Raw genomic sequence first — 57,961 nt, forward strand, 5'->3', positions numbered from 1 at the left:
GAGAGGTAAATGGTTGTTCTCTTTCACGTTTCTAAGCCTGCTGCTATTGTCCAAAATTCTGGAACACTATGCCTCTGCACCTTCAAAGCCAAAGACAAAACTCCAAAACAGACTTCATATCAGTCCAAATAGCATCAGTCCCTGCACAAAACTTGTTTCACAATGCTCCAAAGCTTGCACCAAATTAGTATCAAACAAAAGCCATGCCAAGCCAAACCCAACGGTCCAAAACCTGCCATAGCTGTTTCAAAAGATGCCAAACATTACACCAGTTCAGAACAACATAATCTGCATCAAGGAAAGCAAAAAATCAGTAACCATAAAAGTTCAAATTCTCCAAACTTTCCCCCAAAAAAACCCCTAAATCCCTCTATAAATTCAGAACAGAACAACAAGAAAAGGAAAAAGAAAGGAGTACTAAAACTCTGTTGAAACCTCTATAAGTCCTAACCTTCAAAACCTCATACAGAAGCTCCAATAATCACTCAAATCCTTCCTCAAACGAAAACACACAAAGCCACAAAACTTCAGCCACCAAGGAAGAGTCACAAAGAAACTCTGTCAAAACAACACAAACCCACACTACCTTGAAACCTCACCACACTCCTCTCCGACCAAACCGTGAAAGCTGCATACAATATCAAATAAACTTTCAACAACCACCGGATCTGCAGCTCCTACCTCTGACGAACCAAGAATACTCAGCCGCAAGCCATGGATTATTCCACTACGTGAAACCACAAGGTACCTCTATTAACTGTTGCAGATCCACGACCGACCGTCGGTATCTTTTTTTCTCCCTTTGTGTTTTTATTTTGATTCACGGTTTCATGAATTTACTGGCTTCCATGTTTATTTGCTTAAGAGGGAGTTAATGTAAGAAAGTTATCTGTTGTTTTTTTGTGTGTGTCTAGTATGAGAGATAATGTTGTGTTTTGTTAAACTTGAAGATGAATGTTAGCATTGAGAGAAAATTGAAACACACAATTGTTGACATTCTACTGTACGTCATGTGTGTGTATCATTTTTTTAGCTTCTTGTGTATAATATGCATGTGTAGAGAATTGATAGTCAAGATTGTTCTACTTAACACATGAAATTAGTTAATGGTCTAAAGCTGTCCAATAAATCACATGATGACTCTCCACCATTTTGATAACTACTTTTTTTTTTCTTTATTTTGAGTTAAAAATTATAATGATTAAAAACTTTGTTGTATTTAATTTGGTCATAGAGTTATTATATTTGGGTTTTCGCCGTTGTGTTGCTTATGTCTACTCATTTTAGCATCTTTTTAGTTTAGTTTTCTTTTATTGTGATTAGTGTTGATTTTAGTTTAATTGTTTTTTTATTAGTAGATTTTCATATTTGTTTTTCTTTCACAATATTTTCATAAAAAGCCCAAAAATGTTTTATTTTATTAACTTTATTTTAATATCAAAACATCAAAATATGTTAGTTTTGTTTTCCATAAAAAAATCCCAAAAAAACATTAGATTAATTTTAATTCTTCAATAAATAACCTTGGTCCAACGCCAAGTCGTTACAATAAACTTCTCGATCTAACGTCGAGTTTTTCTTCTTTACAAATATTCTTTAAACGGTACCGAAAGAACGAGTGACAAGAAGTGTACGCCTCTTGAATACCCCGATTCTTTTGGATTAACACCTTTTTCTTAAAACTTTTCTTAATCAAAACGATCAAGTGACAAGAAGTGCACATCTCTTGAATACCTTGATCTTTTGAAACTAAAACACATTAATCAAAACAAAGCGATCAAGTGACAAGAAGTGAACACCTCTTGAATACCTTGATCCTTTGAATCAAAACACACGAATCAAATCAAAGTGATCAAGTGACAAGAAGTGCACACCTCTTGAATACCTTGATCTTTTGAATCTTTCTTTAATCAAACCAAGAGGTTAAGTGACAAGGGGTGAACACCTCTTGAATACCTTGATCTTTTGAATCTAAAATACCTTAATCAAACCAAGAGGTTAAGTGACAAGGGGTGCACACCTCTTGAATACCTTGATCTTTTGAATCTTTTTTTAATCAAATCAAAAGATTAAGTGACAAGGGGTGAACACCTCTTGAATACCTTGATCTTTTGAATTCAAACTCTTTAATTAAATCAAAGTGAGTAAGTGACAAGGGGTGAACACCTCTTGAATACCTTCGATCCTTTGAATCAAACTTTTTTCTTAAAACTTAATCAAATTGAAAGATCTTGTGACAAGGGGTGAACACCTCTTGAATACCTTGATCTTTTGAATCAAAACACTTTAATCAAACCAAGAGGTTAAGTGACAAGGGGTGGACACCTCTTGAATACCTTGATCTTTTGAATACATTAATTTATAAGGACAACAAGTGACAATGAGGCTCGCTCCTATTCAATACCTTGGGTAAAGACGCGCTAGGTGAACACCTATGCTCAATCCTTTGCTAAACGTCCCTTTAAAACACAACTTCAATTTCATTCAAACCTTTTTGCCTTATGGCTTTTAAAACTCTTTTCATAAACGAGACACTTATCCAATTTTCAATACGAACATACTTCCACATGTGAAGATCGAATATCTTCCACTCGAATGCGATGATGGCAAAAATCATGTCTTATCTTGATTTAGTCATCCATTCTTGTAGTGATCTCATATCCATGTGCGCGTAGTATTTCCATTTGAAAGCGATCGAGTACCTCTCGCTAAAATCAACCAACAAACTTTCGTGGTTCTTCGCCTGAACTACGATTGCTCTGACTTTCCCATTGCACTAGGGAATACGTAGGCACAAGATACAAACGTCTTGGCGAGCATAATAATAAAAATCTTTTCTTTTTCTTCATAATAATAAAAAACCCTAAAAAACATTTCTTTCATCTTTTCTCGATTAATAAGCTAAAGAACACAAACATTACGCTAACACTCAAATACGAAACTAACTAAATGGGTCCCATCGAGTACGATGGAGGTGAGGGGTGCTAATACCTTCCCCTTGCTTAACCGACTCCCGAACCCTAATTTGGTTGCGATGACCATCTTATCCAGTTCCTTTTTATTTGTGGGTTTTATCGATATTTTCCCTTTCCTTCTTGGAATAAATAAAGTTCGGTGGCGACTCTGTTGAACTTCGAGCGCGCGATTCCGCTCGAGTCACATTTTTACCGCTACAGAAAGTGGCGACTCTGCTGGGGACATCCTAAGAGAGTCAACCCTAATTTAGTTTGTTTTGTATTTGAGTGTTTGCTTTTGTTTACTCTTGTGTTTTTAATGCTTATGTTCTTTATATTTTATTCTTGTATTATTTATGTTTCTTTACTCTTGCTTTATCGCTTTTACTTTTATTTCAGTATATATTCATTTGTGGATATGGGAATGATATTTGAGTGAAGCTCTCAACCCGAGCTTTGAAAAACAAGAGAAAAACATAAGTTAGGAGGTGGTTGTGTAGTGCTAGTCCCCAAGGTGAACACCTTGAATGGCTAATACGAAAACCCCACTTGGAGGAGACTTAGTCATGAAATTTGTCATAAGATGGTTCGCCCATCGCATGGCAGAAATCTGATTCCGTCGCTAACTCCAAGGACCTTTAGAACCCGTTCCATCTGTAGAGGTTATGTTATATCCAAAAACTCTAGAGCTAACCTTGTGAGGGGATTCTTGGGTAAAGAACTTAGAACTGTCCTAACTTGAGGAGCCTTCCTCGATAGGTTGTTTTGTTACCATGTTTTGCATCCAACATTGCATGACATTGCATATCATTTGCATCATGCAAGTACCTCATTCCAGCTATCTCTTTCATTCAGTTATCTGTCAACTGTCAAACTGGTTCCTCCACACGAGTACGAGACTAGAGCCAACGTCAGACGAAGAATGGCGGACCAAGAGCAACACAATCTTGAAGTTAGAATGGAGATTGAAGATTTGAAGTCAGGAATGACTAAGCTCACTGAGATGTTGCAAGTTCTGATTGCTAGAGGAGAACCACCTCAAAGGACTGCCATTCAAGAGGTCGCCGACAATGTTGAAGACCCTATTCCTGTTCAAAGGCCAGCCACTACTTGGCCTGAGTTTGGTTTACCTCCGGATTATTCTCCACCTCACGCTACTACTGCTATGTTGGGCCAACCTTCGCGACCAATGTTCCAAGCTCCGATCATGACCGAGTCTCAGCCAATTGTGCACGCTGCTGCCCAAACTACTTATGGGAATCCTCTCTTTGAGTACCATGCTGGAGACCATCAAAGTGAAAGCCAAAAAGAAGCTGGTGATATTGATGAAGTCAAAGAACAATATCAAATCCTGGAGAAAAGACTAAGAGCCATGGAAGGTGCTGGTTATTTTGGGGTTGCTGCTGAGAATATGTGTTTGGTTTCTGACCTGGTTATACCTGCAAAGTTTAAAACTCCTGAGTTCGAAAAGTACAAAGGGTATACTTGTCCAAGAAGTCATTTGACTATGTACTACCGCAAGATGGCTGCTTATACCAAGAACGACAAATTGCTGATTCACTGCTTTCAAGATAGCCTAACTGGTGCTTCTCTGAAGTGGTATATGGGACTGGAGAAGAGTCGTATCCATTGCTTCCAAGATCTGACTGATGCTTTCATGAAGCAATACAAGTACAATCTGGACATGGCACCTGATCGCCGACAACTACAAAACATGTCTCAGAAAGAAAGAGAATCCTTCAAGGAGTATGCTCAACGTTGGAGAGAGCTAGCTTCTCAAGTGGAACCTCCTTTGGCTGAAAAAGAATTAACCGGAATGTTCATGGATACTCTCTCACCTTTCTATTGGGAGAAGATGATTGGAAGTGTGTCCTCCAACTTTACTGACTTGGTGACCATTGGTCAAAGGCTAGAGGAAGGAATTAAGAATGGCAAGGTTGCTAATGTTGCAGAATCCTCTAGTGGGGCAAAGAAACCTTATGTAAACTTCTATAAGAAGAAAGATGGGGAAACCAACGCCATTTCAAATAATGATAAAGGACCTCACTATGATCAACCACTTGTAGCTGCTGTTGCTCCTGCTGTCAAAACCCAACCATTTCAAGTTCCTCAACATCAGAACCGCAATAGGACTCACTTTGATCCTATTCCCATGACTTACACTGAGTTGTATCCAACTTTGATTCAGAAATCATTGGTGACTCTTAGACCTACTCAACCAAGAATAGCTCCATTCCCTCCTGGGTACGATCCGAATGTCAAATGTGACTTCCATGGTGGGGTGGTGGGTCATTCAATTGAAGATTGCAGAATTCTGAAAGAAAAAGTTCAAGATCTAATTGATAAGAAGATGATATCTTTCAAGGATACCAATCCCAATGTTGTCAACAATCCCTTGCCAAAACTTAGTGGCTGAAGATCGAGCAAGCTATGTTGTTTCCTAAAGCCAAGTGTTTCAGTCAGGATAGCTCCTCCTCGTCACTGATTAGTCACTAGGCCTTGTTTTGTTCTGTTTGCAATTTCCTTATGTTATTTTGTGCACTGCATTTGAACTTAGTTTGTTCTTGAATGTTTAATTTTAATGAAATGAGCATTGCGTGTTTTTCCATTGTGTGTTTCTTTATGCTTTATCTTTCAAAAACAAAAATATATCTCTTGTTCTTTTTTCTTTTATGAAAAGATTGGAGGGAGGATGATGACAACGAAATACCCAAATTGTTGAACTGTATGCTTTTAAATACTACTTTGCTGATGATGTACAGGCATTGTTTCAATCCACAAACACTGGAGAAATAAGGAAGTTAATCCCTTGTCAACCCCTCCGAGCCTTCGAAGTTGGAGTTTCTTTTTAAACGAAAAAACCCGCAATTTTAACCTGGGGCAGGGTAGTTCTCAGTTAATTTGTTTGTGCATTCAATTCAAGAGAATCATAAAGTACACCTTCCAATAAGGGTTTCAATCAAAAATGACCAAGATGGTTATCGTTAATTATTATCAAGGCAGTCACTATCTTTCCAATTCAAAAAATATTTCACAAAAAAAAGGTCCGCTAAGTCAGAACCTACGAAGGAGACTTAGGCAAAATTGGGGCATCCCGCTGATTGTGACCTCAAAAAGAAACAATTCAGGCAAAAGTTAAGGATATCAAAAGAAAAAAGAAGTCAATAAAGTCCTTGAACAACAATAAAACGTTGTGACTATTGAAAGGAAGAGGTGACTGCCATCTCAAAGATTCCCTTGGTCTTAAAACCATCATCATTAATAGGTGCAAATCCGAAAGCCTTTTGGAACCTGAATGCATAACTTGAATTAACTGAGCGTAGGATTGGAAGATCATCACGAAGAATTGGGTGGGTACAAATATACTTTGAGCCTATATCCTTTGTTTCTAAAACCGTGAACCAAGCCACGTTACAACCTTCAAAAGACCTAATTGAAGCAAGGTTTATTTTGAAAGCATACTACAACAAGGTTGCGTTAACCTGACTCCTAAAGATCTTTGCAAATCGTTTGTTTTACCATGCCTTTTGCTTTATCCATCATCTTGAATGTCTAAACAATTGTGTTTGGACATTTGATTCATTTTCTTTGCATCAATAATATCATTCCAATAAATGATTTTGATTTCAAAATATGCTTTGAGCGTGCATTAAAATTACCATTTTTGAATGAACACTTTATTTGTAAGTACTCATCTTCAAAGAAGTTTAAACAGTCGAGAAACTTGATGAGTGATCCTATCAGGGGCACGTTACTTCAAGATCCTGTTGTTCAAAATTTATGTTGGGGCAAGCATTCCCAACTTTCATTTCAAGGAATGAAGCAACGATCAGGTAACAATCAGCCAGTCAGGGGCATTCTTCTCTAACGATCCCCAAGCAGTTTAGCAGTCCTTCCAAGAGGATCATCAGTGTGACAAGACCATGATTGGCAGTGTTCTTGTGTTGAGGAATCAGAGTTTCGATCTACCCTCACAAAAGAGTCTACCTCAGTTGTCATAACCGATTGCATTACATTACATTCACATCTCATGCATAGAAAAATTCAATATCATGCATAGAAACAAAATTCATACTCATTTGCATTCTTTCAAGGTTTCGTTGTTATCAAACATCTTACCTTGAGATCTAAGTCCAACTCACTTGGCATTTACCAAAGCGATTTCGTCTTACATTCATCAGTACATTAGCTGATAATGTCAACTCTTTGTCATATTCATCCGTACATTAGCTGATGTCATTCACCACTGGTTGTTATCATTAGTACATTAACTGATAATATGCACTTTCGTTTCCCGTCATTAGTACATTAGCTGATGCAGGACTTTCATCAGTACATTAGCTGATATCAGATGTCTCCTATTTTCTCTCGTCAGTACATTAGCCGATGATTGATCATGGTTGTTTCCTCCTTATCAGTACAGTAGCTGGTATAGGACTTCTCTTCGTAAGTACATTAACTGACGTGAGCCTCTCTCTTCTATCCTTATCAGTACATTAACTGGTATAGGATTTCCTTTCGTCAGTACATTAGTTGATGACAATTCCCTCTTGTTTCCCTCATCAGTACATTAACTGATGCAGGTCGATTTGTTTCACATCTTCAGTACATTAACTGATGATATAATCGTTTTTCCTTCTTTAATACATTAACCAAAGTCGTGTATCCTTTTCATCTTTTATCAGTACATTAGTTGATAAGAGATCTCATTTCCATCTTTAGTACATTAGCTAAAGTCGATGGTCTTCTTTGCCTTTACCAGTACATTAGCTGATATGGGTCGCTGTTTTCATCCAAAGCCAATAATTGGATGTCACTCTTAGACGCTTCTACTGTCTTTTTACCCAGAATTTTATCTCTCTTTTCCAAGTCTATCCAACATTAGTTTATCTTATTCCCCACAGAGAATCGAGTCTGTCTCATATCATATTACATTCAAAATAACAAAAAAAGTGTCCATTGCATTCAAGTCATAAGCATTGTTGCGGCGATCTTAGGACAAAAATTATGTACTTTGTATTTAAGTCTCTTCACATTTTCGATAGAAGAAACTTAAATAGGGGCATCTGTCGCACCCCAATTTTTGACCCGCATATTTCATTCATTTGATATTATCACATTCATATTTCATTTGCATTATATTGTCGCATTTTTGCATATTTTAATTCGAGTTACTTTTTTTCGAAGTTTCATTTTAGATTTCATAGTTCTTGTTATATAAAAAAAAAAAAGGATGTCAAAAAATGTGTGTTTTAATTTTTTTAGTTTAATTTCATTTATAAAATGTTTAGTTTTAAATATATATATACAGTTTTATTTTATTAGGATGGATATTCTAGTTTAGTCTAGCACTTTTTTTATTATGTACAAAGGACAAAAATTTGAAAATGAGGCCCATTGACCATTTTGTTATAAGCCCACTTTTCTTTCCTTTTGGTACAAGTCAAAAAAACAAAAAGAGAGGTAAATGGTTGTTCTCTTTCACGTTTCTAAGCCTGCTGCTATTGTCCAAAATTCTGGAACACTATGCCTCTGCACCTTCAAAGCCAAAGACAAAACTCCAAAACAGACTTCATATCAGTCCAAATAGCATCAGTCCCTGCACAAAACTTGTTTCACAATGCTCCAAAGCTTGCACCAAATTAGTATCAAACAAAAGCCATGCCAAGCCAAACCCAACGGTCCAAAACCTGCCATAGCTGTTTCAAAAGATGCCAAACATTACACCAGTTCAGAACAACATAATCTGCATCAAGGAAAGCAAAAAATCAGTAACCATAAAAGTTCAAATTCTCCAAACTTTCCCCCAAAAAAACCCCTAAATCCCTCTATAAATTCAGAACAGAACAACAAGAAAAGGAAAAAGAAAGGAGTACTAAAACTCTGTTGAAACCTCTATAAGTCCTAACCTTCAAAACCTCATACAGAAGCTCCAATAATCACTCAAATCCTTCCTCAAACGAAAACACACAAAGCCACAAAACTTCAGCCACCAAGGAAGAGTCACAAAGAAACTCTGTCAAAACAACACAAACCCACACTACCTTGAAACCTCACCACACTCCTCTCCGACCAAACCGTGAAAGCTGCATACAATATCAAATAAACTTTCAACAACCACCGGATCTGCAGCTCCTACCTCTGACGAACCAAGAATACTCAGCCGCAAGCCATGGATTATTCCACTACGTGAAACCACAAGGTACCTCTATTAACTGTTGCAGATCCACGACCGACCGTCGGTATCTTTTTTTCTCCCTTTGTGTTTTTATTTTGATTCACGGTTTCATGAATTTACTGGCTTCCATGTTTATTTGCTTAAGAGGGAGTTAATGTAAGAAAGTTATCTGTTGTTTTTTTGTGTGTGTCTAGTATGAGAGATAATGTTGTGTTTTGTTAAACTTGAAGATGAATGTTAGCATTGAGAGAAAATTGAAACACACAATTGTTGACATTCTACTGTACGTCATGTGTGTGTATCATTTTTTTAGCTTCTTGTGTATAATATGCATGTGTAGAGAATTGATAGTCAAGATTGTTCTACTTAACACATGAAATTAGTTAATGGTCTAAAGCTGTCCAATAAATCACATGATGACTCTCCACCATTTTGATAACTACTTTTTTTTTTCTTTATTTTGAGTTAAAAATTATAATGATTAAAAACTTTGTTGTATTTAATTTGGTCATAGAGTTATTATATTTGGGTTTTCGCCGTTGTGTTGCTTATGTCTACTCATTTTAGCATCTTTTTAGTTTAGTTTTCTTTTATTGTGATTAGTGTTGATTTTAGTTTAATTGTTTTTTTATTAGTAGATTTTCATATTTGTTTTTCTTTCACAATATTTTCATAAAAAGCCCAAAAATGTTTTATTTTATTAACTTTATTTTAATATCAAAACATCAAAATATGTTAGTTTTGTTTTCCATAAAAAAATCCCAAAAAAACATTAGATTAATTTTAATTCTTCAATAAATAACCTTGGTCCAACGCCAAGTCGTTACAATAAACTTCTCGATCTAACGTCGAGTTTTTCTTCTTTACAAAAATTCTTTAAACGGTACCGAAAGAACGAGTGACAAGAAGTGTACGCCTCTTGAATACCCCGATTCTTTTGGATTAACACCTTTTTCTTAAAACTTTTCTTAATCAAAACGATCAAGTGACAAGAAGTGCACATCTCTTGAATACCTTGATCTTTTGAAACTAAAACACATTAATCAAAACAAAGCGATCAAGTGACAAGAAGTGAACACCTCTTGAATACCTTGATCCTTTGAATCAAAACACACGAATCAAATCAAAGTGATCAAGTGACAAGAAGTGCACACCTCTTGAATACCTTGATCTTTTGAATCTTTCTTTAATCAAACCAAGAGGTTAAGTGACAAGGGGTGAACACCTCTTGAATACCTTGATCTTTTGAATCTAAAATACCTTAATCAAACCAAGAGGTTAAGTGACAAGGGGTGCACACCTCTTGAATACCTTGATCTTTTGAATCTTTTTTTAATCAAATCAAAAGATTAAGTGACAAGGGGTGAACACCTCTTGAATACCTTGATCTTTTGAATTCAAACTCTTTAATTAAATCAAAGTGAGTAAGTGACAAGGGGTGAACACCTCTTGAATACCTTCGATCCTTTGAATCAAACTTTTTTCTTAAAACTTAATCAAATTGAAAGATCTTGTGACAAGGGGTGAACACCTCTTGAATACCTTGATCTTTTGAATCAAAACACTTTAATCAAACCAAGAGGTTAAGTGACAAGGGGTGGACACCTCTTGAATACCTTGATCTTTTGAATACATTAATTTATAAGGACAACAAGTGACAATGAGGCTCGCTCCTATTCAATACCTTGGGTAAAGACGCGCTAGGTGAACACCTATGCTCAATCCTTTGCTAAACGTCCCTTTAAAACACAACTTCAATTTCATTCAAACCTTTTTGCCTTATGGCTTTTAAAACTCTTTTCATAAACGAGACACTTATCCAATTTTCAATACGAACATACTTCCACATGTGAAGATCGAATATCTTCCACTCGAATGCGATGATGGCAAAAATCATGTCTTATCTTGATTTAGTCATCCATTCTTGTAGTGATCTCATATCCATGTGCGCGTAGTATTTCCATTTGAAAGCGATCGAGTACCTCTCGCTAAAATCAACCAACAAACTTTCGTGGTTCTTCGCCTGAACTACGATTGCTCTGACTTTCCCATTGCACTAGGGAATACGTAGGCACAAGATACAAACGTCTTGGCGAGCATAATAATAAAAATCTTTTCTTTTTCTTCATAATAATAAAAAACCCTAAAAAACATTTCTTTCATCTTTTCTCGATTAATAAGCTAAAGAACACAAACATTACGCTAACACTCAAATACGAAACTAACTAAATGGGTCCCATCGAGTACGATGGAGGTGAGGGGTGCTAATACCTTCCCCTTGCTTAACCGACTCCCGAACCCTAATTTGGTTGCGATGACCATCTTATCCAGTTCCTTTTTATTTGTGGGTTTTATCGATATTTTCCCTTTCCTTCTTGGAATAAATAAAGTTCGGTGGCGACTCTGTTGAACTTCGAGCGCGCGATTCCGCTCGAGTCACATTTTTACCGCTACACTATATCACCGTATGTAACTTTTAACTAAGCAGTAACTTTTAACTAAGCAGCCGGTGGTTATCAGTTTCAGCTTAGTAACTAATCATGTAATGAATCTCTTTCGACTTATCTCTCAGTTCCAATATTTTAACCTTTGCAACTATGTACTACTTTTGGACAGGTTCCCTGAAGTTGCTGAGCTTCGTGATGTATGTTGGTTTGATATTCAGGGTACGATAAACACCGTTGCATTGTCCCCAAATACTGAGTATGCAGCTTATCTTGTGTTCAAGATGGTTGATGCCCGTGGATTTCAGAACCGTCCTATAGAGTTATCAGTTTTTGTCGAAGGTGGACATAGTAGTTATGCAAGTTATATTGTTGTCTGTGTGTAGTGGCCGAGTATTTCGGGATATCTGTGTTGTGGATATCAGCTTCCTTCCTAGTGAGTTGATTTAGGGATGTCAACTTGCCTCCGTCAGCGGGGATCCCCGTGGGGATTCCCCATTTGGGGCCCCAAAGACGGGGAATTTTTTACCCATGGGGACGGGGATGGGGAACAAAGTCTCCCCGAAGACACTTCAGGGACGGGGGTGGCGTAAATATCCCCCGCCCCGTGGAATCTCCGCCCCGCCTAAAATAGCATAATGTCCTGAATTTATGTTTAATTTTAAATTATTATGTAAGTTTACTTTTCATTTCATATGATTAATCTTATACAAAAATTAAAAATACATATGTATTGTTTGTAAAAGAGTGGGATCTAAATGATTATTTCAATTTTTTTTTGAAATTTTGGTGGTCATGACACTCAATATTATAGATTAAATATTGTTAAAACAATATATTTATTATAAAGGAATAATTTCTAAATTTTTTGGGGTTAGTTTTTGAAGCTTTTACTCTTAATTTGATTTAAAATAAAAAATAAAAAATCATGTTTATGGATCTCTGTATGAACCGCGGGGATCCGTGGGGACCCGCGGGGACGGGGATGGGGGAGAAAATTTCCCCGTAGCGGGGACCCGAAGTGGGGATGGGGAATAAATTCGAGGGCGGGGATTGTGATGGGAATGTATCCCCCGCCCCCGCCCCGCCCCATTGACATCCCTAAGTTGATTGTTCCCACTATATTATATATTGTGATTATGTGATATTGTGTTGCCATACAAATGTGCTAATTATTGGTTATGAACCCTCAACAATGAATGCATCAAGTACTGAATTATTCCTATTCCAGTGATTTTTAAATTATTTCCTACTTAAGTAATTAGGTATATTTTAAATTTTTAATCCATTTTGTTACTCATGCACAATGAAGGGTGAGAAGAACAACTCTCCTTCTCGCACTCATATGATTTAATTAGAGTTAAAATTGTGATTGAAATTATTATTTAATTAAAATTTTAATCGTTTGAAGAAGGTAATAAGGTCTGGTCTTTTAATGGTATGAATGACTTATAATATAAATCTACGACCAAAATTTAAAAAAAAAAATCAATTTAAATAGTACAAATTTTTTAAAGGCTGAACTCATTTGTTACTAGATTAGTAGCTAATTTTAAATCGATAGAATAACAATGGGTTTTTCTTAGTCTGAATTAATTAATAAAGTATGATTATTTGAATAAAATATGGAGATTAAAGACTTGTTTGAATGTGTTTTGATTATCAAATTTTTAAAAGTTATTTTAAAAATCAATTTTAAAGAATATATATTAAATAAATAAAATAGGTTTGATAATATTATGTTTAAAATTCTCAACACTAAATCTTTCACATCCCTCCGACCACATGCCAAAACTTCATAAAGAAAAGGGCCGGTAGTCCATCGGGTCCAAGGGCTTTTAGAGGTTGCATCTGGTGGAGAGCCATCTTAACCTCCTGTTCAGTATATTTTGCATCACACATGGCCTATGCTCACATTTCAACTTGTCACACACAATCTCTCATGAGGACTAAATGTTTTTTTTTGAAATCTTGGTATTCGGCCATACGACTGACTAATCCAAGAGGACTTGGTGTTAATAGGGTGATAGGTGGCAAAAATCTCTGTGAAATACTTCCTAATCTAACTCTCACACTGCCTCCCTTCCACCAAACGCCATGTTCATCCTTCGTGTTGTGAATTCAATGCCAAGAACAAAGTATAAAACAAGGAAGAATAAAGGACAAGGAAGAAGAGGAACACAAGAATTGGTTATAACTGCTATTCTTTCACTTTCTCTTAAAACAAGATTACAAGTTTACAAGAATAACAAATAACCTCTCTCACCCTAAATTAGGATTTGCAGCTTAGCAATGATGAGAGACTAGTATGCTATTTATAATAAAACCTAACATACTAACTAATGGGCTTTTTCAGCAAGGCCCATTATACAAGCCAACTTAATAAACAAGCTAACTTAACAAATTAGGGTTTAAACACTAAAACCTAATTTAACATGCTAACAACCCTAGCATCTTCGACATCTGCATGCTAGACCCATCTTCGACTACAGCATGCACACTTCGACACCAGCATGTGAACAATCCTTCGACTTCATGCTTAACTCTGTCGAACTGTCGAACCAAGAAGCTACCCTTCGACAATACTAGAGTTCGGTCCAATATCTCACAAATCTCCACCTTGGACCTAACTCTACCACGTCAAGAAACAAACTAGCTTTCTTCATGCAGCTTTATCAACTGCATACAGTGGAAAAACTTGCAACTCGGCAATGTCTTGGTGATCATATCAGCAGCATTGTCTTCAGTCGAAACCTTCAGCACTTGGACTTCTCCACGCTCGATTACTCCTCTGACGAAATGCAGCCTCACATCAATGTGCTTAGTTCGCTCATGATAGGCTGAATTCTCCGACAGGTGTATTGCACTTTGACTATCACATTTAACAGTGATACCTCGACCTTGAAGTTCCAGCTCCTTCGCAAAACCTTCAAGCCACAATGCTTCTTTCACAGCTTCAGTTAGGGCAATATACTCCGCTTCAGTGGTTGATAGAGCAACAACCTTCTGAAGTGTTGCTTTCCAACTAATTGCAGTGCCAAACATAGTGAAAACATATCCAGAAATAGATTTTCTGGAATCCATACAACCTGCATAATCAGAGTCGACATATCCTTCTATTACTGCTTTACTATCTTCACCCAAGGCTCCACCATAAATTAGGACTCTATTCATAGACCCATTTATGTACCTTAAAATCCACTTCAATGCTTGCCAGTGAGCCTTTCCAGGATTCGCCATGTACCTGCTTACAAGACTTACTGCGTATGCTATGTCGGGCCTAGTACAGACCATAGCATACACCAAAGAACCGACTATATTAGCATATGGGATGCTATTCATATAGGCTCTTTCGACATCAGTACTGGGACACTGATCAATACTCAGCTTGAATTGAGGGTTTGTTGGAGTCACAACTGGCTTCGAATTTGACATACCAAACTTTTCAAGAATCTTCCGTAGATATGCCTCTTGAGATAAGCATATCTTCGACTTCTTTCTATCTCTCCGAATGTCAATTCCAAGAATCCTGGAAGCAGCTCCCAGATCCTTCATATCGAACTCCTTATTGAGTTCAGCCTTCACCCTCATCACATCTTCAACACTGTTGCTTGCTATGAGAATATCATCCACATAAAGCAACAAAATAACAAATGAATTACCAGGTCGAAATCTGTAGTAAACGCAGTGGTCGAACTGACTTCTAATGAAACTTATGCGTGCCATGAACTTGTCGAATCTCCTATTCCACTGTCGAGGAGATTGTTTTAGCCCATACAAAGATCTCTTTAACTTGCACACATAATCTTCCTTCCCCTTTTCGACATACCCTTCAGGTTGCCTCATCAGGATCATTTCATCTAGATCACCATACAAGAACGCAGTCTTCACATCCATCTGTTCCAGTTCAAGATCGAACTGTGCCACCATGGCAAGCAACATTCGAATGGACCTATGCTTCACAACAGGAGAAAACACATCATTGAAGTCGACACCTTCTTTCTGAGTGAAACCCCTTGCAACTAACCTTGCCTTGTATCTTTTCGACGTCACTCCTTCAATTCCTTCCTTAACTTTGAAAATCCATTTACAACTGACTAACCTTGCCCCAACAGGTTTCTTGATCAGTTCCCAAGTATGATTATCATGAAGAGATTTCATCTCATCATCCATGGCCTTCAGCCATTCAGTCTTATTTCGACTCCTCATAACTTCCTTATAGTCTCTAGGTTCTTCGTCTAGAACCTCACTTGCAGAGATTAAGGCATAAGCTATAAGATCTGCATATCCAAGTCTCTGAGGTGGCTCGATGACTCTTCTCGACCTATCTCTCGACAATAGGTAGTCATCGTCAGTTTCCTCAACTTCAGCATCTTCTGCTTCTTCTTCGACTTCATCTGGGATATGCAATTCAGCATCAACATGCTCCACCTCAACAGGAATCTCTACCTGTTCCAGCTCTTCGTCAGATGTTTCTGTACTTCGACCAACATCATCAGTTTTCTTAAAAGCCATTTCAGCTTCATTGAAAACTACATCTCGACTGGTGATACACCTCCTGTGACCTGGCTCTAGGCATCATAGCCTATAAGCTTTGACTCCTTCAGGGTATCCCATGAACATGCATTTCAGAGCTCTAGGTTCGACCTTGTCTTGCCTAATGTGAGCATAGGCTACACAGCCAAATACTCTCAGTTTGTCGAGATCTGGTGGATGTCCCGACCAAACTTCTTCAGGTGTCTTCATATCTAACTGTGGACCTCCGTTTTTCGGGCCATACCTCTGAGCGGGAGAGATACGTGAACTGACTCTTTTTTATCGCTTATGCTTTCGCATTTTTGAAAATTCACAGAGTCGCCACCGACCTTTTATTTTATCCAATTAAGGAAAGGTTTATAAAAGAAACAGAAAAAAGACCTTTAAGAAATTCTGGGTAAGGGGGTAGGTTATACAAAGGGAAGGTGTTAGCACCCTTTGTATCCATGGTTATCCATGGGCTCTTAAGTTTGCTTAGCTCACTTGTTTTTCGATCACTTTTCAATTGCTTTAGAATGCTCATATGTGGTTTCAAATACCTTTGTAAATTGAATTTTGTAATGATCCTTGTGCGGATGTATACAAAATGCTTGTTTATCTTTCGAAAGATGTTTTGAAAAGAACGTTAACTTTGTAATGATCCGTGTTTGGATGTATACAAAATATTGTCTTTTTGGAAAGTTTTGTTTTGAAAAACAACAGTGTATGAGAATTTTGTTTGTTTTGATTTGAGCAAGCAAACTAGGAGGTCTACCCTGAGTTGTAAGGTCTTTATCCTTATTTCCTTTAAAAATCTATCCTTTCACCGGATATAAACAAAAGGTTCGATTTTGTACTCAAAACAGTGGAATTATGACTTTGATTTTGAAAAGAATGAGAAGGGATTACCTTAAAAGGTGCAAGTGTGATTGTGTTTGGATTCAGATATTTTATCTTTGAAGTTAGTGATCTGACGGTTCAATTTTATCTTTGACATACACGCAGTTTATATTTGCTGGAAATTAAAATGCGGAAATGTAAAATGCGGAAAGTAAATCTACGCTATTACATCGATTGTGCAGGAAATGTAAACTAGCCTATTTACATGATTTTGACAACCTATACATTTATCTAGGAATTTAAATTGCAAGAAAAATAAAAGGCATGTTTTTGGATTTTTTATGATTGATTTTAATTATAATTAATGCATGATTAATTAAATTAAAATGAAGAAAAAAGATGAAAATGTATTTAAACCTAGAAATTAAGTTTAAAATATGTACAAAATATTTGTCAATTAATTTTAAAACAAAACTAATTTTTTTGGAATTTTTGAAATTGATTAAGCTAATTAAAACATAATTATGCAAATAATTATACAAATAATTAAAACTTAAAGAGAAAATTATCCTAAATATGTACAAAATTAGTTTATAATATATAAACAATATTTAACATAAAGAACAATTTTTTTTATGATTTTTTGATTGGTTGAAAATAATTAAAAAGCAAATATACAAGCATATACTAATTAATTATGCAAAATATTGGAATTATGAAGAAAAATAAAATATTTTTATTTCAGAAAATAATATATTATTTCAGAAGTCTAAAAATATTTTTTGGATTTTTAAAACTATTTTTAATTAATTTTGCAAAGAAATTAAAATAGAAATAGAAAATATAAAAGGATACGATCAGGTGTGGAAATTAAGTGATGTCCATGGTGTGGATCACTTGTATGGTGCGTTGGATTGAGGATTAGTGGAGATCAAGGGCTCAGGTTGCAAGACACATGATGCACGTGGTTAGAGGAGTAGCATGAGATTATGCTGACTTTGAGAGTCCAGCGTGGGGCCCACTGAAGTTGACTGGCGAATAGAAAGATGAGGATAGGCCACGCGAGCAGTCAAAGGGTCCTCATCACTATTCATCATCTTCTTCAATTTACCTATGGAATTTGCTGCGGATTTACCTGCAACATTACCTGCGGATTTTGCTTTCAATTCTTTAACCTTTTGGATGACCTACAAAACGAAAATAAAAAAGAACAAGGGCCACCCAGATCACCTAAATAGACCCTTCTGAACATGATGGTGTCGTTAGTTTTTTCATTTGGAGCCTCTATCATAGAAAACAAAAGGTTTACATCTTTGAAGCTCAAAAATGGTAGAGCTTCAAAACCATGTTTGAACTTGCATGTAATCACTCAAATCTACCCTATGTCATGCCATGAGTCCATTCAAATGATTAGTTTGTATTATAGTTAAGCATGCATATGAAAATGAAAGCTACATGGTTATGAACATGAAGGTGATCGTGAGCATGTTTAAGGTTGTTTCAATCACATGTTATGAGTCAATCCTTACCTATGATGTTATACAAGAGTAATAAGATGATTATTTTGTATTGATAGTGGCTGGAAATATGAAAACGAAAATTACATATATTTGATATTTTTTTTGAGAATTTTATGTAGATGATGGCTATGCTCTTGCTATAATTTCGTGTGTGTGTTGTTGTTGATGTATTCCACTTCATTTATAGGCCAAGAGCTGCTTGGAAGTGAAGCTAAGAGCATTGATTGCTTGGTTGAAAGTTTGATTTTTAAATATTAAAAATCCTTGAATATTTGACCAAGTCTTGCTCTCCTTTACTTCTCTTGCCTTGTGCTTCAATTCTCTGCAGAAAATCAGAGATTCCTTGGGTGACTCATGCTTAGATTGTAAGCTACCCATTATCCATTCATTTTTCCTTTTAATTTAATCTTAAAATAAGATAAAATTAAGCAAAAAATGAATAAAAATGGTATGGGCTTAGTCTTGGTCGTGGGAGGCCCATAATATTATGGAAATGATGTTTGAACCATGAAAACTTGGCCCCATTTGGAAAAAATACATTTTTGAGCAATGTTGATTTCATGCATTTTTCCAAAATTTAGCCAACTTCAACAAGGTGTAAATCCCTCAATTTTTGTCATATGAAGGAGATCTTGCACTTTTTGGAAACCTCAAAGAGTCCTCTAACCAATGTCTTTGGTCTCATGTTAAAATGATTTTTGATGCTCCTTGTGTGTCCTTTTGAAAAAAGTGTCTTTTTGTTGACTTTGAAAATGACCTGTAATGTTTTTGGTCATATTTTTCAAATGGTGAATGCAATGACCATGGGATCAATTGCATTTGAAAGATAATTGAGTTTACTTCAAAATGAGCTTTGGTTTGAATTTTTTGGATGAAGGATGAGAGAGTTATGACCAGTCAAAGTTGAGTTGACTTTTCAGGCAATAACCCTAATTTTGAATCTTAGGGTTTTGTTGATTTTTGATCTTTCCTTGATGAATTATGATCATCCAATGATCAAATGATGAATACTTTGACAAAATATGGACTTTGACAAAAAATTTCATTTTTGACTGTCTGTTGACTTTTTTGGTCAAACGGGTCGTCTGTTGACTGTTTGAGCTGCTGACGGTGCGTCTGAGTGAATTGAAGTTTGAAAATTTGTATGATGGTACTTTGAGATATATGGATGTGCATGAAATCCATTTGAGGTCTCAAAAGCTTGTTTCTCCTGTAAAAACAAGAAAACCCTAGTCAGGGACTATTTGTGTAGGAGATAGTTAAGCGTACCTGATTTTTGTGCAGTGTTGAGTCTTTGCTAATCGCGTGATATTCAGAATACTTCTAGAACAAAAATCTTGGAATTTTGAATTGTGAAAGATTGATTTGACTGATGGTACAAAACACTGAGAATTGTACTGCCAGCAGTTTGGCTGTCAACTGACTGTTCAGGTATTGACGTTTAGAGTGAAAAATCAACAGTCAAAGTTAATTTTCTTTTTTTGTTGTTTTTGTTTTATGTGAAAAATGAAAGTTTATTTACATGACTTGTTAAAAACACAGACATAATAAATAACTAATATTTACTGTACGCGAGCAAAATTACCGATAATAACCCTGAAAATCATTTAATACACAGAAAAATGAAGATTTGACTGGCAGAAAACACATAAAATATTATCTGATTAATTAAGCAATATTATGACAAATAGTACAACATTTAATACTGACAGTACAAATATTACATACTATATTGAACAGTACGACGAATAAACGGTACATTTAAGAAATAAGAAATACGGCAAATTTTAAGAATGACGATTGATAACCCATGCTACAAATAGTAACATGTAGATGATTGGGAGCATAAGCATCCCAGGTCCACAGTGTTCTGGGCTATGTAGACAGAAGAAAGACATGATCACCGTAGCAATGGTGATGACCATAAGAAAACACGTCTCCCACCGCTTCGCCATTTTGTCGGGGAAGAAGAAAGGATGGATTATGAAGTAGAAATTTGAGAGATGAATTAGAATTTGATGTGAGATTTTTATGAAACAATGAGAGGTATTTATAGAGTGGAAAGAAGGATAGAGACGTTGGGGAATGATGTGATTCCGTACAAAAGGAAAATTTGAGTGAAAGTAAGATTTGAAAGAAAGTGCAGATAGTGTTGGGAAAAAGAGAGATGTAGAGAATAAAGTTAGGATTTGATTTTTGAAAAATAGATTTGAAAAGATTTTTGAAAATAATGGAATATAGTACAAAAATTAGTGGGAAAACAAAAGATAATAATAATCTACTTGTTACCAGTACAGTCTGAGTTTCCTGATTCTGCGCCTGCAAAACGATTTAACTCTGTACCAATTGTGTCAGTACTATTTATCTGTAAATAAATAAATAAACAGTATTTGGCGTTTGCGTAAGAATAAATTCAACTGCAAGCCAAATTACTGTATAAGAAAAATTCTAAAAACTAAGTATTTCATATGTCAGGATATTTGTTGAAATAAAAATCCATGATTATATGAGACTCTTAATTTTCAGATTGGAGTTTTCTTGAAAAAAGATGCGGGCAAATTTTGGGGTATAACACTAACGCTGTCGAAGGACATCTGTTTATCAGATATGTTGTTGTCGAAACAGCCTCAGCCCAGAACACCTTTGTTAACCCCGCACTAGTCAACATGCATCTGACTCTCTCCAAAATAGTTCGATTAAACCTTTCAGCCAAACCATTTTGTTGTGGAGTACCTGCAGTAGTTCTATGCCTTGCAATACCAGAGGCAGCACAAAAACTGTCGAATGCCTCATTGCAAAATTCAAGGCCATTGTCGGTTCTCAACCTCTTGACCTTTCTGCCAGTCTGATTTTCAACCAGAGTCTTCCAACTTTTGAAATTCTCAAAAGTTTCATCCTTAGTCTTCTGGATGAATACCCATAATTTTCTGGAATAATCATCTACTATGGATAGAAAATACCTTGCTCCTGAATGTGATGGACACCTTGCAGGCCCCCAAAGATCAGCATGGATGTAATCAAGGGATCCATGTGTTCTTTGTTTGCCTTTGTTGAACTTCACTCTCCAAGATTTTCCAAGTACACAGGGTTCACAAAACTTCAGCTTTTCGACTTTGTCTCCACCAAGCAGATTTTGTTTCCCTAATTCGACCAGACCCCTTTCACTGACATGGCCCAATCTCATGTGCCAGATTTCTGTTTTCGACAAAGGTTTCGTGGATGCAACATTTGTCGAACCACTTACAACTTCAGCCTCAAGGGTATAAGAGCCTTGTTTCTTCACGCCTCTCAAGACTTCCTTCGAACCCTTCATGACTCTTAGGATACTTTTCTCTCCTTGGAAAACATATCCTTTCTTGTCGAATTCACCAAGAGAAAGCAGATTTCTCTTCAAATCAGGAACATACCTGACTTCAGTCAACAACCTTATTGACTCATCATGGAGCTTGAATCTCACAGATCCAACACCTGCAATCTTGCAAGCCTTGTTGTTTCCCAGCAATACTGATCCACCATCTTGATCACATAATTCCTCGAACAAGTCTTTGTTTGGAGTCATGTGCCAAGTGCAACCTGAATCCATAATCCACTCCTTCTTAGAGTCACTACTTGAAACCACAAGAACATCAGATGATTCGAAATCATCTTGAACAATGGAAGCGTTGCCATTATCCTTACCTCCATGATATTTCAAGCGTTCAGGGCACACCTTTCTTGTGTGACCCTCCTTCTTACAATGGTAGCATTGAATGCCAGATGCTTCGCCACTGTAAGTCTTCGACTGGCTTTTTCCTTTCTTTTTGTTGAACTTATCATCCTTTCGTAAGAGTTTTCCTTTAACGGCCAAACCTTCGCCAACAGTCGAAGGTTTATGCTCCTTTCGTTCATTCAAGTCTTTAGAGTACAAGGCTGATTGAACTTCTTCAAACGTCAGGGACTCCCTTCCATACAAGAGAGTTTCTTTGAAGTGAGCATGTGATCGAGGCAAAGAACACAATAGTAACAGCGCTTGATCTTCATCATCGATCTTCACATCAATATTTTCAAGATCAAGAATCAGCTTGTTGAACATATCCAACTGCTCAGCCAATACATTGTCTTCAATCATCTTGAATGAATACAAAGCTTGCTTCAGGTAGAGTCGATTTACCAGCGATTTGGTCATATACAAACTTTCAAGTTTCACCCATAACCCTGATGCCGTCGTCTCCTTTGATACCTGCCGGAGAACCTTATCACCAAGGCTCAACAAAATTGCGCTGTGTGCTTTCTCGATCATCTTCGTCTTCTCCGCTTCCGTCAATTCTGCATTCATGGCTGCCTCTCCCTTCAACGCTTCCAAACAACCCTGCTGAACCAGTAGAGCTTTCATCTTCAAGCGCCACAGACCGAAATCATTCACTCCGGTGAACTTTTCAATCTCATACTTTGTTGAAGGCATCTTCTCCACGCTCACCGCACCAATTTGTTGTGAATTCAATGCCAAGAACAAAGTATAAAACAAGGAAGAATAAAGGACAAGGAAGAAGAGGAACACAAGAATTGGTTATAACTGCTATTCTTTCACTTTCTCTTAAAACAAGATTACAAGTTTACAAGAATAACAAATAACCTCTCTCACCCTAAATTAGGATTTGCAGCTTAGCAATGATGAGAGACTAGTATGCTATTTATAATAAAACCTAACATACTAACTAATGGGCTTTTTCAGCAAGGCCCATTATACAAGCCAACTTAATAAACAAGCTAACTTAACAAATTAGGGTTTAAACACTAAAACCTAATTTAACATGCTAACAACCCTAGCATCTTCGACATCTGCATGCTAGACCCATCTTCGACTACAGCATGCACACTTCGACACCAGCATGTGAACAATCCTTCGACTTCATGCTTAACTTTGTCGAACTGTCGAACCAAGAAGCTACCCTTCGACAATACTAGAGTTCGGTCCAATATCTCACACTTCGGCTTTTGAATTCGATTGTTTTTCCTTCTTTGTGAAGCTTCCCGTGGAAGAACTTGATATTTTTGTCTTCTGCCTTGAGCCACACAGCACGACTCCTCTGCCTCCATATAATTTCCTAAATTTTTTGAATAGTGTTTCTCTGGTTTTCCAGAGCTTTGTAAGCTTGTATGTTTTCTCCATCAAGCGCCCATGTCCCAAACTCTTCCAGTCTCTCTTCAATTCTCCCATGCTCATTAAAGATTTCACTCAAAATTTGGATAGCTTTGAGTTTTTGCAACCTTCCACTACCACCATTAATCCAACACTGTCTCACAGGGTTTTCACAACGAGCATCTTTAGTCCAAACATCTTCAAATCTAAACAAGTAGTTGGGTCTAGGATTGTTGCACTCCATAATAACATACATATAAATTCTAATAGCGGCATGATCGAAACCAAATCTAGGGAGATGAAAAACTCTGATAGGAGAAAATTGTTCAATAAAACCCATAGTAGCCATTAGGGATGGCGAAAAAATCCGTACTCGCGGATATCCGCGGATAATATCCATCATGGATACAGGGCGGGTAGTTTAATAGATATCCATAGATAAAATAAATGGATATTTAAATACCCATTTTTTAATGGATACGGATACAAATTTAGTGATATGTATCCACGGATACCTGTATCCGTTAATAAATTATTAAATTATTTAAATATCATTAGTTTAAATCATTTAAAGAAGGAAATTAAACTTGTGATGAAGGAAATTAATGTGACAATTTTTTTTGTTAAAGTAAGAGCAAATTGTATGAATCTTGTGAGATAATAACTTTTTGAATCTTTAAAAGAAGCTGAACATATTATTTTTCAAAACAAAATTTTTAGAAAAAATGTTATCCATGGATATCTGTAAATATCCACGTATATCTTAAAATCCACGGATTACCCGCTTAACGGATATCCGCACGGATATGGGACGGATATGGATATCATATTTATCAAACGAGGTAGACACATATATCATATTATCCGTCCCCATGGACATCCATTTACATCCCTAGTAGCCATAGCTCTATCCAGTCTACATTGTATATTTGCTTCCTCCGACCTACAATTTGACCACGTAAAAGGATGGCTCTCAAACCCCAAATCATGCAAACCACAAGCTTAAATAGCACTTGTTCCGGCGGGAAAACTGAGATTAAGTTATTAATTAACTTAACTCACAAATAAGCAAGAGTCACCACCAATCTTTATTGTTTTTAAAGGAATGAAAATAAAAAAAAATTAAGTCAAAATCTGATGTGGAGCGGACAATTTTGTTGGGCCTTGAGCAATTTGCTAAGACATGCCCCCATGGAGGCCCATGCGCTTCCTCCTTTTCTTTTGACAATTTCTTTATAGACCCCCATGGGGTGAGGACTCCTGCTGAAAACCCCAAAATACCCCTTGATTTCGGATATGCATCTCCGAATTCACCCATAGACCAGTTTCAGAGATGCATCTCCGAAATATGCTTTGAGTTTTTTTTTTCTTTTCAAAACAATGATTAATCCCATATTTTACATTAATCGACAAAATATAACACGTAAATTAAAATAAAATACCAATATTATAAATACGAAAATAGTTGTACGGGTAAGTTCTCAGTGTCAAAATGTTACAACACGAATACAAAAAAGTCATGAATAAAACATAAATAGGCAACTGCTACTGAGTATGTCTAATGCCAACACCCTGCGACCTCCTCTGCCTCCTATACGCCGTCGCACCGGCCGCGTCACTGACCATCCTCTCTACAATGGCAACTATCTCTGGACCGCCCTGTTCAATGATACCTCTGTCCAATGCATCCTACCCAAGCATTTGTATCCGCTGGCACATCGATAGGAGATCAGTGGCATGGTCATCCTCGGCCTACTAGTTCTCCAAGATCTCTTCATGTGCTGGCCTAGGTGGATCTCCAGGAGCATCGGGTGTCATCAAAGGATGTGACACCCGATAAAACCATGTCACGTACCCATCTACACAATGTCACCTCTGGATGACCATCATACGCCGATACTCCTCAGGCACCAAATGATGCACCCAATCCTCAAATATAGTAGTGAGACCCACTCGGATAACGGTGTCGGGAGCAGCCTTAAACAGAGACCTCGGTATCATCTGCACACGTCTAAACTGTCTCATGCACCGCTCTGACAGATACCTGACCATGGTGTTGGTCCCACATGCTAACCATCCAGAATATAATATGATGCGGTCGAATGAGACATTATTACCGTGACCAGTGAAGGGCATCCAATGGATGTCATCATGAACAGTGTGGTCGAGGTACACGCGATATAGGCCCACCTTGTTATTCCCTATTTGGAGGACGTATCGTGCGGCCCTGGGTATGGCGTCATCGTACACAGGATTAATGTTGAAGTCGTGGATAAGGTTGAAGTATGAGATGATCCATCCCTGAAACACAAATACAATAATATGTTAAAAATAAATATGAACCATAATTAAATGTGAAATAATTAAAAAGAAATGTTCTGTAAGGAGTGTGCAAGATCCAGTCAACTGTCTGGTCCTCCAGTTTGAGGCTTCATTCAACTCCTGGTATAGGTATACCAGAATGGCGGTCCCCCAATTCCACTCGTGAACTGTAATCAGATCAATAAAATACCGGAGATAAGTCATGTCGACGTAGGTTGCACTTTTGTCCACAAAGCGTGCAGTGCCTACCAAGAACATGAACCAACACCGCAGAGCGCAACCATAGTGATACTCAACAAAAAGCCCGTCACCCTCCTCCTCAGACTCCGCTACCGCCACCAAGTGGTTCTCATAATGCTCTTTCAATCTGGAGAATCGGATATGCGCCCCACTCGTCGCTCTGCACTCATAATCCAACATGTTTGGGTCCATACCCAGATAGTCCACCATCCACTCTATGGCCTCAACCCTCTGTATCCGAGAATGGTCCAGTAACCTCACTCTGGTCGGCAGGTGGAGCAGACAGGCCACATCGTGTAGGGTGATCGTCAAGTCCCCAACAGGAAAGTGGAAAGAAAACGTCTCCTTGTGCCACCGTTCGACAAAAGCTCCCTGCATGCCATGGCTGATGGTACTATATTCGGTCATGCATAACCCACCAAGCCCGCTTCCATCTACAACGTCATTAAACCATTGAGCCCGTGGTTTAAACAGATCAAATAATTTCCGTGCATGGTTCATGGATTTTATGGTCTCCCGTTCCTGTCACAACAAAAACAAAAACAAAAAACATTGTTAGTTAAACCGTTAGAAGAAAGTGCAATAAAAAGATAAATAAAAAACAGATAAATTATAAAGTGCAATAAAAAACAACCTCGCCCTCCCAAACTCGCCGAGTGACATGGTCATGGTAGTGAATAAACACAAATGTGTGTGCAAGCCCTCCCGGGTAGCCCTCCTCCTCCCCCGCACCATCCTCGTCGTGCTCAGGGTAAACATCGGGTATCTCTTCCTCCTCAACTCCCACCTCCTCCTCAACCTCACGGGAAGAAGACGCTCGAGCCAGCCGACTCCTCGATCCATATGAGGAACCTACAGGCGCCTCATCCATTTGGACGAGCACTCGTACTCGACCTTGTCCCCGTGTCGCTGCTAGTTGTGCAGCCCGCTCGCGTCGAGCTGATGTCGTCTGGGTCTCCCTACCCTATCTAAGTCGTGCCTGGTTTCTGACATTTTCCTTAAAAAATTGCACCAGGCAAGACGTTGAAACAATTCAGAATTAAGAAAATAAAAAAACAGTTCAGACTAAATTCGGAAGTGCATTTCCGAAACTGGTCAGAGGTGATTTCAGAAATGCACTTCCGAAAACGCCTGCTATTCTTCATTTTTGCAGTCCCCATTTCTTGCCCTAAACTATTTAAAATCCTATTTTATCCAACCAAACACTACTACATAATGCTAATAACTAACTACATTTTGTTAATTTCTATCACCCCTAACAAGATTAAATTCGATTGAGTTTAAATTTAGAAACTTACAATTTGTTTGAAGCTTTTACTGTGCCTTTGAGTAGCCTTTGAACCCTCTGATGTTGTAGAGCAACTTTAGACTGTGTAGAAAGTTTGAGAAATGGGTGTGGTGGTGAAATTTTGAAGTTTTGAATAGAATGAAACGGGAGGGGGGGTGGTGGCTGTTTTGAAATAACAGAAAAACGCAACATGATTCGGAGATGCATCTCCGAAGATGTAAAAAAAGGGTTATTTCGGAAATGCATATCCGAAAACACTTTTTTTTTCAAAAAAAAATTGATTTTGTAAATGCATCTCCAAAATAATCCTTTTTTACGTCTTCGGAGATGCATCTCCGAATTATAGGAGCAGTTATAGAAATTCGCTAGGGATTGCAAAGAAGCCAGGGAGGTGTATAAAGAAATTGTCTTTCTTTTTTGCTGCAACAAAAACTGCATTGAGCCATTGCGCATCATACCCCACCTCAAGCCCATTGCACCTCCATTCTTGGTGTTGAATCCATTGAAACAAAAACGCTTTGGGTCTGCCTCCTTTGCACCTCCATTACTTCACATTGATTGTGATTAATTGACGTCTAAAACAAACTTGTTCCATGGTGCAAAGAATATGAAACAAAATAAAATAAATTTACTATATGACTAGAAACCACTTATTTACCCTATTTTTTATTCACAGTCAATAGACTAATATTAAATTAATGTGTTTACTTAATTTTAAAATTAAGTATTGTTTTGTTTTTGTATAATTTTCAGCTAATAAATTTTATTGGAAATTATGTCTTAAGTGAAAGAGAAAAAAAAATCCAGTGACCGTGTAAAATACGGTCAACTAGTCAGAGACGTGTATTCCATCAAGTCACACTTTTAATAATATGACTGAATGTTATAATTCTATTGGTTGATAGTGCAAAATTATTTTACTGACAGAGTACTACCTTTAATCTCTTAAATGAAATTCACTAATTAAAATGTTATGACAAATAAATAAATTTTATTAAGAATTATATGACGCATTTTCTTCAATTTAAAATATCCAATTAAAACAATTAAAAAAATAATTAACATATAATTTTTAATTTTTGGACACTCAGTCCATGAATCGAACTCAACTAATAAATGAGCAAAATGATTCAATTTGATTTTGGGATCAGAATCAAATGACACCAAGGTGTTAAACTTAGTAACATGTTGATAACTCTTTACCGCATATTTATATAACAAAATTCACTGTTAGATTAAAAGATAATACCATGTAGATTATGTCTATAAAATTTAACATCAATCATAAATTATTTGACATGTCAATGAGATGCATAAAAATTATTGTCTTACAAAATTTGGCATCAAATTTATTTAGATAGACCTTATTTTTTAAGATGTAACAAGTACATCTAAACTGGTGAAAATAAGATATATTAGGTTTTCTTCCCTTGAACAGTTCATATGATGTTTTGTTCAGAATTGATCTAATGTAGATTTTGTTATGCACTTAACATGTTGTGTTTCCAACTTCTGCCCATAAGTACTTTGATAAACTATTTTCATGAATTATAGTTCTGGCCATTTCTTGTAAAGATCTATTCTTTATCTCTTGAACCTCATTTTGTTGAGGAGTTATAGGAGAAGAGAACTCATGCAGAATTCCATATTTTTCACAAAATATTTCAAATGGCTCATTTTCAAATTCTCCTCCATTATCACTTCTGACTTTTAATTTTTTTTATTCCTATTCATTTTGTACTCGTATGCAGAAGATGTTAAACACATCATATGACTTATCCTTGGATATAAGAAATTTAACCCAAGTCCATCTACTATAGTCATCAACTATGAATAATCCATATTTCTTTCTATTGATTGGTGCAGTACTAACAGGACCAATCAAATCAACGTGAAGCAGTTTTAAGGGTCTGGAGGTAGAGACAATGTTCTTTGGTTTAAAAGAGTTTTTACTAATTTTCCCTACTTGGCATGTTCCACAAAGCGTATTTGAGTGATAATTAAGGTCCGGCAAACCCTTAACAAGTTTTAGCTTGCTAAGCTTAGAGATTAATCTCAAATTACCATGACCAAACCTTCTATGTCATAGCCATTTTCACCACTCACTGATAGAAGGAAAAGTACCTTCTGATCAGCCAATTTAGAAAATTTTATTTTATAAACATTGTCTTTCATTCTACCTTTGAACACTATGGACTTGTCAGATTTATTCATGACTACACATATGTTCTTATTAAACATTACTTCACATTATCACAAAATTGACTTATGTTAAGCAGGTTATGTTTTTGCCCATCTACTAACCAAACATTATTAATATATATATATATATATATATATATATATATATATATATATAGGAATTACCAATAGTACCTGTACCAATGAGCTTTCCTTTTTGGTTTTCTCCAAATTTCACATTTCCACCCTCTTTTAGAGTTAGGGTCTGGAACATATGATTTTCTCCTATCATATGTCGTGAGCAGCCACTGTCGAGGTACCAAGATTGTTGCTTTGCTCCTCCCTCTAAACATATATGTAACAAAAAAATTCAGATTTAAGCACCCATAATTTCATGAATCCTCTAGGGTTAGTTCTGAAAGGCTTCTTCTGATTTTGTACCTTAGAATTCATGTAGTAAGGCTTAGAATCATTCAAGACTTTTAGTTTAAAATGTTTATGTCTTGAACTAATCTTAGCCTTTAGTTCTGAACCCCTAAGAACTTTAGACTTTGATGTTTTAGGTTCTGGTCTCTCCAGAACTTTAGACTTTATAGCCATTGGTTTTGGTTTCTTCAAAATCTTTGACTTTGAGGTCTCTGGTTCTAATTTCTTTAGAACCTCTGATTCTAGAATCTTTGGCTATGACTAGTTTAGAACTTCTACTTTGTCAGTAGATGATACAAAGTATGAATAGAGTCCTTTCTGAGCATAAATTGAAGAAGAAATATCCTTTGGTTTAACTATAGTTCCAAACCATTGATGGTCAGGTTTTTGAGAATAACCAAAACCTTCTCATTTGCTCCTACTTAAACCATAAATCGTGGATGCAAGTTTTGTCCTATTAAATTCATAAATGACAAACTTCTAAAGAGCCATTTCATATTCACTCAGGGGTTTATTAGACAGATCTTCAATTTGACTTATTTCTAAATCATCAAATTAATTTTGAATAGATTTTAATTTATTAGTTTTTTGTTTAAAATTGTTTTTCAAAATTTTCATGTATATGACTTTCTCTTGACAATTTTCCATGAGGTATTGAATTAAAGTAATTAAATTAGCACGAGAAAGTTTAGAAAATATCTTATATTCTTCCTCAGAATCTGAACCACAATCTGAGTCAGATTATGTATCTGAAGATGTAGAAGCCATTAAAGCCAGATTGGCTTTTTCTTCATCTTTATCGAATTCCCCTTCTTTGTCAAGTTCATCCCATTTTGACATGAGCCTTTTCTTGACATTGTTTCAGAAGTTGTTATTCTGAAAGCTTCCTTTCTTTGCCTGATCCTTTTGCAACTCTAGACAGTTAGCTATGAAATGATCAGGCTTTATAGAGGAACACAAAAGAGACGTTGGAGAAGACTTCATGTATAAGGAGTCTTTGAGATAAGCATCATCAGATACGTTAGAAAGCTTCCTGATATGGTTAATGTCATTGAGAGGCCATTTGAACATCCTTTGTTTCAAGAGAAATGATCAATTGCACTCCTTTTGTCTTCTGCAGATTTCTCCTAAGTCTTTCCGTGATCAGAAGATGATAATCAAAAGAAGACAAAATGTCTTCAGATTCTGATAGTGACTTGTCAGAAACTCTTTTGTCTTTGAGCTTTGGCTGACTTCTAATTCTTCAGAAGATGAGTCTTCAGAAGTAGACTTCTATCACAATCTGGAATCTTTAGGTTCCGATCCTTGATAAGGTTTAGAGTCTGAGACTTTAGGTGCGGATCATTAAGAGGTTGACTTTCTTCAGACTCTGGGATAGAAGTTGACCTGTTTAGAATCTAGCCCTTCAAATGATAGATCTTTCAACTTCTCTTTGGATGCTCAGTGCAGTGTCAGAACTGACTTTGAATCAGAATTTTAATCTATGTTCCTGCTCACTTGAACAAACATTGTATAACCAATTATTCTTTAAATACTTGTTATCATCAAAACCTAATGAATATGGTATAAACCAATTTTTTCCAACAACAGAGAGGGGCAAAGATAAAGGAGGGGTACAACTTATGAAACAAATTGCTACCAATTGATAAACTTATCGGCATGCAATTCTAGAAAGCAATAGAAACTACCTAATCATGCGATTAACTATGGAATTTAAATGAGTGGGAGAGAGATAACAGATGGTACACAAGGATTTATAGTGGTTTGGCACGTTCGTCTTCGCTTTGTGCTTAATCCACTATCCAATGGTTGCCCATTGATTTTTTTTGGTTTTCCACTATGATTTGTAACAATATTACAAAAGTTCTTACAATCACTAGTCCACAAATAAATGTTGAAAATAAAATTTCTCATATTCTGAATCTCGACTTGTACATAGCTCCAACAATAAAACTTTATGCAAAATATTTACTTGAGATCGCTTCTTGAATATTCCATCCCTAATAACCTGCTCCTAAGTCTCTGTCTACGACAATTTTCACACAATTCCATAGGTATCTTGAGCGTTGGTCTGTCCGAAGATCAAAAGAACTCCTAACTTGTCTCTAGACTTTGACACAGTGCTACCATGGTCAACCTAGAGAGGATAACCTTCTTTTTTTTCCAGTAGAATTGTCACAATCAATCACAACACCACACACTCTTGCAAGCCTCTGAAATCTTTAAAAAACCTTCAAAGAAACATTAAATCCAAAACGAGTCTCCTCAATCAATCACGAATCTATAAAGATAAGATTCAGATCCTTGTAACAATGAAAAAAGAATGAGATAGAAGATGAAAGAAATCGATTGCAAGGTGTTCAAGAAAAATTTAAAACACTTTACGATTTTAGGACCACAAGAGAGGGAGACGTCACATCTACATCCAAAGCCTTAAGTTTTTGGATAGAGATGCAGCGTCTTCCTCTCTTGTGATCTGGGAGCATTGGGTGTCTGTTGGAGCTAGACTAAGTATTAAATTGTTTTATAGGATGTGGGGGACTCACGCTTATGAAAGAGATTGTTAAGTATAAGTGTGAGTGGTTAGGTCTCACATCTCATATGAATGAGTAAATGTTGAATTTATAAGAAAAAACTCATTTATCTAAGACCTTTAGGTTTTGGATGGAGATGTCACATTTTTCTCTCTTACGGTCCTAACTCCTAAAGCATTAGGGGCTCATGGAATCAATCATTTAATTATTTAGTCTAGCATGTACGACTAATCTCTATTTTATTATATCTTTTCTCATTTATCTTCATTGATAAACTTTTTTTTTTATTCTTGTGTATGGTAAGATGTATTATGTATTCATTTGACTTTTTTTTTTAAATATAAATAAAATAAAAATAGTATAAAATTTAGAAAATGGAATAAGAAATATTTTAAATAACTGATTAAGGATTTAAAAAAGTATGTTTAGTTTATTAAAGACTTGTATTCAATGTAATGAAAATGGAAATAATTGACTTTTCTAAGAAATAAAATGTATGTTTTCTTAAAACTACTTGTATTCAATGCATTGTAAACTAAAATATTTTATTTATTTATAGAATACTTTTTTTATTTGGAATTCATAACCAGTGCTCCCTGGAACACTCGTTTAGCATGACCCTCCAAATAATTAAATTGGACCTTCATTTCCGTCTAGGAGAGAGATAGACGTGTCTCTTCCCTTTCAGACTTTAAAACGCGTTTAGATTTAGTGCTCCGTATCAATCGTCACTCTTTTGCTTAACATAAAAAAAAAACAAATAGGAAAAGAAAAAATGACTGAAATTCAGGAGTTGCCGGAAGGATGCATCGCCGCCATACTGTCTCGTACTACTCCCGTTGACGCCGGCAGATTCTCCCTCATTTCCAAGACTTTCCGTTCTGCGGCCGATTCCGATGCGGTCTGGAGTCAATTCCTCCCTTCCGATCCCAATTTCACAGCCTCTGTTGTTTCACAGTCTCCATCACTTGCCAACGCTCCTACCAAGAAGGCTCTCTATCTCGCTCTCTCCGATCACCCTATCATCATCGATGATGGTCAAAAGGTATTATTCTCGTTAACATTTAAGGGCTTAGGTATTATTCTGTAAAATGTTTAGTCCAGAAGATAATGCTAATAGCAATTGGGTACGTTGAAATGCAGAGCGTTCAATTGGATAGAAAAACTGGAAAGTTTTCGTTACATGCTTGCTGCTAGATCTCTCACTATTATTTGGAGTGATCATGAACAATACTGGGACTGGATTGAGTTGCCTGATTCCAGGTTAACTACCACTTAACTTTTCTGTTTGTTTTTTGCTGTGCTAATAGTCTAATACTTTCATCCTAAATTTGTGAATTCAAGCACCAAGATCTTTCATGCTTGCTTCTCCATTTTTGAATTTACCTTGCACACTGATTTGTCTTTGCAATAGCGTGTATCCCGCTATCTGCTGTACTACTAAAACATTTTAGAGGGTCTATGCGACACTATCTGGGATTAACATCACAGACACAGTTGTTTGTCTATATTGCATATATCCACATTCCACATTTATCATAAGAAAGTGAGGCAGGTTGAAAAGTGGATGTCCTTTATAGAAGGGAGAACATGAATGTGAGATTTCCTATAACAGTGTGTATATAACTTAGTTATCATTATGAGTTTCAGCTTGGTAACAACCTCCAAGTTTTAGTTAACAAACATGTCACTTTTGACTTTTCTCAGTTACATATTTTAACCATTGCAACTTTGTACTACTTTTGAACAGGTTCCCTGAAGTAGCTGAGCTTCTTGATGTATGTTGGTTTGATATTCATGGTACGATTAACACCATTGCATTGTCCCCAAATACCGAGTATGCAGCTTATCTTGTGTTCAAGATGGTTGATGCCCATGGATTTCAGAACCGTCCTGTAGAGTTATCAGTTTTTGTGGAAGGTGGACATAGTAGTACTAAAAATGTCTGTTTGGATCCTGATGTGGAAGGTAGGTATCACAACAGAGTAGTAGGATTGCAATGTCCTAATGTGAGAAGTGATGGATGGTTGGAGATTGAGATGGGGGAGTTCTTCAATTCAGGCATAGAGAATGAAGAAGTCCATATGAAGGTTTTGGAGACAGGTGGTAATTGGAAGAGAGGTCTCTTTGTTGAAGGAATAGAAGTTAGGCCTAAGTAACACAATTAAGCAATGCAAGGTATTTTGCATTTGGGTGGCAGAACAGTGTTTGAAGATTTGAAGTACAGTAAAGTATCTACACAAGTTATATTGGTTGTCGTGGTAGAGTAATTCGGGATATCTGTGTATATCAGCTTCCTTCCTGGTGTGTTGATTGTTCCAACTATATTATATATATATTGTGATTATGTGATATTGTGATGCCATATGAATTTGGTATTTATTGATTATGAACCCATGAACGTCAGTAACTGAATTATTTCTATTCCAGTTATTTAAATTATTGTATAATTAAGGAATTAGGTATATTTTAAATTTTGAATTCATTTTGTTACTCATACACCAAAGTGGGTGAGAACATAAAATGAAAAAGAAGGAAAAGAACAACTCTCCTTCTCACACTCATTCGGTCATTTGTCTGCGATAGAACTAATGTTTTAATTAGAGTTTAAATATGTGATAGAAATAATGATTTAATTAGAATTTAAATCTGTTTTAATTAGAGTTTAAATATGTGATAGAAATAATGATTTAATTAGAATTTAAATCTGTTTTAATTAGAGTTTAAATATGTGATAGAAATAATGATTTAATTAGAATTTAAATCTCTTGAAGAAGGTAATAAGGATTGGTGTTTTAACGGTATGAATTATAATATAATCTATGACCAAAATACTAAAAGGACTCAATTTTAAAGGGATTTCTCATTCCTCAATTTTAGGACTCTGAAAATCCAAAAATATTTTTTGGATCACAAAAGAGGTATTTTCGGAGATGTATCTCCGAAATCATCATTTATGCGATTTCGAAATAACCACTGACGGTAATTTTTTTAAAAGAAAATTATCAAATTTAAGTTTTGATACGGATAATAAAAATGCGAATGGAATGAAAAAACAGCATAGCCTGTGTATGTCTAATCCTCACCCCTGACCCCTCCTCTACCTCCTATTAGGATTAGGCATACTCAGTAGCAGTAATCTATGTTTTATGTTTTATATTTCGTGTTGTAATATTTGGACATTCGCACTTTCAAAACAATCGGATAAACCACATCAAGTTTAGTTATTCCGTTTCACTGCTTTAATCAATATAACGACGAAGTTTTTTACAAAAATAATAGATACAGAGAAAAATTCGCAGGTGTATATCTGAAATATTTGTTTTAGGTGGTTTCAGATTTGCATATGCGAAATGACCTCTTATATTTTATTTTCATCCTTTAAATAATAAAGGGTTATTACTATTTTACTTGTTTGCCATATAAGTCATTTCTTATTTATCCATGTAAATTTTTTTTTTTAAAAAACAATTTTGTCATCTTAAAATACTATGATTTTATGGGCTAAATTATTAGTATTTTAAAATGATAAGGTTGTTTTCAAAAATAATTTTTTACAAGGATAAACTAGAAATGATCTATATGACAAAGAGGTAAAATGCTAATAACCTAATAATAAAATATTGGAAAAAAATTATTTTGAATGTACATATTCAAAACATCTCGAAAATGTAAAAAAGTTACTTCGGATATGCTTTTGTATCATGAGACTTTCAGATATTTTTTTACCAATTGTGTTAAGAGAGTCCCAAAACCAAATATCATTGACCCGATAAACTGCTAAACCAGCCCAACCGAACCGAAATCACGCGGGCCTAATGGGTTGGACGGTTTGGGTCGGTTTCACTTTTATGTCCAGCCCTAGAAATTACTTCATAGTTAGTCTATTTTCAGTTTTTCACATTATTGGTAGGTAAAAAAAATGAGAAAAAGAATGGCAGAGTTTGAAGACTTGCCAGAAGGATGCATCACCACCATAATATCTCGTACGACTCCAGTTGACGCCGGCAAACTCTCCGTTGTCTCTAAATCATTTCGTTCTGCCTCTTATTCCGATGCTGTCTGGAATGCCTTTCTTCCTTCCGATTCCAATTTCATCGACTCTATCATCTCACACTCTCCTTCACTCGCCAATCTTCCTACCAAAAAGTCTCTCTATCTTGCCCTCTCCGATCGCCCTATCGACAATGCTCGAAAGTTATTGTTTCTCCCAATTTCTCGATTTCTAGGGTTTATCATCATTCACTAAATTGATAATAGCAATTGAATACTTGTTGAATGCAGAGCTTTCAATTGAATAGAAAGAGTGGAAAAAAGTGTTACATGCTTGCAGCTAGATCTCTCACAATTGTTTGGGGCGATGATCAGCGCTACTGGAATTGGATTTCTACGCCTGATTCCAGGTTTGATCTTTAATTTAACTGTGTTAATTCTTACTGTTATCAATAATTAACCTCCACAGTGCTTGTTCTTGTTGGTTGAATCAAGCTATTACTGATTGCTCTATAAAGCTGAGCATTAAGTTATGAGCTTGAACGATTCTCTTTCCTATGTAAGTGGTCAGCTACTGTTGATTCATCCTATTTCTCTCATCATTGAAACTGATGAAAAACAATGAGAGGTTGAATCTGCTCTTACCTCTTGTACCGAAAATTAACCGGCTTTGCTGCCATATTTTCCACATTTGTCGGTGAAACTTCCAACTCATAGTTAGGGCATAGGGTTTGAACAGTCGGTGCTCAATATGGTGTTCTACTTCTAGACCATGCCATTAGATAAATGTTTCAAAATCCATAGCTTCTCTCAAAATGAGGAGGCTGCATATTGTATGATATAACTGAAAGAATCTTTTTCATTTCAAAGGATATAGAGTTGTATGAAAATATTTTCCATGTTCAGCTTTTCTCACTTTCTCTTCTTTTTTTCTTCCAAATGAATACTTATTCTTAGACCTATTCAATCTCAAAGTTAACTATACACCTGAATCCGAACCTCAATATTATGCTGATCCACCATTAGATAATTCTCTTTATAGATAACAAACGATATCAAAATTCTGTCATAGTCAGTTACGCTTTGTTTACAGCTACCAAATTTTAATTGACGAATCTGCATTGTTAGTGTTTCTACATCTGTATAACTGTGACTGTGATGGTATGCATCACTTTCAACTTTTTCCTCGGCTGTATTCTTATCTTCTCTATCTGCTCAAATTTTGGATAGGTTCCCTGAAATTGCTAAGCTTTGTCATGTCTGGTGGTTTGAAATTCGTGGAACAATCAACACTCTTGCCTTGTCCCCAAATACTCAGTATGCAGCTTATCTTGTGTTCAAGATGATTGATGACTATGGATTTGAGAACGAAACTGTGGACTTAACCGTTGGCGTCAAAGGTGGCCATAGCAAAACTAAAATAGTCTGTTTGGATCCAAATATAGAACCTAGGCCACCCATAGTAGGTAGGTGGTATCATGGGAGGAGGCCGACGCCACACGATATAGTAGGATTGCAACGTCCTAGTGTGAGAAGCGATGGATGGCCGGAGATTAAGATGGGAGAATTCTTCAATTCAAACCTCGAAGAAGAAGTCGAGATGAGTGTTATGGAGATTAAGGGTAATGAGGTGAAGGAGAATTTCTTTCTCGAAGGAATAGAAGTTAGGCCTAAAGAAGACAATTAAGCAACATCACTGAACTATGCAGTGTTTTGTGTGTTGTTTCCATATTGTCTCTTGATTTGCAGTCTCTTAAGAACATTGATTAAAGTTGAACCAATGCCTTGATAGACTAGAATTTAAGTCATCATAATTGTGTGCTATCGATTTATGGTCGATGTCGCAGTTTTTTAGTTTGATTTTCTTTAATAAATCCAGTTTTTTTTTTTTCTAGCATCTTTACAGCACCTGTCTTAATGTTGATAATATTCAAATTTCTACTCCAAGACAACTGCTTCTACTGCGCTGATACTATCCAGATCGTTGGATCAACCTGTAATAGCCTTAACTTTCAAGATTTGATTTAAAAGTGTTAACAACGGTTGCTCTTTATAAGTATGTTATACTACGGATTCATGTTCCTAAAATGAGATATGTTTTTGCAAATTTTTCTATTATATTAAAGTATATTTAAAATGAACATTTTTATTGGATATATTTAAAAAATGAAGATAAAGTAATTATTTTTTATAGAATAATCTATAACTAACATATATATTGTCTACACTTGATTGAATAAACTTTATTAAAATCTCAAAAGTATACTAAAATATTGATATGATTCTTTAAAATTTTACTCCTCTAAACTTTTCAGTCAAACATACTCTCAAATATCTCGTATATAATAACCATTTTTTCTAAAAAAAATTAATAAGGATGAAAAATTGTTTTCCTAGACAAAAATACCTTGTTTTTCAAGAAAAGACATATACACAAGGATTGAGAAATGGTTTTGGTTAAAGAAGCATAATGATGTGTTTTGAGAAATATTTTCAATCGGACAAAGAAGACAATGTTGATGATAGTGCTTATGATATATTTTTAAAAATTTAGCTTTTCATTCCAACAAACATTGCTATTTTGGTTATGTAATTTGTGATGCAATCAAATGATACTCATATTAGGTTATTAAATTAGAAAATTAATGGAGGGAATTGCTCCTCCCATCTTAAGTGGAGAAACACTTTAAAAAAAATTCGAAAATGTTACTGAGAATTTGAAACTACACACCTTTTTCACATCAAAACACAGATTAAATGAGCCTCATCACATTTTTTATCACAATTTAGTCTGGAGATGAAATTTCGGAGTTAGCCTATATGCATCCAATATATACCTAACAGAGACACTTATTTTGACTTAACTTAAATTCGGAGATGTATTTTCGGATTCACCCTATGCGCACTTCATACATTCATAATGGAGGCACACTCATTTTAACATGAATTTATCTAGAGATGCATCTCCGTATTCACCATAGACAAATACGAAGACGCACTTATGAATTCACCACATACAATAAATTTTGACTTTGTTTTAGAGATACACCGATGCAATTGACCATGTATGATAGTCATTCTATCATAATGAATTATATATAAATTAAACCATAGATACACTTATCAATTAAGATGAAAATCCCATTTATAAATGAATAAATTTGGAATCCATAATATAGTCAAAATAAATTACAAACGATAATAGTACTCCTAACATAAATACTATATATTATTGCGTATGCCGGACCCCATGTTCCTACGCACCTCTTATACTATAGCATCGACCATGCCTCAGTAAAAATGACATCTACAATGCTCCTCGTCAGAGCGTCTTGCAGAAAGAATCATTTATCTATACCCACATGCGCAATATCTATGATATGTCGACATCTAGGAAACATGTCAACAAGATGATTTGCCCCAACCTGCTCCTCGTCTAGTAACTCCTGATGAGCTGGCTTAGGTGGATCGGGTCTCTTGAAGCATCTGGTTTCATATAAGGATGTGACACCCTAAAATAATACTGAATGTAACCTTATGCAGCACTCTAGTCGCTAGGAGCTCGAGTGCCTCGTGTATCATACGCTACTAAATGATTAAGGGTTCGGTGGTGTTTGACGGGTTTATGAGGTTGCATGAAGAGAGGAGAGGTTGCCTGAGGGTGATGAGCTCGGTTCAATGTTGTTGAAGGATTCATACGTGGTTTGAAGAAGAATGAGGGTGTGGTTCATTAGTTGTAAGTGGTGATGGTGCGTTGGAGTTAAGGAGAAAATGGAGGATAACAACGGATTGGGAGTTCGTGAGATAGAGATGGAGGTTTTTCAATCCACTTAATGCGAAGATTATGTTGAGTCGAGATATTGTGGTTGATGAAAATTCTGCCTGGGATTGGAATTCGAGTAATTCAATCAATAAGCCATTAATGAGCTCTGACTTCGATTAAGAAACTGCTGAGGTTGAAGTTAATACAATTGTCGAAACTCCAGTCAAAGTCGAAGAAGTTGCCAACATTCCTGACACAGTTGAAGTCGAATAGGGTGTGGCTGCTGCAAGCCAAAGACCTCAAAGACATCGAATTCTTCCAGCAAGACTTCAAGACTATGAAGTAGCTGGTGATGATGAAGTCACGCCAGATGGAGAATTAGGTCATTTTTCTTTACTTGCAGGGGCTGAACCAATCAACTATAGCGAAACTTTAAAGATTCAACACTGAAAGTTATCTATGGTTGAAGAGTTACAACAAATCAAAAGAAACAACACATGGGAGTTAGTTGAATTACCAGCACATAAAAAAGCTATCGACGTAAAGTGGGTGTTTAAAATGAAACACAATGTTGATGGGTCGATAGCAAGACATAATGAAAATTTAGTAGCTCGAGGATTTCTTCAAAGAGCAGGGCTCGACTACTCTGGAGTATTTGCTCCAGTAGCAAGATCGGAGACTGTTCGACTAGTGGTAGCATTGGCATGCAGTTGAGGCTGGTCGATATTTCTTTTAGATGTGAAATTAACATTTTTGAATGGTCCTTTAGACGAAGAGGTCTATGTCACACAACCTCCAAGGTTTTTGATTCAGAAGGAAGCGAGTAAAGTATATAAGTTCCACAAAGCACTCTATGGTCTCAAGCAGGCACCTAGGGCATGGAACAAGAAGATCGACTCATACTTAGTCGAATTAGGATTTATCAAATGCAAATATGAGTATGGTGTCTATGTTCAGGTTGTGGCACAAAATATAACAATCATCTGCTTATATGTCGATGACTTGCTGGTAACTGGAAATAGCTTGGAGAACTTGTCGAAGTTCAAAGAGCTGATGATGAAGGAATTTGAAATGTCGGATATGGGGCAATTATCTCATTTCCTAGGCATGGAATTTCAAATATCGAAGCAAGGTATGGTGCTACATCAAAGGAAGTATGTCAAAGAGATACTCAAGAGATTCAGAATGGATGATTCAAATCCTGCATCCTCACCTGTCGAAACAAACTTGAAGTTGGAGAAGCATGGAGAGGAAGACAAAGTCTCTGAGATATGTGTGCAACAGACGACCTGATATAGGTTTTGCTGTCGGATTAGTGAGCAGATACATGAGTGAACCAAGAGTGTCACACATGAAGGCTGCAAGAAGAATTCTACGATACTTAAAAGGATCGATCGAGTATGGAATTCTATTTCAACAAAATTCTAAAGACAAAGAAGTAACAGTCACTTGTTTTTCAGATGTTGATTGATGTGGAGATAAGGAAGATCGAAGAAGCACAACTGGAAATTTCTTTCAAATAATTGGTGCTCCAATTTCATGGTGTTCGAAGAAACAACCTGTGGTGGCATTCTCATTGTGTGAAGCTGAATATATAGCAGAATACTATGCTACATGTCAAGCAATTTGGATCAGATTGGTACTTGAAGAAATGGAGGTCAAAGTAAAGAAACCTCTTGTGGTACAAATCGACAACAATTCATCCATAAATCTGGCGAAGAATCCAATTTTGCATGGAAGTAGGAGTAAACATATCGAAGCTAGATTTCACTTCCTGAGGGAAAAGGTAAATCGAGGTGAACTTGAAGTTAGGCATTGCTCGAGTGAAGCACAGTTGGCCGACATTTTCACCAAATGATTGAAGATCGACAGATTCCTAAATTTGAGAAAGATATTAGGAATAATTCAGATTGACTATTTTTAGAGTTGTTCGACGACTTGGATTATAAGGGGTATGTTGAGATATTATTGGGATTTGTTGAGATAGTATTGGGGTTTATATTATTAATATAATATCAAATCAAATCTAATCCCAATAATATCTCAACATTATGATGGGTGGTTCGTCGGTGAAGGTGAAGCAAGGAGGGTGGTTAAGAATGCCGGTTGTTGACTGTGAGTGAGGAAGTGTTTTCCTGTGATGGAGTTGAAATAAAATGAATGGGCAAGGAGTTTTGGTTGGTGGTTTGGAGATTACTGATCAGAAGAGATAGATGGTTGACATGGGGAAAAGGAGATAATGGATCAGGAGCGGTGCTGCTGTTGAGGCGCGGTGAGGATAAATGAAGAAGATAAACGGCGATGGGATGTGATGGAAGGAGTTTCAAGAGGGTGGTCGTAATTGTTAAGGGTGACTGATGGTGATGATGCACACAGTGGAGGTGAACTGAAGAGTTTAAAGGTGTAAGTGGTTGAACGAAGGAAGAGAGATATGGTGCTAATGGCTGCCGATGGAGGGAGTAGTACGAGAGAGAGAGAGAGAGAGAGAGAGAGAGAGAGAGAGAGAGAGAGAGAGAGAGAGAGTCTCCATGAGGAAGAAAAAGATAGTCCCTCAGCTTTTTTCGTTTTCTTTTATTTTTATTTTTCTGAAATGTGAGAGATGAGTGGTGCATCCGCTCCACCCTCTCAAATCTATAGGTCCGCTTATCATCTCTTTCCTCAACTTGTCTTAAATACCAAAATTCTGGAGTTTTATTTGATAGAAAATTCCTATTGTGCCCTTAGTAATGTGTAGATATATTTTGTGATATATTTTTGTTAATTTGTAATATTAAAAATAAACAAAAATCTAAATTAAATCTAAACAAAAAAAATATTATTTTATGCTTTAACTCCTAACTTAATCATTTTTATTTTGATATTTTATAGAAAGTGCGATATAAAAAATAAAACAAATATTTAAAGAAAGTTTTTATTCTTGGGCAAAATTAGGATACGACAAAGAGGATAAGATGGAACTTGCTTTCGAGTTTGCTCACAACATGTTCAAAGTTGGTACTATCTTTATCCTTTTCTTTGCTTGATGGGATCCTTTCAAGGAAAGGGATACCTGGAAATGAAGGGTTGAAGCTATGGAGTTGAGGTGCACCTACCTCTAGAAGGAGCTTCTTACTCAATAGGAGGAAGTTAAGACCAAAAATTCTTTGCAAGAGGCGGTGAAGTTACATGGTTCCCCTTCCGCTCTGGAAACTCGTGGGAGCAAGTTGAAGGATGCCCTTAAAGAGGCAGAAAAATGGTATACGCTTGCTTCTAATCTCTATTTAGGAGAAGACCCGTCAGATGGAGAAGCATTAGAAAGCCCCTCATCAGGCGCCCGAGGCCCATGACGAGGCCTTGAGAACTCTCCAGGACGAGGTGGCCGATCTGCAACAGGCGCTTCATAATTCTCTTCAGCTAACTATAAGGAATTTGATTGGAGTCCGTGAGCGAGTTGTTTATGAATTGTTGTAACTTTGAAGTTTTCTCTTTTATCCTGTGAAGTCTTTATTCACTTTAGAGTTAGGGTCGGACCTCCGACGTTCAACGACATTAGCGTGATATATGTTTCGGGAGTGAGAGCCTTTATTGACGTACTTTATGAAAGAAACAACGCATTTGACTGTAACGAGATGGCAAAAGTTCCTATGAAATTTTCTTGCTTTTCCAAATCGATGCGTTGGATGACGTTAGCTACCATTTTTGGTTACTGCCTTTTCTTATTATTTTTAGCGTTTGTTGTAGTAGTGTATTAATTCATATATCACATTTGGCAATTTGTTTTCCTTTCTAGGGCGATTCTTGGGATTAGTAGGGTCGACATCATGTGGTCATTTTTTGTACTATGTTCCGTATCACAGAGGATCGTTCCCTGGGGTGGGATCTCCATCCCTTCTGTCGAGTCTTGGTTCAGATCGAGGTGGATGTCTCTAGGCTCTATCACCTACGTCCTTGAATTGGCTAGGTTCGAGGGGGTGCTCCAGTTACATAGAAGTGTGTTTAATAGGCCTTAGAATCAAATAAATGCATTAAGTATATATCGGGTATACAATAGACTCAGAGTACACTTAATCCCTATCAGAATTGCATAAATGTGTTAAGTCTGTATCGAAGACGTACTCATTCAATTATCTTCAGTCCCTTATTTTGGGCGTTCTAACAAAAAGAGACAAAGAAGCATATAGCGGAGAACATATATATATATATATATATATATATATATATATATATATATATATATATATATATATATATATATATATATATATATATATATATATAAGAGGGTTATATTTACTCCAAGAGTAAGTTATCAACACTTACTTCTCACCTTGACCATTAATTCTTCTCAATCTAATGGTTAAAATTCATGAGTATTGATTTTCTCTCTCCATATTTAATTACTCATTAATTTTAACCATTAGATTGAAAAAAATTAATGGTTAAGATGTGGAGTAAGTGTTAATAACTTACTCTTGGAGTGAATATAACCCTCCTCATATATATATATATATATATATATATATATATATATATATATATATATATATATATATATATATATATATATATATATATATATATATATATATATATATATATATATATATATATATATATATATATATATATATATATATATATATATAATGAATTAAACTTGTTACAGATAAATAAATAAAGAAGTAACGCTTATTTACCACGGTAAACACTGTCAATGTAATTCATCTATTTTTTGAACATTTTTCCATATACTTATTTATTCTATTGAAAGCATATATACTTATGGTAAGTTTTTATTTTGATTTGAATATTTTAGGAATTTGTGAGAGGATGGAAGAGAGATGTCAAAAATATGTGACTGCAAAAACTGTATTCGAATACATTATCATGAATTGTAATTAATTTCGACCTTGGTAGTATTTATGGAAATTGTGAAAACTCTTGGCAGAGAGCTATCATAAAGAAAGATATTATCTTAAATAGTATTATTTGTCTTTGTCAATTAAATTGATTTTAAGAAATTTTTACTACATTTCTTTTATTTTGAATTTCAAGAATAAAATAAGAAATATTGTCAATATTTTTATGTAGAGAAATTTATCTTTTTTTTTGTAATTTTAAATTAATAATGAAATAATAATGATAATATATATTTTAGAAAAATTAAAATTTAATTTATTTTTATTTTATGAAGTTTTTTTTATTAGATATCGTTTTAATTTTATCTAGCAAAATTTATCATTTATTTTGAATTTAATAACAAAATATAAGACAATATAATTTTGGGTTAAATATGTTTGTGGTCCCTATAAATATCTTAAGTTTTGCTTTTAGTCCCTCTAAGATTTTCCTTCAAACAATGGTCATTCTAAAGTTTCCGTCCCCAAGTTTTGTCCATGCCGTCTATTTGCTCTAACGGAAGCTGACGTCTAATATTAATTTTTATTGAGTTCAAGTCCTACAAAATCTTTATTTTTAAATATTAATTTTTTTCTCCATCTCATAATTATATTTTTCTTCTTTGTCTATGATTATGTAATATAATTAAATCTATATGATTACTGATCATTTTTAAAAAGAGTAAATCATTTCAAATTTTAACAGTTATATCTAAAATTTTACATTTGTATTTGATATTGTCTAAGTGTTATGACATTAAGACTCATTCATGTGTTATCACATTAACAAATATTTTATTGCAATTTTTTTTATTTCATGATTATTATTTGAAGATTCTAAATTACTACATATTTTTTAGTTATTTACACAATATCATAATTAAATTACCTGTCCTCAAAATTCACGCTTTTGAAATTGTAAAACATGGTGAAATTGACTACGAAATAGTTGGTAAATTTGCTGAGGTTTACCCGTTCTCAATACTTGCTCTATTTTACAATTGTGTTCTTGACCTATCTTAATCTTTTTTTTGGATCATTATTTTAACTTAGAACCTAATTTTCATACTACTAATATCTTATTAGTCAATTTTTTTTGTTAAATGGTTAATTTCCATTTTATATATGCAATTTGGTCAAACTTTTTTACTTCACATTTTCTATATCGTTCAAAAAATACTACACCATAAATAATACATCTGAGCTCGCCCAGGTCTCTGACTAATACAAATTAATAATTTAAAAGAAAAAGATAAAAAATTAATATTACGACAAAAGCTCTCCATTACCATTTGTTTCTATTTTTTAAACTAGTACTTAGACCCGTGCGAGGCACGGGTTAACTATTTTATAATATTTAAAAAATACTTATAATTTAAATGTATTATTCATTAAAAAAATGAATTTGTTTCTAAAACATAATAAGAATGAAAAAAAAATAAACACAAAATTATTTAACCAAAAAAATTTATCATTTTAAAAGAAAAACATATTATTTATTTATATTTAGAGCATAAATATATGATAAACATTTGAATTCATAATTTTATGTTTCAATAACTAAATGTTTTCCCGTGTTTTTGACCAATAACACGTATTATTTTTATAATTTATTAGGATGTGAAAAACTATCATTTAATTAATTAATTTGTGGAAATATATTTTTTCATGTTTAGTTTTTTCAAATAAAAGATGAAATAAGTTATAAAATACAATTATTCAAAATATATTTATAGGAGTTTCTTATTTATCCATGATAACTATAATTTGGAATTATTTCTTAATTTGTATATATCAATGATAACTATAATTTATGTATATAAATACAAAATTAGAATAAATATAAAAATAATTAGTTACCATAAAAGAATAGAAACTGCCGAAATTTATATTCATTTGCAAATTATAAAAATAAACTGTGTTTTAATATTACAACAAATCTTTTAGCCTTATTTTAATTAAAAGTAAAGTTCGATTATTTTAACAAAAGAAAATATGATTTTTCTAAACAATGTCCATAAAGTAGAGGACTTCATCTAAATAATGGTATTTAATTTGTTAATGTATTGTATTTAACATGTTATAAAGTGAAAAATATTAACTAATATTCATTCAAAAATAAATTTTAAATAAAAATGATGTGTGAAAATTTTGAATTTATTCAAAATTAAAATCAAATACACAATTTTCTTAGATATCCTACATGTTTAGGTTTTAATTCAGCGAGTGGTTTAGTTTATTTGTTTCGTCTTTAAAAATGTTTTTTTAAAATTAAATTCACAATGATTTAAATATTAGTTTTTATATCAATAAAAGTAAAGTCTTTACTGCAATTGTAATTTATATTTGGCTCTTTTTTTTATTAAATATGGTCTCAATTGGTTCTTTTTATATTTGGAAAGCATTTAAATTTGATCATTCTCTATTAAAATGCATTAAACTAAATGATTGACAAAGTTTTTTTTAAGTGTACCATTTAAATTCTTTTGAGTTGATATTTGTAAGAATAATTTCAAAACTGCTAACATTTAATATTTTATGTATGGTAAAATATAAAATCATAAATTTTAAAATGTATTTACTATCATTCTCTGAAATACATTTCTTAGTAATATATTGAAGTTGTTTTTAAATATAAAAAAGTCAGTGTTAAATGTATTTATATCATAATGATATTTTAGTACTAATCATATTATATAATTATACATATTAATTACACTATAAATATTATTTAATTTAATATAAATACCTATTTAAGATTTAACAAATATTTAATTTACAATAAAACAAATTTTTATAATTTAAATGTAATAAATAACAAATATTTATTTATACAAAATTAATTAGTATTACACAAACAATATTGATCCCTAATCATTAGGTTATCTAATAAAAAATAAAAACATAATCACCAATATATATATGAACCAAACATAATCTAATGATATATTTTTCTCGTATACAAATATCATTTTTATTTCACTTTTTTTAATAATAAAAATAGATTATTTTTTTGTTTTGATATTATTTATAAAAAAAATATTTGGATCGATATTATTTATAAAAAAAATATTTGGATCGATAAAAATAATATTTGCAAAAAATATAATAATTATTGTAATAATGATCATATACTACAAAACAATGCAAAATATTAACATTATACCATAAGTTTAAAATTTTACAAACGATGCAAAATAATACTAACCTTTTTTCAAGCTCGTATTTATTCATCTTTCATACATAATAAAATGTATTGAATTCAAAATTATGTAAATGACATTTCAAATTCAAAATTTTAAATGTTTCACTAATTTTTTATTTAATTTTCTTTTACAAATAATTCAATTATTTTATAATTGATATAATACATTATGCCAAAAAATAAGAATGAATATAACACAATAATTAATTTTTTGAAAATCTTTCACTATTCTTTTAAATATCATTGATGCCTAAAATACCATTCTGTCATAAATATGCATTTAAAATAATTAAATTTTTTCAATTTTCTCACGAATATAACTTAATTACCATTTAAAATATATTCTTTTTCTTAATTAGAAATTATAGCATATATAAATTTTTATATGATAATTAAAAAATATTTATTAATTATATAATAATTCTTCATTTTCTATATAAACATTAATTATAAATTTGCAAGAAATATAATTTTTGTATAATTTTTATATAATCTATATATTGTAATAAAAAATAACATTTACAATTATGAAGTTCTTTGACATAAAAAATTATATATGGATGACATTACTAAACACAAACCAAAGTCGCAAAAAATATATATACATTGTTGGCCTTTATTGACAAACCAAAATCGTAAAAAATATATATGCATTGTTGGCCTCTATTGACAAAGAAATAATCATATATAATAATTTGATTAAAATAAACCTTTAACAGACCTATTGCAAATAAAAAATAATTTGAAGTTTGACAATCAAACACATAACTGTCAGCTTAAAACGCAACATTTTAAGCTCATCAATTTTTTCTGACTGCACAATGAGCAACCGGTCTTCTCCATAAACCACTTTTCGGATGTATATAGTTCCGGAAACACCTTTGTTAAGACAACATTTTCCAAAAGAGAATGAAATAATTCTCTCTGAAGATCTATCTATCATCAATAACATAAAATTGATATCCATGTTCACCCTCACTGCATCAGTGAGGTACCACCCATCAATGCTGATGCTTATCAATATTATCATTGGCTTGCTAATGATGTTAAAACACAGGTATGACAAAACTTAAAGGAATAATATATTGTCACTGCAAAAACTGCTGCTCATCAAAAGATAACTGACTAAAGCACTAATGTTATCATTTAAGATCGCAAAATGAATGGTGGGTTTCATTTAACTGGTTTTATGGATCTACATCATCAGAAAGGTGGCTTGACCAAAGTAAATATATTGCATTTCATCCTTCCATGTTTGCATAGGCACCAATAAATCTTAATCACAAAATTACATAAGAATGGTAATCATTAAAGAATAACTAAACCAAACAGCACAAATAAAATAAAAAGTTTGTGTTGAACTTTCAACCTCATATCGGAAAGAGATCCTCAAATTGGAAACATATGTCTTGTGAATGTCATTTCCTTCAGAACCTCTCAAGAAATATTTATCCCCTAGCCAGTGTAATTAAAAGGAAAAGAGTACAATAAAATAATGTAAACAAAAACAAAGACACTCATGAGGATGGAAGGAATTTAGCAAAGAGTTTGGATCAGAAATCGTTATTAATAACTTATTCCTGAGAAGGTGAAATCGTTACTAATAACTTGTTAAAAGTTATAACCTCGGGATAAACCAGTGCATAACCAGATGAAATTGGCAAGTGAAACATGACAATAAGAATCTTCTCATTCTCATCTCTATTAACCAAATACAATGGTGTCCCTGCTGGTACCCCAATGATGTATCGTTATTCAAGGTTGAATCTCTAAGTTTTATCTTCCGCAACCAATGACGATATTTTCAAGACTTGCTTCCATATTATAAAATTAGGTATATGTTTCACAAGAAAAATTGTTACATATTAAACAAAAACTATAACCTTGGACCATATCTTCCCAAATTTTGATCCATTTCTTTATGCAAATATGAAAACAAAAATTATAACTTTGGACTATAAACTATGGAGTGAAATATTTTGTTATAATTAAGATTTAATGTCATACCAATACAATCGTAACTACCCCAAGTGTCATTGCAGCTGCAGTCTCCACCCTGAAAAACACTTATTTTCTTACACTAATCAATATTTGAATCAGATCAAAAGAGATTTACAATAGTTATACATTATAATATGGAGAAATATTACCTTCACATTGTTTAAAATTAATGTTGGCAAAATGGTTACATGCATTCTCCAACACTTTCAACAATCCTAATAAATAAAAAACAAAATAAAACTTCACTTCAATTCAACTTAATTAAATCCTATGAACAATCATCCAGGTATGTCAATATTAGTTATTACCCTACAACTTCGTGACCGGGAATGCAGGGGATGACCTTTGATATCCACCATGTATGACCTTCTCAATTTGAGATGAAAACAGGTGAAAGCACCAAAGCATAAATAAAAATTATTATAATCTGACTGTAAAGAGATTAATAAAATGTAAATAATAGTAACCCTTTTAGATATGAACTCTCCAGATGAAAGTCGGCGAATTGTAACAAACCCTAAAATTCAAAGATTGAGCTTACTTTATAAACTTCTTCAATAGATACACTGAAACAGAACCGATGGTATTGACATGTCGGCGCTTTGAACATCTCGACAGAACCGGTGTTAAATTCCTATTCAAATAACTTCCATGGCGCCGCTTTCAAACCTTCACAAACAAAGTGAACACCATCAGTAGAAATAAAAAAGAAGAGAGAAATACAACCACCACCACCGTGCATCTCGCAGTAGGTTGGAAATCTAATTTATCGAAATCTACAACAAAAAAAAAATCAACAACAACATAATCGACTTTGTAGATCTAAGCAGAGAATGATAAAAGTATCATTTTTGTTGAAAAAAAGCAAGAAAGAATAAAGAAGAAAAAGAATAGAGAGGAAGCAGAAGACAGAAGAAGTGAAGAGGAAGAGAGAAGAAGGGAAAGAAAAGTTGCATCGGTAACGAAAATTCGTATTGGTAAAGATGTATTTGCAAAGAGAAATAAATTTGAAAGAATATTGTGTGGGAAAACTGAGAAATTTGGGAAAGGAAAATGAATCTGAAACGACCCTTCAATTGTGCATTGAAATCAAAGAAAATATGGAAATGGGTAATGTATCATAATTTACATTTATATTGAATATTTATGGGATGACAGCTAATTATGTGGAAGTAAAATAAATAAAAACCAATATTAAATAATTTTTAAAAAATAGAAATATTTCTTAAAATAGAAATTTTAAAAATAGCATGGTACATAGAATGATGACACTTGGCAACCTTGCCAAAACTCTCATCTTGCTATTTTCTATTGTATGATTCCAATAGTAGAAGGGGTTTCCTTCTTCGGTTCTTCCTCCTTCCCCGCTTTCCTTTCCCTTTCCATTTCGGTAATGAAATTACTTAAAAGTTACGTCTATTTTCAGTTTTTCACATCATTGATTGATAGGTAAAAAAAAAAGAAAAGAAAAAAAAGAATGGCAGAGTTTGAAGACTTGCCAGAAGGATGCATCACCACCATAATATCTCGTACGACTCCAGTTGACGCCGGAAAACTCTCCGTCGTCTCTAAATCTTTCCGTTCTGCCTCTGATTCCGATGCTGTCTGGAATGCCTTTCTTCCTTCCGATTCCAATTTCATTGACTCTATCATCTCTCACTCTCCTTCACTCGCCAATCTTCCTACCAAAAAGTCTCTCTACCTTGCCCTCTCTGATCGCCCTATCATCATCGACAATGATCGAAAGGTATTGTTTCTCCCAATTTCTCGATTTCTAGGGTTTATCATCATTCACTAAATTGATATTAGCAATTGATTACATTGAAATGCAGAGCTTTCAATTGAATAGAAGGAGTGGAAAAAAGTGTTACATGCTTGCGGCTAGATCTCTCACTATCGTTTGGGGTGATGATCAGCGCTATTGGAATTGGACTGCTATGCCTGATTCCAGGTTCGCTCTTAATTTTCTCTTACATTATTATGTATAATTTATTTTTTGGTAATGAAACAAATTACTCAGATTAGATGCACATATATTTGTAATGTTGTAACTTGTAAGTGTTCTATATTTTTGATATCATCGTCTCAGTGTATCTGTGTCGTGTTAGATGTTTGGGTCAGACTCTTTTTTTTTTGGCTTTAAACCACCGGTTTAGTCCGGTTCGAGGGCGAGTTCTGGCATCTAGTGGTTCCATCCCCCTCCCCCTCCCGATCGCAGTTGTGGGGATCGAACCGTGGTTCTCCCTACCGAGTCCAGCGCCAATCACCACTGGACCAACTAACAATTGGTGTGTTTGGGTCAGACTCTGCTTCGTAGCATTTATAGCTTTAGACTTCGGTTGCCCAATTTTCTTTTGCTTCTTTTTCTCACTTTTATAGGTTTGTTCAGCTTCTCCCTTGTATGTTTTAGCATTGTTCTTTCTGCTTTCTTACAGAATTGTTCATTCTATTTCCTTGAATATTTCATATTTGTTTATGGTCTTATGGAAGATGCCGTAACTCCGCCCCTTCCATTATTTTCTCTACCATTCTTCCAATATCTTTAGGATTTTTCTCAAGTTTATGATTGTGGCAGCCAATATTTCACCAAACTCGAGGCCATTTTAGAATAATAGAATTACTAAAAGCTCCACAGTGCTTGTCCTTGTTGGTTGAATCAAGCCATTATTAATTGCTCTATAAAGCTGAGCATGTCACCTAAGTTATGAGCTTGAAATATTCACTGTCCAATGTAAGTGGTCAGCTACTGTTGGTTGATCATATTTCTCTCATCATTGAAACTGGTGAATCTTCCAAATCATAGATAGTGCATAGGGTTTGTTCAGTTGGTGCTCAATGTGGTGCTCTAGTTCTAAACCATGCCATTAGATAAATGTTTCAAAATCCATAGCTTCCCTCAAAATGAGAAGGATACATATTGTATGATATAACTGAAAGAATGTTTTTTCATTTCAAAGGATATACAATTTTATGAAAATGTTTTCCATATTCACCTTTTTTTCACTTTCTCTTCGTTTTTTCTTCCAAATGAATACTTATTCTTAGACCCATTCAATCCACCATTAGATAATTCTTCTTATAGATAACAAACGATATCAAAAGTCTATCATAAGTTATGCTTTGTTTACATCTACCAAATTTTAATTGAAGAAGCTGCATTGTTAGTGTGTCTACACCTCTGTATAACTGTGACTGTGATGGTATGCTTCACTTTCAACTTTTTCCTCGGCTGTATTCTTATCTTTACTATTTGCTCAAATTTTGGACAGGTTCCCTGAAATTGCCCATCTTTGTCATGTGTGGTGGTTTGAAATTCGTGGAATAATCAACACTCTTGCCTTATCCCCAAATACTCAATATGCAGCTTATCTTGTGTTCAAGATGATTGATGCCTATGGATTTGAGAACGAAACTGTGGACTTAACTGTTGGCGTCAAAGGTGGCCAAAGCAACACTAAAATAGTCTGTTTGGATCCAAACATAGAACCTGGGCCACGCATAGATAGGTGGTATCATGGGAGGAGGCCGAGGCCACACAACATAATAGGATTGCAACGTCCTAGTGTGAGAAACGATGGATGGCTGGAGATTAAGATGGGAGAATTCTTCAATTCAAGCCTCGAAGATGAAGTCGAGATGAGTGTTATGGAGACAAAGGGTAATGGGGTGAAGGAGAATTTCTTTCTTGAAGGAATAGAAGTTAGGCCTAAAGAAGACAATTAAGCAACATCACTGAACTATGCAGTGTTTTGTGTCTTGTTTCATATTGTCTCTTGATTTGCAGTCTCTTAAGAACATTGATTAAAGTTGAACCAATGCCTTGATAGACTAGAAGTTAAGTATCATAATTGTGTGCTATCGATTTATGGTCGATGTCGCAGTTTTTTAGTTTGGTTTTCTTTAATAAAACCAATTTTTTTTGTTTTTTCTAGCATCTTTACTGCACCTGTCTTAGTAGTGATAATATTCAAATTTCTACTCCAACACAACTGCTTCTACTGCGCTAATACTATCCAGATCGTTGGATCAACCCGTAATAGCCTTGACTTTCAACCGTTGCTCCTTACAAGTATGTTATACTACGGATTCATGCTCTTAAAATGAGATATGTTTTTGTAAAATTTACTATTATATTGAAGTATATTTAAAATGAATATTTTTATTGGATATATTTTAAAAATGAAGATAAAATAATATTTTTTTTTAAAAATAATCTATAGCTAACATGTATATAGTCTACACCTGATTGAATAAACTTTATTAAAATCTCAAAAGTATACTAAAATATTGATATGATTCTATAAAATTTTTCTCTAAAACTTTTCAGTCAAACATATTCTCAAACATCTCGTATATAATAACCATTTTTTCTAAAAAAGTTAATAAGGATGAAAAATTGTTTTCCCAGACATAAATACCTTGTTTTTTCAGGTAAAGACATATACACAAGGAAGGGTTCAGGGTTGAGAAATTGTTTTGGTTAAAGCAGCATAATGATGGGTTTTGAGAAATATTTTTTCAATTGAACAAAATGATGATGTAGAATGCTTATGATATGTTTTAAAAAACTTAGCTTTTCATTCCAACAAACATTGCTACTTTGGTTCTGTAATTTGTTATGCAATCAAATGATACTCATATTAGGTTAGGTTCTGTAATTTGTTATGCAATCAAATGATACTCATATTAGGTTATTAAATTAAGAAATTAATGGAGGGAATTGCTTCACCCCTCCTAAGTGGTGGAGAAACACCTTAAAAAAAATTGAAAAATGTTCATAAGAATTTGAAATTGTGTTAAAACACACCCTTTTTACATCAAAACATCAAAAAACACAATTTAAATGAGTCACACCATATTTTTTCCTGAGAGTTTAGTTTGGAGATGCACTTTTAGAATCAGTCTATATGCATCTCATACATACCTAATTTGAGACACTCATTTTGACTTAAATTAAATTCGGAGATGCATTTTCATATTCATCCTATACGCACCTCATTCATTCTTAACGGATGCACACTCATTTTGGCATAAATTTATCCAGAGATGCACTTATGTATTCACCATAGACAAAATACGAATATGCACTTATGTATTCACTAGAAACACAAAATTTTGATTTTGTTTTAGAGATACGCCCCTTACCCATATTCATATCCATACAATGTATATTTATATATTTTAATTTAGAAAATTTCTTTGGCTACCTCCCAATCTTCTAGTCCACCTCTGGTGAAAAACCCAAACTACCCCTGACTTCGGAAATGCATTTCCGAAATGCAAGAAAAAGGTGTTTTCGGAGATGCATCTCCGAAAGCGCCTTTTTTTTTTGAAAAAATTGTCTTATTTCGGAAGTTCATTTCCGAAAACAGCATTTCGGAAGTTCATTTCCGAAATACTGCGCGTTTTGCAGATTAAGCAAAACAGCCCCCCTCCCCCAATTCATTTACCCTAATCTTCTTCCAAACTCAACCCCAAAGAGATTTTTCTGCAAACCACTTCCAAGCTACATCAAAGGCTCCATCTACTTGCTCTACTACATTCAAAAGTCCTCCAATCTATTCAATCGGTAAGCATTTTGATTTTAAGATCTATGATTAAAATTTATATTAGGGTGTTTACAAATAGCAAAAAATGTATTAGGTTAGGTTTGTACTGATATTTAGGATGTTTAGAATGTGTAGACATAGGTTTGATTTAGGATTTTGGGGTCTTCCATTGGAGGTTGCAGAGAACTTCTGCGCAGGGGTGTTTCGGAAGTTCATTTCCGAAAACACCTCCATTCCCAATTTCGGAAATGAACTTCCGAATTGTATCAGAAGTGCAATTTTTTTAGTTTTTTCTGTTGTCTCGCATATTAATCGATTTCAACTGTTTACAGGAACATGTCAAGCAACCAAACAACACGCATCAGACAGGGTAGGAGGACCCAGACTGCGTCGGCTAGACGCGAGCGGGCGGCGGCGCAGCTGGCGTCGACACAGGGACGGGGGCAGGGCCGGGGAGGACGTGTGCGAGTTCCCGTGGAGATGGGCGAGGGTACCTCCTCATCTGGATCTAGGAGTAGGCTGGCTCGGGTATCTTCTTCCCGCCAGCGAGAGGAGGAGGAGGACGTGGCAGTGCCATACCACGAGGCTGAGGGGGTACTGGATGTTGACTCTCCACCCGGGGAGGAGGATGAGCAGGAGGACAGCTACCCGGGAGGGCCCATTGACACTTCCGTGCTGATATCCTACCGCGACCACGTCGCTCGGCGGATCTGGGAGAGAGAGGTATTTTTTATAATTTTCCCGACTACATTATTTAACCGTTTATAATTTAGACGTTTATTCAATATTTTATTAACCGTCTATTTAACTGGTCTATGTAACATACTTTTTTATTTGATTTTTGTAACAGGAGAGAGATCCGTTGAAAATGGTGAACCATGCCCGAAAGATTTTCAGTCTGTTTAAACCGACTGCCGAGTGGTTTAACGACGCTGTGAGAGGTTCAGGGCTCAGTGGGCTCTGCATGACGGGGTACACCACCATCAGCCACGACATGCAGGGGGCTTTTGTGGAGCGGTGACACAAGGAGACGTCTTCTTTCCACTTGCCGGTTGGGGAGATGACGATCACCTTGCATGATGTGCAGTGTCTTCCCCACCTGCCGATCAGGGGGCCACTGTTGACCCACTCCCGGATCTAGAAGGTCGTAGCTACTGAGTGGATGGCGCTCTATTTGGGCATGGAGCCCGAAGTTGCTGACTTTGAGTGCGCCACGACATCTGATCCTCATATCCGGTTCACCACACTGAGCCGCTATTTCGAGTACCACCTGGACGCGGCGGCCGATGCCGAGGAGGCGGGTGACGAGCTATTTACACAATATCACCGTGGCTGCGCTCTCCAATGCTGGTACATGCATGTGGTAGGCGCTACAGTCTTTGTGGACAAGAGTGCAAGGTACGTCGACGTGACCTACCTCCGCTACTTCATGGACCTGTCCACCGTTCACCAGTGGAACTAGGGGGCAGCTACTCTGGCATACCTATACCAGAAGCTGAATGAGGCCTCCAACTGGAGGACGAGGCAGTTGACCGGATCCTGCACACTACTCACGGTATGTTTCATTTTAATTGTTCCTTATTTATTTATGTTTCGTATTTACTTATGTTTCGTATTTATTTATGTTTCAGAGCTAGATCATCTCCTACTTCTCCCGCATCCACGGCTTCCACATCGATCCTGCGTACGTTGACGCCATGACCAGGGCCGCCAGATACGTTCTCCAGAGGGGGAACAATGCGGTGGGACCATACCGTGGGTACTTGGACCGCACGATGCACGACGACGTCACCTGGAGGCCGTTCAGCGACTACACTCAGATTGTCCCCTTTGACGGCATATCTCTATATTCTGGTTGGTTGGCATGCGGGACTACCATCATGGTCCGGTATCTCCCTGAGCGGTGCATGCGGAAGTTCGGATTTGTGCAGATGATACCCAGGTCACCCTTTGAGGCTACTCCCGACACAGTGACCAGAGTGCAGCTCACTGCCATGTTTGACGATTGGGAG

At 35.1% G+C, this 57,961-nt stretch overlaps 4 protein-coding genes, 1 long non-coding RNA gene and 1 pseudogene across 6 annotated transcripts in view; 4 read left to right on the forward strand and 2 right to left on the reverse strand.

Annotated features, from left to right (window-relative positions):
* The window catches only part of LOC131654401 (F-box protein PP2-B10-like), a gene marked incomplete at its 5' end in the record, with an annotated part of 13,104 nt that extends 1,142 nt beyond the window's left edge, over nucleotides 1–11,962 (forward strand). Inside the window, one exon of the mRNA XM_058924639.1 lies at nucleotides 11,749–11,962. Coding sequence (XP_058780622.1) covers nucleotides 11,749–11,962 — 214 coding nt within the window. The remainder of the gene's footprint in view (nucleotides 1–11,748) is intronic.
* Nucleotides 11,963–25,439: 13,477 nt separating this feature from the next.
* Nucleotides 25,440–27,003, reverse strand: LOC131654417 (protein MAIN-LIKE 1-like). The gene is made up of 3 exons (XM_058924640.1): nucleotides 26,767–27,003; nucleotides 26,142–26,654; nucleotides 25,440–25,871 (listed from the first exon to the last, which is right to left on the reverse strand). Exons 1-3 carry the CDS (start codon nucleotides 27,001–27,003, stop codon nucleotides 25,440–25,442), a joined length of 1,182 nt encoding a protein of 393 aa, XP_058780623.1.
* A 6,232-nt stretch (nucleotides 27,004–33,235) lies between these two features.
* On the forward strand, nucleotides 33,236–35,000 carry LOC131617020 (F-box protein PP2-B10-like; annotated as a pseudogene).
* Nucleotides 35,001–36,353: 1,353 nt separating this feature from the next.
* LOC131617031 (F-box protein PP2-B10-like) lies at nucleotides 36,354–38,448 on the forward strand. Its single transcript, XM_058888423.1, has 4 exons — nucleotides 36,354–36,758; nucleotide 36,791; nucleotides 36,846–36,964; nucleotides 37,785–38,448. The coding sequence occupies exons 1-4, from the start codon at nucleotides 36,484–36,486 to the stop codon at nucleotides 38,239–38,241; spliced, it is 852 nt and encodes a 283-aa protein (XP_058744406.1). The 5' UTR covers nucleotides 36,354–36,483; the 3' UTR covers nucleotides 38,242–38,448.
* Nucleotides 38,449–48,985: 10,537 nt separating this feature from the next.
* LOC131644223 (uncharacterized) lies at nucleotides 48,986–51,493 on the reverse strand. Of its 2 annotated transcripts, XR_009296384.1 has the most exons (4): nucleotides 50,709–51,493; nucleotides 50,550–50,615; nucleotides 49,769–50,455; nucleotides 48,986–49,674 (listed from the first exon to the last, which is right to left on the reverse strand). It is a non-coding gene; the product is annotated as an uncharacterized LOC131644223 (long non-coding RNA). The 2 variants fall into 2 exon arrangements; XR_009296383.1 differs by having other exon boundaries at nucleotides 48,986–50,455.
* A 197-nt stretch (nucleotides 51,494–51,690) lies between these two features.
* On the forward strand, nucleotides 51,691–54,328 carry LOC131617040 (putative F-box protein PP2-B12). Its single transcript, XM_058888431.1, has 3 exons — nucleotides 51,691–52,147; nucleotides 52,233–52,351; nucleotides 53,670–54,328. Exons 1-3 carry the CDS (start codon nucleotides 51,878–51,880, stop codon nucleotides 54,121–54,123), a joined length of 843 nt encoding a protein of 280 aa, XP_058744414.1. The 5' UTR covers nucleotides 51,691–51,877; the 3' UTR covers nucleotides 54,124–54,328.
* Nucleotides 54,329–57,961: the final 3,633 nt, after the last annotated feature.

This window comes from Vicia villosa, linkage group LG1 (assembly GCF_029867415.1).
Source record: "Vicia villosa cultivar HV-30 ecotype Madison, WI linkage group LG1, Vvil1.0, whole genome shotgun sequence".
Lineage (NCBI taxonomy): Eukaryota > Viridiplantae > Streptophyta > Magnoliopsida > Fabales > Fabaceae > Vicia > Vicia villosa.

What these genes read in the sequence shown, in the direction of transcription:
- LOC131654417 (XM_058924640.1), bottom strand. Translation starts at nt 27,003, where the DNA reads ATGGATGAGGCGCCTGTAGGTTCCTCATATGGATCGAGGAGTCGGCTG. An exon ending in GGCGAGTTTGGGAGGGCGAG is followed by an intron (nt 26,655 to 26,766) that starts GTTGTTTTTTAT and finishes TTGTTGTGACAG; the next exon opens with GAACGGGAGACCATAAAATC. An exon ending in GGTGTTGGTTCATGTTCTTG is followed by an intron (nt 25,872 to 26,141) that starts GTAGGCACTGCA and finishes TTTGTGTTTCAG; the next exon opens with GGATGGATCATCTCATACTT.
- LOC131617031 (XM_058888423.1), top strand. Translation starts at nt 36,484, where the DNA reads ATGAGAAAAAGAATGGCAGAGTTTGAAGACTTGCCAGAAGGATGCATC. An exon ending in ATTTCTACGCCTGATTCCAG is followed by an intron (nt 36,965 to 37,784) that starts GTTTGATCTTTA and finishes AATTTTGGATAG; the next exon opens with GTTCCCTGAAATTGCTAAGC.
- LOC131617040 (XM_058888431.1), top strand. Translation starts at nt 51,878, where the DNA reads ATGGCAGAGTTTGAAGACTTGCCAGAAGGATGCATCACCACCATAATA. An exon ending in TCATCGACAATGATCGAAAG is followed by an intron (nt 52,148 to 52,232) that starts GTATTGTTTCTC and finishes ATTGAAATGCAG; the next exon opens with AGCTTTCAATTGAATAGAAG. An exon ending in ACTGCTATGCCTGATTCCAG is followed by an intron (nt 52,352 to 53,669) that starts GTTCGCTCTTAA and finishes AATTTTGGACAG; the next exon opens with GTTCCCTGAAATTGCCCATC.